This window comes from Sarcophilus harrisii, chromosome 6, assembly GCF_902635505.1.
Source record: "Sarcophilus harrisii chromosome 6, mSarHar1.11, whole genome shotgun sequence".
In the NCBI taxonomy this organism is placed as follows: Eukaryota; Metazoa; Chordata; class Mammalia; order Dasyuromorphia; family Dasyuridae; genus Sarcophilus; species Sarcophilus harrisii.
In genome coordinates, this window is record NC_045431.1 from 249,013,665 (window position 1) to 249,085,753 (window position 72,089).

Here is a 72,089-nt window from a genome sequence, read left to right on the forward strand (position 1 = left end):
TGCCGAAAACACAAACATTGAAGGGTAATCTGGGATGGGTATAAATTTGACCCAGCTTGGTCTTAAGTACATAAGACTTCAGATACCGGGAACAAGGATCAGAGGCTAAAACCTTGTGATTCTGCTGTTTTGAGCCTTCCCTCAGCTGATTGAGAAGAGGAAAATATAGGGGAAAAAATGACCCAGACTGGGCTGGCCCTGATCTCCCCTAACTAAGTTCTTATTCCCTTTTTAGAGTTAGATAGCATAGGCAGAGGTCTACAATGCAGAATACTTGGAGACATGAGGATGATTTTTTAAAATGATTTTTTTTTTTTTTTATTTAATAGCCTTTTATTTACAGGATATATGCATGGGTAACTTTACAGGATTAACAATTGCCAAACCTCTTTTTTTTAAAATGATTTTTAAAAATCCTTTCAAAATTTAAACTTATTGAAATTACTCATGTCTTATGTTTTTATGTCATCTCTATTTCCAGTATCTATCTCTTTCCCCTAACTCACATTTCATCTCCCTGCTGTGGCTATTTTCACTATCTTCTGCTTTTCTATCTTTATTTCCTAGTATAGCTCTTCCTCTTAACTCATGCTCCATTGCCTGACCCTGTCTATTTGCACTGGCTTTCCGTCATCCCTGGAGTGCTCTGCCTCTTCATCTCTGCCCTCTGGCTGCCCTAAGTGCCAGCTAAAATTTGACAGGAAGCCTTCCTCAATGTCCTTTAGTTTTTCTATCTTCCCTATGTTAATTATTTCCAATGTAACCTGAATGTAGCTTATTTGTACCTCATTATCTGTATGTGGTCTACTCTATTAGACTATGAGTTGCTTGAGAGATTGGACTGCTTTTGACCATTCTTTGTGCACTCAGAGCTTAACATAATGGCTGGCCCATAGTAGGTGCTTAAGAAATGTTTATTAACTATTTACTGACGTAGAGTTTTTTTTAAAAGAAGGGAAAAAAACAATTCAGCAAATCTAATCAATATATCAACTGAATCTGACTATATACATATATATGTATATAGAGACTATATATATATGCATACACACATATATACATGAATACAGTGCATGTACATGCACGCATGTCTATACACATGTATGTGTACATACATATATGTACATATGTGTGTACATATGCACACAGAGAGTCTCCTTCTTCTACAAAAAAGGGAAGGTAGATGTACATCTTCTGCATGGCAAGAAGTTCCAGTCTTCTTGGTGTATAAATCAGCCTCACAGATAGAAGAACCTAATTGTTGCACCTGAGTAACTGTGTGGGCCCTTATTTTCCCCAGAAGTTGTCAAATGTAATATAACAAACTTGGACTCTTTGATCTCTGAGGTTCTTTTTAGCTCAAATTCTATGATTCTATGGATTTATATTGTGGACCTCTTCACTGGTTTCCCTGAGTATCTCTTCCATACTTTTCAAAAGGTAGTTTGCTGCTACCCTCCAGAAATCACTCCTGGGATATTGATTTCCAGTCCCCAATTTCTTTACCCATCCCTCCAAGAATTTGGATCAGATTTTTTTTTCCCCTGAGGCAGTTGGGGTTAAGTGACTTGAGAAGGGGCACACAGCTAGGAAGTGTTAAAATGTCTGAGGTCAGATTTGAACTCAGGTCCTCCTGACTTCAGGGCTGGTGCTCTATCTTCTGCACCAACTAGCTGCCCCTGAATTAGATTTTTAAAAAAATGCTCAGGTATTCCTTATTATAGATTGTTGAATTTAGTCAGAGGATTCAAGTTCAAATTCTGACTTTGCTGGTAGTATGATCTTAGAAAAGTTACTTTAATGATTCATAAGGAAATATGTAAAAAATAAATGTATATGTATAACTAAAGAAATACTTTTACATGTAATTGGGAAAATATTTTTAAAAGAAAGGAAGAAATTACAGGAAAAAAGAAAAAAAATTAACCTTTCTGTGTCTCAGCTTTCTCATCTGTAAATTGAGGAGACTAGTCATTGGTAAATTGATTTAGAGCTGAAAGGTGATCTACCACCATTCCCTTTTATGCATAGGAAAACTGAGGCCCTAAGAAATGATGTTATTAGCTCAAGGTCAACTAGGCAAGAAGTGGTAGTAGAGCTGGGATCTAAATCTGTCTTCTATAAAAATCCCACATCTTCAGCTCTGTTTCATGCTGATTCTTTTGCCATTGTGAAAGAGCATCACAATCCTCCCAATGCCTTCCTTTATAGAAAGCAGAAATTAGCCTCCCAGATCATTCCACTTGGCATCTTCTGCCCTCCCTAGTTTCAATTCCATGGAACAAGATGCCCCTGTACAGGGTACTCCCTGATGTCCCATCCCACCTACCCCACTTGCTGCCCCTTACTGTACATTGTCTCTTTCTTATTAGCCCTAGAGAGAAGAGACTGCTTTTCCTTTTATTAAGTGTATCCTTAGCACTTAGTATAGTCCCTGGCACATCACAGGCTCTTAATGAAGTTTTATTGAATTCAGTTAGATTCTCCCCGTGCTAAACTCAATTGCTGACATTAGGGACTTAAAAAATGATTTTCTCTTTTGATTTCCACAGCAACATAATGGGGATGGATAAAAAGAGAATTGAGGCCCAAGCAAGTAAAGTAGCATGCTTGTGTTTTTATAGCTAGTAAGTAGAGCCATCTTTTTCTAACTCCCAAACTCTTTCCATTATACCACACTGGCTCATAAAGAGATCTGAAAGGGGATACCTATTCAGTGCAGATTGACCTAGATGGACTTGGAGGTCCTTCCTATTCTGAGAGTCAATGAGGGATCACAAAATCAGAATTTCAGTGTCACAGAGGACCTCAGATATCATCTACTTGGAAAACAAATCCCAATACAACATACAGGACAAGTGGTCATCTAGCCTTTGCTTGAAGACCTCCAGGGAAGGGAAAACTTGTGTCTATCCAAAGTAGCTCTATCTTGGAACTTTTTCGGGCATACAAGGAGATTTAAACTTCTAAATTTAGATTCATAATCTAATGTTTTTGTTGAACTATATTTGCAGTATGTAGGGCCAAGAATGAATTTGGGGCTGATGGAGATAATTAGGAGGGGTCTATTTCTTCCCCTAGAATAACAGTCCCTTCAATACTTGAAGCAGCTCTCAGTTTTCCTGACTCTTTTATTCTTCAGTACAACCATTTGAATTCTCTTCAGCCTGTCTTCTGAAGGCATGAATTTGAGGTCTAGGTAGCAAAGACTGGGCTTGAAGTCAGTAGGACTTGAGTTCAAATCCAGGCGAAGACACTTGGTTATGTGACCCTAGATAAGTCAAAACTTCTATTTGCCTCAGTTTCCTCAGTCATAAAATGGGGATAATAATAGCACTTACCTCCCAAGGTTATTGTGAAGATCAAATGAGATAATATTTGTAAAACACTTAGCACAGTGCCTGGCACATGGTAGATGCTATATAAATGCTTTGTCGTTAGCCATTATGATTATTCTTAGCTATTAGGCCTGTCCTCATCCTGGCTGCTTTCCTTTGGATGTTCTCCAGCTCATCAATGTCCTTCCAAAACTGTGGTTCCCAGGATTGAATATGATCCTCCTGAAAAGTGTAGTCTTGAAGAACTATTTCCCTTTTCTTACCAACTTTCCCAGGATCCAGTGGTCAATTGCTTTATTTAGAATAATAATAGCATTTACAAAGCATGTCAGGATTTTCAAACACTTACCATTTGTTATCTTGTTTGATAACAATCTCACAACATTCCTATACGCTGGATGCTATTGTTAACAGATGTGGAAACTGAGGCTAAAAATTGCACAACATGGTCACATAACTAGTAAGTGCAAGAGTCAGGAGTTAAAGTCAGGTCTTCCTGATTCCAAAAATGGGATTTGAAACTCAAAGTTGAAGATAGCTGGGGAAATCAAGAGATAAAAATGAGGAGGGAACATTTCAGGCTTGGGAGATAGCTGGAGGAAATGAGGGAGTGTCTCATTTCTGGAACAGCAAGAAGGCCAATGTCATTGAATGTGGTGGGATCTAAGAAGACTGAAAAGGTGAGAGGGGGCAGGTAATAAAAGCCTTGAATGGAACACAGGATTTTGTATTTAGTCCTAGAGGTATTAGGGAGTTTATTGAGTAGAAAGGTGACATGGTTGGATTTGGGCTTTAGAAAAATCACTTGGCAGATTAATGGGGGATAGACTGGAGTGGGGAGAGCAGGCAATGGAGCAGGCAGACCCACCACCAGAGATTGCAACAGTACAGGTCTGAGAGGATGGGGCCTGGCACCCAATTGAACAATTGAGGAGGTTCAAGGGGAAAGTTAGGGAGTTTAGTCTAGGGCAAGTTGAGTTTAAGATGTCTATAGGACATCCAGTTGACTGGGGTTGGAGAGGAGCACTCTGGGAGGAAGCCCACAAGCCCTCTCTTGGAGGTAAGAGAGATTCATTGCATCTTCCACCTTGGTGCTGGCTGGAGGCTGAAGAAAGCAGAGGCAGAAGCAAAGGACAAAGCTGCAAGAGCTCTTGGAACGAAGCAAAGAGATAGGCCTCTGAGCTAACCAGGCTATATTGAAGGACACAATAAAAGAATTGAACTTTGATCAGCTGGCTGCGATTTTGGGTGATTATTTACTTTCAACTGAAACTAAGGCTGCCTCCAGAAAACCTCCCCGAGAAACCTTCTCCCAGAGAAAACCATCTTATTATTATTTTAAAGAAGAAAAAACACCAGCATTTGGCAGTGAAGATTGGAGACTGGAGGTCAGCACAAAGGTTAGGGCTGGATTAAGTTGATGTTGACTTAATTGAGATGACAATCCAATCATGGGAGTTGAGTAGATCAATCACCAAACAAAGTAGATTAAGGAAGAAGAGAAGAGGGGCCAGGGTAGGATTGTATGGGACACCACAAGAAGTTGGATGAAGAGCCAATAAAGGAATCTAAGAAAGAGCAACCAGATAGGACAAAGAGAACCAGAAAATAGTGCAAACCCAAAAACCTAGAAAGAATTTTTTAATGTCCTAGTCAACAGAGATACCTGAATTTGCTTCATTTCTTGTGCATAATTTCTATTTAGGAGAGGTTTGAGAGGTTATGGGCGTCAGAGAAAAGGTCCATACAAACAAAACACATTGATCTTGAGGACAGGGTGGAGAGGGACAATGTAAGTATTGTTCTACAGAAACACAAAACATCAAAAACCTTAAATATAAACATCAGAATTCAGGAAGCAATATAAGAAAGTTCCTTAGGATTTTTGGATAGAGACTATAAAATGCCAATAGAAAGAATTTGCAAATCACCTCTTGGAAAAAAAAAAAAAAAAACAACCCATACTGAAAACTTTGAAACACAGTATTAAATCGAACAATTCCAAGGCGAACAACAAATTTTATGAATGATTGAAAACAGGACCTTTAAATATAAAGAAAAAAAGCTCAAATGACACAAGACTCTTCTGTTGCCACCTGAAGCCTAAGAAGGAAATGGAATAATATGTATTGAATAACAAAGATGGTCAAGATACATCTCCAAGTGTTATCTTGTAAAATTGACCCTAACCTTGAAAGAAAAAGAGGCATTCATTTTGAAGCTGGGAGAGGAAACAGGCTGGAAATAATTTGCTTTGCAAATATCTCAGCTGACAGAAATAAATACAGTAGCTAAGGATACTAACAGCAAAGTTACAACAGAGAAGCCATTAAAAGATTTCTTTCTAAAAGTTCACAGAGATGGGGGTGAAAGCAAATATCCCATGTAAAGAATGGCAGAGAAGTAGTGGTACTTTGCAAATCTTAAAGCACTGGATAGATGTTAAATCAGAGAAAACATCATGGAATAAATCTTTATCACCCACTTACAGGTATATAAATTTTTTTGTGTGAGATTATAGTACCGATGGGAAGGTATCTGTAAGAGGAGAGAAAGGGAAAGGAGGTAGGGAATGTGTCTACCCTGATCTAGGCAAAGGCTATCTAACAGTTGAAGAGCAAACTACTCCTGTGGATTCTCAGGAAGAAGAGTTTACAAAAGAATTAAACAAGGAGGTGGTGTTGGACTGAAACAGGGAGAAAGGGAAAATCTTGTGTTAGTGGTGAGAGTGATTTCATTGATGAATGCTATCATGGATGAAGAGAGAGAATCGCTAATGGGGTCTGCTCTAGAGGGATCTTACAAAGGATATAATACTTAGGGATTTAGCAAAATAATTTGCATCAAGTGAATCCCTCAAAAGCAGTTACAATCACAAAGCAAAAAACAAACCTTCACTACCCCCCCAAAAAAGAAAAAAAGAAATAAAAAAGGAAACTACATTATCCTGAAAGAAACTTTAGAAAGCAAACTAATATCAATATTAAATTTACATGCTCCAAATGCTCTAACATATAAATTCAAATGGGAAAAATGAACTGAACTATGAAAAGACAAAGACATAGAAATGCTCAGAGAGATTCTGCCTCATCTGAGCTCCTGGTGGCAATTGACTTCTAGAAGAATGGAAGGACAAGGATACAGAAAGGAGATTTCACGGCAAATGGGGAAAAAATTATCACGAGGAGGACAAAGGTTCCTTATGAATTGCACAACTAAGGACATAGGAAAATTCCTACCATGGTGCAATATCCTCTTTATCTACTGGCTAGAAATGGTATTTCTGAGTAAGATCCCGCAGTGGAAGGGAGCAAAGGGATAAGAACTACAAGGCAATAATACAGACATTTTAGAAGTGGGAATACAAAATAGCTTCCTTAGGAATTTTAGTTTTAGGAGGAATAAGGAGACTAAGGAAAGACTAAATAAATATAAGGGCCCTGATGAACCAAAGGAAAGAAATCTGGAATAGATAGAAAACAGAAATAAAGAGAATGAGGAAAAGACATTTTTTTAATTTTAGAAAAAAGGTACAAAAATGAAAATTTGAAAATTAACAAATAAAACAAGCTAAAGGAGAAGGGGGGCTTTTACTTGACTACTTAATTAAGAGAGGGAAAGAGAGAGGAAGAATTAAATACTGGTTTTAAAAAATACTAGATATGGCCAGAAACTGGAAACTGAGTGGATGCCCATGAATTGGAGAATGGCTGAATAAATTGTGGTATATCAATGTTATGGAATATTATTGTTCTGTAAGAAATGATCAGCAGGATGATTTCAGAAAGGCCTGGAGAGACTTATATGAACTGATACTGAGTGAAATGAGCAGGACCAGGAGATCATTACTATATGAGGATTAATTCTGATGGATGTGGCCCTCTTCAACAATGAGATGAACCAAATCAGTTCCATTTGTTCAATAATGAATAGAACCAGCTACACCCAGTGAGAGAACTCTGGGAAATGAGTGTGAACTACTACATAATATTTCTAATCCCTCTGTTTTTGTTCGCCTGCATTTTTGATTTCCTTCACAGGTTAATTGTACATTATTTCAAAGTCCGATTCTTCTTGTGCAACAAAATAACTGCATGGATATGTATACATATATTTAACATATTTAACATGTATTGGTCTACCTGCCATCTGGGGTGGGGGAGAGGAGGGGAAAAATTGGAACAAAAGGTTTTGCAATTATCAATGCTGAAAAATTACCCATGCATATGTCTTGTAAATTTAAAAAAAAAAAAAACTATAATAAAAAATAAAAAGACTAGATAGTAAAAAAGACTAAAGTTGAACAAAACTCCAAAATTAGGAAAAGGGTAAATAAATTGGAGTGGGGAGAAAGCTGTTGAGGGCAAAGGAAAACAAGCTGGTGGGGATAGGGTTGCCTTAAAGCAGATTAAGTTAAAAATAACTGAAAAGACAAAGTTATGTTTACAAATGCAGAAGGAAAAAGTTCAATTTGAAAAGAAAAAGAGAAATATTTGAAGCATGGAAGAAAAATAGTAGTTCGACTCTCATAACTTTAAATGAGAACGGATTAAACAATCTAACAAAATGAAATGTGACAGATCGGATAAGAAAACAAAATCCCACAATCTTTTGCTTACAAGAAACAAAATTTACACAGAATAAAAATGAGGGGCTGAAAAATAATTTTGCTTCAGGTGATCTTCTAAAAGTAGTTGTAATCATAAAATAAAGCAAACATTCACTTCATAAAAAGGGGGGAGGGACAAGGAAATTAGATTATTCTGAAAGGAACTATAGGAAACAAACCAATATCAATTTATATGCAAATTTACATGCAAATGCTTTAGCATCTGAATTCAAAAAGAAAAATTAACTGAACTATAATAAGATAAAGACATAAAAGGTAATGCGACAGTGGCAAGAGACTTTAGTATCTTCTCCCTCTCCCTTTTATTTTCATCTCCCTTGGATGGGAGAATAAGGGAAAGGGCATCAAGTGGGCACAGTTTTGAAATCCAGAAGCCAGGAGCAGTTCCCAGAAGGTGATGAAGATTGGCTTGGATTCTTCCACAAAATAGAGACCCTAGGAGAAATTCACCAATAGAAGAATAGGGAGAACGTCACAGAGGGATGTACCTGGTTGAAAAGGCCACAAGGGTAGATGGTTGTTCCAGAGCAAAGAAGAGCAAACTGAGTGAAATTCCAAGTTGAAACAACATGGTTTTGAAGTCCAGGGAACCTCCACAAAATGGAGCCTCAAGTAGGAATTCACCAATTGAGAGAAAATGACGGCCCTCACAGAAGGAAACTGTACAATTGAACAAATTACTAAAGAAACAAGAGTGAAAAGACATGCTGTCTTCTAAATGGTACTGCTAAGAAACACCTACAAACTATATATTAGGGCACAGAGATATTGTCAGCAATGAACCACTAACTTGCCGTTTAAAATAAAGGCAAAAATTATGACTGTCAATTGATTTTTAACCTTTCTCCCTCTCTAGCTATGAGGATAAGTATCAGTTATCACACAGAGTCAGAGATTTGGTGAACTGGTTAGGATCCTGTAATTATGACTGATTCTAGAAATTATCTTGAAGATATAGGGCATTTTGAAGGATTTAAACCACAAATCTAAAAGGTTGTGATGAGTCTGTGATCAAGAAGACAGTTTGATGAAATTGGAGGGAATTAAGGGCAAATGAACCTATATCCAATGATAGACAAATTAATGGGAGACAGGTTTGTTCCTGTATTGGAGGAGGTTGCTGTGTTGTATTCATAAAGCACCTCAGGGAGTATAGGGAAAGGGAGTCGCATTATCTACCTTTTCTGTTCTGCATGTTTACTGTACTGGATTGCTAATCCCCTGAGGGAAACAGCTGGATTGACTAATAACCAACATCTAATGGAAGTTTGAGAGGTTGTAGTTTAAGGACCAGAAAGCAAGAATATTTGCTTTGTAGATATGTACAGAATGCTTAATGACAAGAGAATTTCCAGATGGAATATTTGGGAAGTAGAAGTCAGGATTACTTATGTCCTCCATTGATCTTGGAGGGATTTCCCCTCCTCCCTTCTATTCTTTGGCTACTTCCTGCCCTTTCAAGACAGAATGGTGCCAGAAGACTCCAGACACACACAATACATTCTTCAACCAATGTCCTTTTATATTATGATGATGTTACCTGATTAATCCTGGCTCATCTAGGAGATTTAGAGGAAAATGAGTGATTGCAATTTGAAGTTGAATAGAAGTTGAACCTGACCAGATTTAGGAAATTTAATGTGACAGTGGGGTAGCACAGTTCTATGTTCTAAAGTAAGTTTTTTTTAATAGTATTTTATTTTTCTAAATGCAGGCAAAGATCATTTTCAACATACACTTCTGCAGAATCTCGTATTACAAATTTTTCTCCCTCCCCAAGACAGCAAGCAATCGAATATAGGTTAAAATGTGTAGTTCTAAACAGTTCCATGTTTGTCATGCTGCTCCAGAAAAAAAAAAAAAATCAGATCAAAAGGGAAAAAACAAGAGAAAGAAAAAAACCTCAAGCAAACCAACAGCAACAACAACAAAAAAGTGAAAATATTATGTTCTTTGATCCACATTCAGTCTCCATAGTTTTCTCTCTGGATGTGAATGGGTCTTTCCTTCACAAGCCTATTGGAATTGCCCTGAGTCATCTCATTGTTGAAAAGAACCAAGTCCATCACAGTTGATCATCGCATGATCTTGTTGCTGTATACAATGTTCTCTTGATTCTCACTTTACTCAGCATCAGTTCATGCAAGTCTTCTAAAGTAACTTCTAACCCTAAAATTCTATGTTATAATGTTCTTTCCAGATCTGACATTCTATCTTCTATATTCTCAGACCCCTTCCAAAGCTAAAATTCTGTATTATAAAGTCCATTTCAGGAAGGAAAAAAGCAAATATTTATTAGGTGTTTACTATATGTTGTACTAGGTGAAAAAAAAATAGAAATATAGTCCCTGGTTTCAAGGAATTTACATCCCAGTAGGGGAAGACAATTCACAGAAGGGATCTAAAAGGTTGTGTTGGGGTTGGGGATAAAATTACTCATTGAGAGCTTTACCTTTCACTCCTCATTTCCCCACCCACTGGAATTTTTTAAGTGTAGAAGTCAACAATAGGAAAGTTTTGTTTTAGGTCCATTCTAGTCTGACATTTTGTGTTCTTTTTTTTTTTTTAATAGCTTTTTATTTAGAAGGTATATGCATGGGTAATTTTACAGCATTGACAATTGCTAAACCTTTTGTTCCAATTTTTTCCTTCCTTCTCCCCACCCCCTCCCCCAGATGGCAGGTTGACCAATACATGTTAAATATGTTAAAGTATAAATTAAATACAAATAAGTATACATGACATTTTGTGTTCTTAAGGTGCCTAGGTGTCTGCTAATTCTCTTGTGTGAGTGTATATGTGTGTGTGTGCGCGCACACACGCTTCAAAGTCCTGTCTAGTTGTGACATTCTATATTCTATTTTCTAGCTCTGATATTCTAGATAGGTGGTAGATAAATGGTTAGACAGGTAGATAAATGGATGGATGGACAGACATTAGAGGGATGAATGGATAAGCATTTATTAAGCTCTTACTGTTTGTTAGACATTGTACTAAATGCTATGGATACAAATACAAAAACAGACAATATCCTCTCTCAAAGAGCTTATGTTCTAATGGAAGAGTAAACACATAATTGGGAGCTGGAGAATGGGGATAGAGCATCTTGGTGTAGAGATGCAGCCTGGAAAGGAACATGTAGTCTTGGTTCTAAGGGAGATAAAGTAAAAAAGGACCCAAGTCTAAGATAATTCCAGGGACAATGTACAGGTTTCTGGAGGTTTGTTGGCAGAAGTGAAGGACATGGCTTGGATCTGATGGCAAGAAATCTTTCTTCAACCACGTGTGATATCCCATCCTTTATGCTCTAATGCCCTTTGTGTGTTCTCTCCCTGCTGGAGCATTCTCCATCCATGTCTTTTCAGCACTGACATTATATGGATTCCCAAACTAGTTCTAGGCTAAGGAGGAGATTGGAAGATTGTTTCTCATCATCTTTGAGGAAGTGAGCAGCAAAGTCTGGAAGCCCATTTGGTTAGATTCCATTAGCCCAAAGGGTAAAAGCTGCCAGACTCCCCACTTCCTCAAGTCGCTTAGATGGGAGAGACGAGACAAGGGAGTCTGGCTGCCTTCATTCCTTAGTTCAGTAACTCCTTTGAATGTGGCCAGCATTCTCTGCCAACTACAGGGAGAGGAGGAATTTAGTTGAATAGTATTGGTCTATGTTAGCTGCTCAAATAAGAAGTCAGTAAACTATGAGTTTGGCTCGGAGACTATTGATATTTCCTGTTTTGTCCCAGTGAACAGATTTTTAAGAAAACATATAGTGTTAGCAAAGACTGCAGGATCTATAAAGATTGCCGGGGAAAACGAAGTCCAGTAATTTTGTTATGTCAAAGAATTATAAGTGCCAGCTACTTAAAGCGTGCCAAGTAAAACTCAGTGAATTTTTGACTTGTTGCTAATCATTGGATCATAGATTTAAAATTGGAAATGAGAGACCATCTAGTCTAATCTTTCACTTTTGCAGAAGAGGAAACTGAGGTTCAGAGGACAAGTGATTTATCCCCAGTCATAAAGCTACCAAATGGCAGAGTCAGAATTTGAATTCATGGATTCTGATTCCAAATCCACTAACATATTACATGTAACAGGAAAGAAGGCAAACAAACCATGGGAAGGGATCCCAACTAAAATGGTTGTGGAGAGCTTCTGGCTGTTTCTTGTCCACCCACACCTTGTATGATACTGGTCCCAGGAAAAAAACAACTTTCCTCCTACCTTGTGAGATGATTCAATGTCAACAAAACCTCTTGGGCAATGCTCTTTGTGTCTGATGGTGCTAGGTGGTCCCAGCATTTTTATGATAGGGTGGAAAGATAATTAATTGACTTCTTGCCATTTGTCTTCATCAAAAAAATGAGAATATGATTCATAATAACATTAATAACCAAGAAACATTTATTATTAATCTATGCCAGGCATTACAGTAGTAGTTAACTGGAACAGAAAGACAAAAATGTAACAGCCCATGTCTTCAAGAAACTTACATTCTATCAAAGGAGATCATGTTTCATAAATAAGTGTTATTAAGAAAGGTGAAATAGGAGACTATTTTTTTCTTTGAGAGGCCATCAGAGTTTATTGAGCAGAGGAATAATATGGACAGACATGCACATCATGATTATTCTGATGCACATCACATCAGAATAATCACCTTGGCAGCTTTGCAAAGAATGGATTAGAATGAGGTGAGACTGGAGGCAGGGAGACCAGTTAGGACGTTATTGCAATACTCTAGGTGGATGGTGACCATGTAGATAGAAAGAAAAGGATGGATTGAGATACTGTGGAAGTAGAAAGGTAAGATTCTTAGCAATTGATTAAATGTGTAGGGTAGGAAAGAGTGAGAAGCTGAGAAAGAGATTGAGCTTATAAATCTGGGTAACTGATTAGTGATGCTCTCATGGAAATAGGGCAGTTCAAAAGAGAGAGGTTTTGGAGATTGTGCAAGAAAATAATCAATTCTGTTTTCAATATGTGAAGGTTTGAATGCTTATCAGATATTCAATTCAAAATATATAGTAGGCAGTTTTCTGGAGTTCAGAAGGGAGACGGGGCTGGCTAGATAGATGTGGGAGTTGTTTGATCATTAAGCACATGAAACCTGAAGAAGTTGCTAAGTGATATATCTCACTAAACAGAGAGGATAGGTCTTGGAGTATACCAAAATTTGAAGCATGATGTACATGATGAGCCAGCAAAGAACACTGACAAGAAATCATCAGACTGGTATAGAAGTGAGAGAATAAGATAGCAAAACTTACAGAGGAGTGAATATTTAGGAGGAGAATGCGGACAACCTTGTCATATGCTACAAAGATTGGAAAGATTGGAGCAAGTGTATTGCAGAGGAGATGAAGACAAGGGCTTTTGAGATGTAGAGAAGGGGAGAAGTAACTCATCTTCAACAAATCCCAAACTGCAGTTGACCGAACTCTGTTCATAGCGATGTCTGAAGTAAGCTTCAGACAATTCTATTTTTCACTATTTTTCAAAGCCTGTCCAAGCTGATATTGTTTCCATGACAATATCTGTCCATTTCTTTTGCTGTCCCTTTTTCTTTTTCCTTTAATCTTTCTCAACCCAGTCTTTTCCAATGAGTCCTGTCTTTTCCATGTGGCCAAAGTATTTAAATATTTGACCTTCAATATTTGACCTCCCAATGAATAGCTTGAATTAATTTCAAGTACCCATTGATTTGATCTCCTTGCTGTCCAAAGGACTCTCCAAAGTCTTCTCTAGCATCAAAATTGTAAGTGTTGTTTCTACACGCTTAGCTTAAGTCCAGCTCTCCCAGCCTTGCTGTGGGGGTCCAGGTGAGATTAGATACATAATTTTGTAGTAGACTCAGTCTGCTAGCTTTGTATTTTATTTACTGCAGGTTCATTCAGCAACAAACAAGAGAAGTGGAGGCTTGACTGTCGGAGCACTGCAGGGCTTAGGGTTGGTGAGCTGTTCACAGCAATAGGAGAAAAGGGACAAAAGATTTGGAATTAATTGCTTTTTTTTTAGTTTTTTTTTTTTAATTTTTAATTTTGAAAAAAATTTCTTTACACTATTATCCCTTGCACTCACTTCTGTTCCGACTTTATTCCTCCCTCTCTCTACCCCCTCCCCTAGATGGCAAGCAGTCCTATACATGTTCAATATGTCACAGTATATCCTAGATACAATATATGTGTGCAGAACAGTTCTCTTGTTGCACAGGGAGAATTGGATTCAGAAGGTAAAAATAACCTGGGAAGAAAAACAAAAATGCAAACAGTTTACATTCATTTCCCAGTGTTCTTTCTTTGGGGTGTAGCTGCTTCTGTCCATCCTTGATCAGTTGAAACAGAGTTAGATCTTCTCTTTGTTGAAGAAATCCACTTCCATCAGAATACATCCTCATACAGTATCATTGTTGAGGCATATAATGATCTCCTGGTTCTGCTCATTTCACTCAGCATCAGATCGTGTAAGTCTCTGCAAGCCTCTCTGTATTCATCCTGCTGGTCTTTTCTTTTTTTTTTTTTTTTTCTTTTTTTTTCTTTTTTTTCTTTTTTTTTCTTTTTTTTTCTTTTTTTTTCTTTTTCTTTTTTTTTTTTTTTCTGCTGGTCATTTCTTACAGAAAAATAATATTCCATAACATTCATATACCACAATTTACCCAACCATTCTGCAATTGATGGGCATCCATTCATTTTCCAGCTTCTGGCCACTACAAACAGGGCTGCCACAACCATTTTGGCACATGCAGGTCCCTTTCCCTTCTTTAGTATCTCTTTGGGGTGTAAGTCCAGTAGTAACACTGCTGGATCAAAGGGTATGCACAGTTTGATAACTTTTGGGGCATAATTCCAGATTGCTCTCCAGAATGGTTGGATTTGTTCACAATTCCACCAACAATGCATCAGTGTCCCAGTTTTCCCGCATCCCCTCCAACATTCATCATTATTTTTTCCTGTCATCTTAGCCAATCTGACAGGTGTGTAATGGTATCTCAGAGTTGTCTTAATTTGCATTTCTCTGATTAATAATAAAAATAAAGCATATTTTCACATGGTTAGAAATAGTTTCAATTTCTTTGTCTGAGAATTGTCTGTTCATATCCTTTGACCATTTATCAATTGGAGAATGGCTTGATTTCTCATAAATTAGAGTCAATTCTCTATATATTTTGGAAATGAGGCCTTTATCAGAACCTTTAACTGTGAAAATGTTTTCCCAGTTTATTGCTTCCCTTCTAATCTTGTTTGCATCAGTTTTGTTTGTACAAAGGCTTTTAAATTTGATATAATCAAAATTTTCTATTTTGTGATCAATAATGGTCTCGAGTTCATCTTTTGTCACAAATTTCTTCTTCTTTCACAGGTCTGAGAGGTAAACTATCCTATGTTCCTCTAATTTATTTATAATCTCGTTCTTTATGCCTAGATCATGGACCCATTTTTGGTATACGGTGTTAAGTGTGGGTTCATGCCTAATTTCCAGTTATCCCAGCAGGTTTTGTCAAATAATGAATTCTTATCCCCAAAGTTAGGATCTTTGGGTTTGTCAAACACTAGGTTGCTATGGTTGACTATTCTGTCTTGTGAACCTAACCTGTTCCACTGATCAACTAATCTATTTCTTAGCCAATACCAAATGGTTTTGGTGACTGCTGCTTTATAATATAGTTTTAGATCAGGTACAGCTAGGCCACCTTCATTTGATTTTTTTTTTTATTAATTGATTTGGAATTAATTGCAACAAGCACAAGATAATAAATAAGCGAATGAAACCTTTATTAAGTGCTTATTTTGTGCAAAGCACTGTGCTAAGTGCTGGGATATAAATAGGAAAGTTGGATAGTCCCTCCCTCTCCCTCCCACCTCATTTTACAGGGAGAGATAACACGAGTCAAATAGAAATGTCCCATGGTCCTTAGGATGCAACAGCATAGCAGATAGGATTGCCCATTCTTTAATACCATTCCTTTAGCTCTCCTCTGGCAAATGTGACAAAGCAATAACAACAAAAATATTTATTTGGGGATTTCATTTATTTATTTTTTCTTTTTTGAAGTTCCACATAGTCTACTAGGATTGGTCATTTATTGCACAGAATTAATATGCAATTCTTAATCATGCTTTGTAGATTATTTGGGTGAAGGTTACCCTTTTCTACACCTGGGATGGGTCTCCTTTCTCCCACCTCCCAGTTGCTTCCAGGATTATTTCCCCAAGTTACTTCTGTTGAATCAGCTTCTCATTTCTATCCAAGTAAGGGCAAAATCAGAAGGAATTGGGACAAGCCATAGTGAGAAAATGTTGAAGGTGAAATAGATGAATTCAAATAATATTCAAATGTCTTTTTAAAAAAAGGTTATCTTTACTATGACTCCTCTCTCCCTCACAGAGTAAACTGAGTTGATACATACATACATACATATATACATATGTTTATATATTTATATGTATACACATACATACCCATAAAAATACACATGTATATATGTATTTTTATATATGTATTATTTATTTACTTAGAAAAATCATTTCCTGACTGCTTCTCAATGTTCAAACACATCAAAAGTTCATGTTTACACAGTGTACTTCAAAGAGCAGGGAACAGAAGAATCCATCTACTCTCCAGCAGCCACAATTAATCAACCCATCAGCCTTCTTGAGATGACTTCTTGACCACAGCCTCAAGTCATAATCTTGTGACAATAGGGAAACATGGGAAGAAATAGAAGAAATGAGTCAAAAACATTTCTGAATGACAATTCATCCAGTTACTGGAAGCAATAGCACTTTAGCATGGCTCCTTTAAAAGAATAAGGCCTTGGCTTTTAGAATATTGGCTAATGCCGGCCAATAGAGGCCTCTCAGCACTGGTACATTCAATGGCACCCCTTGTCTTTTCAGCTTCTGGCTGGAGTCACAGAATTCTTCCCTCCCTCTCCCCACCCCCACCCCCACTCCCATCCAACAACAATAACCAAATTAATAACATTGAATTGAAGACTGACAGAAACTCTTGTTTCTGAGCAGTGTAGTTGCTTGATTACTAGATTTACAGATTCCTGTCCTTTCTTGCTTATCTCTGGTTCCCACTATCTGAGGGAGCAGGCCCTGCAGTCAAGGAACAGTTTCTCCTTTTAAAAGAGGTAATCCAGCCAAGTGGGCCAAGGTCTAAAATGTTTTTTAAAATGATATTTACAACTTATCATTGAAATATTAACCATGATTTTTCTGGTCATCTAGGGAAACTCATTCTTTTGCTTCTTCTTCTTCTTCTTCTTTTTTTTTTTTTTTTTTTGCCCTGATTACTCATCATACATTTTAAATTTTCTAGAAGTTTATGTTGTTATATTTGTTCAGAGGGAGCAAGGGTAATTTCAAGGCAGGGTCTGTGTGATGTCATATGTGAATTTCTTTTGAAATATTATTATTTTATTTATTTAATATTAATTAATTAATTAAAATATTATTTAACATTATTTTAAATGTTAAAATATTATCATGAATCAATCAAAATCTCACATTATGGCAAATTCATTAGTCCAATGTTCAGCTTTTGCTGTGACTTCTATAAGATTTTCCCTATAATTAGACTGACAAAGAAAAAAATAATTAGAACAAGAAGCTGGGATGCTAAGCTCTTCCTCCACCATAGCAGTTGCAGCAGAGTTCAGGTTGTTGCTTTACCGTATTTTCCTTATTTGTAACCCATTGTTTTCTTTAATCTATTTGGTTTTCCCCATAACCTCAGAATACTAGTTGTTGGTAGTCTTTTATGGTTTTTCCATTACTTTGTTAGCTTCAGTATCATCCAAAAATGATCTGGAGATTTAGATCCAACAAATGACTGTCTTTGTTATTGTAGAAGTGGTTATATTTCTACACTATGTGCTTGTTATTATTCTCTGCCAGCAAATCAAAGACACATGTGGTGTTCTTGTTCATAATATAAGATGGTTCTCTGTGGGAGCAGCCTTAGTTTCAGCTCAGAGTAATAATCACTCCAAATGCAGCCAGCTGATAAAATGCAGACATTTATTTTCTCCAAGAGCTCTTGCAGCTTGTCCTTTGCCTCTGTTCTCTTTAGCCTCCAGCCAGCACAAAGGTGGAATATAGAATGAATCTGACTCCACCTCCGAGAGTGGGCTTGTGGACTTCCTCCCAGAGTGCTCTGTGTCTGGCTCTGAGAACTTGTTTATATGCTGTACACTGCGTACACACCAATTATTATATCACTGGGAAACCATTATTTGTTGTAGGATCAAATCGATTCTAAACTAGAATTGAAACATTATCTCCTCAATTCCACTTAGCACCTTGTTTCAAGTTCTGGCCCATAACATCTCCTTGTAGGATCAGATCAATCATACCGAATCATGCTAAATTAGATAATTATTGTCTCTATCAATTCTAATGACTACACTTTGTAAGGATTCCAACAGACACACCCAACTTTTGAATCCATAAGATAGCCCAGTTTTTCCTCCCTCCACACTGCTCTCATATTTGAGATACTGGTTGGAGCAAACAGATTAAACCACAAACTTGTATTTATTTTTCTCAATAGGATCATAAGCAGGATTTGATGGCTTCACATTAAAACATAAATTTCATTCAGAATGGCTGCCAAGCTTCTGGTTGGTGGTAAAATATTGGTGAAAGCTCCTTTAAATCTGAACTCATTCTGCAGTTCTGAGTTCAAGAGCTGGTCCACTTTCACCATATTGCTTGGATTCTTCAATGTCATTTCCACAGATAAAATCCTATCAATTTCTGATATTGAACCAATCTCTGGTGGCAGGAACTTTTTTCCCCTGGGACTTCAGGGCTGTGGCTCTAGAACCTAAAGTAGCAGGTGCCAGGTTTTGTCTACACAAGCTTGCTTCTGAGGATGATGATGGCTGAGGGCACCCGGATGGAAGCATCATTATTGGGTTCAGGGTTCTGGGCTGAGGGCAAGATGGTCCAGTTGCTGTGATGATTTGACTTACCCGGCACATGCTACCTCTGGTTATTCCTTCAGGATGTCTTGCTGTCTCAGCTAGGCTGGCTTGCCTGTTTTGCATGTGTGCTAATTAGTTGACAATTGGTAGGAGTGGCTGGGCTCTTCTCCGTAGGGGTTTTGTCCCTGGATGGTGGACATGAGAGCTAGACCGGTGGCCTAGAGCTCACTGCCACTCCAGAGTCCCTGTGTATACCTGTCCATTGATGGTAAGTTAACAGTGTTACTGGTGGTAATAAAGAAGATGGATCCCATCTTTGCAATGATCTCTCTCCCTCAATAACAGCTGCAGGAGCTGGGCTGGAAACAGAGGTGGCAGGTTTGAGAGGCTCTTGGGCTATCTTCATCAGGATCTGAGGAGAGCATGGTTGAGGTAATAGTGGTTCTACTTGTCTACTTGCACCCCTTGGGTACTTTGCTGCTTATAACATTGATAATTAAATAATTGGTTCTACTTGTCTTGCATGGACCCTTTGGGTACCTTGTTGCTTATTACGTTGATAATTAAATAATTGACATGTAAACAGCATTTTATAGTTTGCAAAATATTTGCATAGTTTTCTGAATTTTGATTTATACAACAAACCTGGGTTCGAGATAAATTAAATTAAGTCAAAACCAAAATTGTGATGTGTTTATTACATATCAACTACCATGATAAGCCCCAGGATTAAAAAAAAAAGGGACAAAAAGAATCTAGCCTTCAAGGAGCTCACATTCTACTGGGGGAAACAACAATACAGGCAGCAATATGTTAAGGGAAACTGAGGAAGGCTTCTCAAAGAAGGTGGGATTTCTATTGAGATTTGGAGAAAGCCAGGGAGGCTAGGAGGTAGAAATTACAATGGAGAACACTCCAGATATAGGGAACAGCTGGGAAAAATGCCCACAAATGTCTCATTCAAGAAACAAGGAGACCATTGTCAAGTTAGAAGTTAAATGTAAGAAGGCTGGAAAAGTGGGGAAGGGGTTAAGTTCAGGAGGGTTTTGAATGCTAAATAAGAGATTTCAGTTTTGGTCCTGAAGGTGATAGGAAACTACTGGAGTTTATTGAATAGGGGAATGACAGGGTCAGACTTGTGGTAGGAAGAACATTTTGGCAGTTGAGAGTGGGATGGATTGGAATGGGGAGAGACTTGAGGCAGGAAGACTCCCCAGCATGTTCTTGCAGTCATTAAGGAGCAAGCCAGGGGAGGACTTGAAACTCCAGGCAGTGGAGAGTCAGTGTCAGAGAAGAAAAGGTGTATACAAGAGATGTTATGAAGGTAGAATCCACAGGGGTTGGTCATTGATTATATATGGCAGGTAAAAGACAGTGAGAAGTCTAGGATAACACCCAATTCAAGAGCCTGGTTGACTTCAAAGTGATTCCCCTTGACAATAATAGGGAAGTTCAGGAGAGAAGCGGATTTGGGGACTAAGAATAAAAAGTCCAATTTTTGACATGTTGAGTTTAAGATGCCTATAGGACATCCAGTTTCAGCTCATCAACAGGCAGCAGGAGATAGGTATTTATCCCCAATTTATAGATGAGGAACCCAAACTTAGATAGATTAAGGTACTTTACCAAGGTCATCTAGCTAATTCAAACCACCTCTCACCTTAAGAATATACACAAGAGAGCCCAACTCTGATGGAGTCTGCTCTACAAAGGCATAAATAACCTTAACTGATAACAATAATAGTTATCATGTATGCAGTGCTTTAAATGCATTATTTCATTTAATCCTTAAAATTATGCTTTGAGGGTCATATAGAAATAATACAGGTAATATAGAAAATAATATACGAAAAATAGAAAACTTCAAGTAAAATTATATATTTGGGCTTGTTCCACTTTGAAGTTCAGTTCGTTTGTCTTGGTTTCTGATTGATAGCTAGATTAGTATCATGTTCTCCAGGGGTCCTCAAACTTTTTAAATAGGGGGCCGGTTCATTGCTCCTCAGACTGTTGGAGGCCGGACTATAGTAAAAACAAAAACTTTGTTTTGTGGGCCTTTAAATAAAGAAACTTCATAGCTCTGGGTGAGGGGGATAAACATCTTCAGCTGCCGCATCTGGCCCGTGGGCCGTAGTTTGAAGACCCCTAAGACTGATATGAGAAGAGAAGGAAATAGGTAGATAAGGTGGGGATAAATAAATTATCTGGGTAGATGGATTGATGTGTGGATGGGCAGATGTCTGCCTAGAAGTAGCTAGGTAGCATTGTGAAGAGAGAGCTGAGCTTGGAATCAGGAAGACCTGAGTTCAAAAGAAGCCTCAGATACTTACAAGCTGTGTGGGCAAGTCATTTAACCTCTATCTTCCTCAATTTGCTCAGATAGAATGGGGATAATAATAGTGCTTTCTCCCAGGGTTATCCCAGGTTATATATTTGGGCTTGTTCCACTTTGAAGTTCAGGTCGTTCTTGACCTGGATAAAATAAAGTAATATTTGTAAAGCACTTAGCACAGTTCCTGGCACATAGAGGGTTCCTAATAAATTCTTGTTTTCTTCTTCCTTAAGTGATCGCTCTGTGGCAGCTGGGAGCACAAATATAATTTAGAAAGTCTGTCAATGAATTTACATTTTGGTGGGTGCTGCAAGGGTTTGACAGGATGCAGAAAGTAAAATGATATGGAGATTGAAGTGGTGTGAGTGTGTGTGTGTGTGTAAGGGTTGACTTATTAGAACCAAGCATCCTGGGGGCAGAGGGCAAAGTCAGGATTGGGGGGAGAGGAGGAGGATGTTCAGATTGCAGGAAACATGGGTGTGTAGATAGCTGGGAAGTGGTATGAAGACCTGATTCTGGGCAAGATGAGACAGACCAGTATGCTAGGTGAAGAGAGAGCTTTGAATAATGAATGAAAACAAATGAAAGAAAGCTTTTGAATACATAGAAAAAGCAATTATTATACACTTATTCTAGGCAAGCATTGTACTAATTTCTGGGGATGTGAACAACAAAAACCAAAGCCAGTGTCTGCCTTCAAAGTGTCTCCATATTAAGGGGAGTGTGGAGGGGCGCTTCGGTCTGGAAAATTAGAGTGGTGCTAAGTGAGGTCACAGAGTAGAGTGAAATACATCATCCTAGAACTTTGTTCAGTTGGTTTCATCATGTCCAACTCTTCATGACCCCATTTGGGGTTTTCTTGGCAGAATGGTTTGCTTTTTTTTCCCCTTCCAACTCATTTGACAGATGAGTAAACTGAGGCAAACAGGATTAAGTGACTTGCCCAGGGTCATACAGCTAGTAAGAGTCTGAACTTAGATTTGAACTCAGGAAAACGAGTTTTCCTGACTCCAGGACCAGAGCTCTATCCATTGTACCACTCGACTGCCCTTGATCCAAGAATAATGGGAAAGTAAATGAGATTGTGATTCATTATTCCAGAAATGGAGATGGAAAGAAAAGATCATAATGTGGAACATGTTTGGTGAAACTTAGGAGAAAAGCACTAAGGAGCTGAAAGTGAAGTAAGACTGGAGCTTTCTTGAAAGTAACAGTTGCCAAATAGGAAACGGGGCCCTGGGGAGCAGACTCCAGGACAAAAGTTTCTCTAAGTATCGACAGCAAAGTCACTTGGTGATGTTGAAGCTGTGAAGAAGTTTTTGGAAGAGGAGGGGATGAGGATAAAGTCTTAGGCTGAGGAGCTGGACTTGGAAAGGGACATGCTGCTTTTCTGAAGGGACAGGGTATGTGTACGTTCTCTCTGTGTTTGGATATTCCGTCTGTGCCTTTGCATGCACACACGCCACATAATAAGTGCATGTGGACAAGAGAACTCCTCGGGGCAGGGGAAGCAGATGTGCTGAGCTACTAAGCCCCTAGATGGGGAGGATCCCTTTCTGACTGCGAATCAACACATTTGCAAAAAAGGAGGGGCTGAGGAGATCGGGATTTAAAGGCGGGAAGCTGAAAAGCACTCTGAAGAGAAGGTGCGGGGAGGAAAGCAGAGATAGCTGCCTTCAGCTCTTCGGAGACAGAGGTAGGTTGAGTGGAAAAGCTGGAAATCCTAACTCTGGGGTTAAACATGTTTTTTTTATTTTTATTTTCCAGAAAGTGGGGTAGGGAAGGGAAAAAGGAGGACGGATTCTTGGAAACAGAAAAGGTAAACATTCTTGGAAATGTGGGCTAGATCTTTAGAACTAAAATGTGAGAGCTGAAAACCAGATCACAACTGAGAGGGACCCTAGAACACCCAAATGATTGAGCTGAGGGACGCCCGAGCACCCAGTTTGGCAGAGTTGGGAAGGGATTTTAGGGCAGGGAAGATCCAGATGTAATCTGATCTCTTCATGGTACAGAAGAGGAAACTGAAACTCAGAAAAGTTATTTTTTTGTTGGTGGTGGGGGAAAATCGCAGTTTCTAGGTCTTCCCTCTGCTGGTCAGAGGGAATGTGTGTAATGTGAAGAAAATGGATGGAGGACTTTGTTTGTAAATGAGATTTCGGAAAGAAATGGACGTGCTTCTTGAACAAAACATGCCTTCGAACAAAGCATCGTTACCCAGGGAGCCATTACCCTGGGTAAAAGACAATGTGGACCCCCACCGAGGTCCCTGAGTTTATTTTTTTAAATGTCAATAACCGTATTTCCGGAGAATTGTTTTTTTGTAATCCTATGTTTTATTGTATGCATTTTAAACATTGTGAGAAAGGTTCCATGGGCTTCACCAGATTGCTAAAAGAGCACACACCAAAAATAAATAAAATTTCTGGTTTAGGAGGAGGAAAATATGGAGCTGAGAGAAGCAAATGGTTAAGTAGGGTAGTTGAAAGTAAATGAAAGAGAAGGAAGTAGAAAGCATCTGGTAACCTATAGTTCCCCGCAGCTGTTTCAACAGCTGCTGGTTCTGGTAGCTCCTAAGTGGAAGGAAACTCCTTCTAGGTAAATGAATTAGTTGTTGTTTTCCTTTATTTGGTTTTTCACTGCTCGGTCAGTTTACTCTTACTTTCCTCTGTTTCTAGCCCAGTTAAGTCGAGGTGAGCCTTGCCTTTTAGAGTGTAGATGCATTCCAGAGACTCACGGATCTTGTCCTCTGGGCAGCTTGGTGCCTAAGGCTAAAGGAGTCCAAACAAGAAGGGAGTTCTGCCTGGAGGAAGGAGCAGAAGCAGAGACTTCTTCTCCTTTGGGAAACCGGAGCCAACTCCAGAAATCAGTGAGCAAAGAGAAAGCTCCTAGGGAGGGAGAACGTGGCTGTCGGACTGAGACTAAGCTAACTTAGTCTCGGTTTTAGTTCCATGGCCCAATCTCAGCTTCCACGTCGAGTGGCCACTCTTGTGACCGGACTGCTGGAATGTGTTGCCTTCTCTGGGCTGGTCTTTGGCTGGACCTCGCTGGTGTTCGTGCTCAAAAGTGATCACTACTTTGAGGATCTCTGTGACCAGCCCGTCAATCTGACAAGCAATGCCACTGGGCTTGCAGGTAGGAGCAGCTGCTGGTGTGGGCATGCGTTGGGTTGGGGAGGGTCATATAGATCAGGGGGAATGTCTCAAGAGGAGTCATGTTTTGTTTTTTTTTAAGGCGAAAAATTTCATTTCAGGGGGATTGGAATCTTAAATGAGCAGTGTAGAGCAGCGTCATTCCTTTTTGCCAGAGAAATTTTTGTGTCCCAGGGGTATCTAAGTATATAAAACAGGTATACTATCACTGATTTAAACATTTACTGATAATAAATCATAATTTCACGACCCCCACATTCAGTTGAGACCCCATATAGGGTTTACACAGTTTAAGAAGTTGGGGTGTACAGGGCCAGAAGGACCATCTCCCCATTGCCCAGTTTGATAGGTCCAAGATTCCCCAAGGAGATAGAAAAGCAGTGCTTTGATAGACTAGGGTTCCCTTGAAGCGAGGGACTGTTTTGTTTTTGTATGTACAGAACTTGGAACAAATATATTTAGGAAATGCTTGATTCAAATGCCAGCTGTGGTGGAGAACGTTCCTTAAAATATGTCATGAACTCCACTTGGCTCTTGACCACAGCTTGGTGATTTTGAACAAATCATTTGACCTCTCTGAAGAAAGACCTCTCTATTGCATGGGGAAAATAACACTTCCCCCTCTTTACTCATGGGAAATTCTTATGAAGACACTTTTAAGAAATGTGAAGTACAAATGCCACAGGAATTGATATTGCTAAAGCTTCCTATTTCCTGAACCTCTTTCCAGTCTAGTTTTAAAGTGACATTAGGAATCCAGTTCTAGGAAGCTTTCATCCATTTTTGTTGGGGAATTGGGTCTGTGTCGGGACCTGTAGGTAACAATGGGTTTGGAGGCAATTTTTTTTTTTTTCCTAAATGTAAGGATGAATTTTTCTTGAATTTTAATATTTTGTTTTTTTCCAATTACATGTCAAAATAATTTTTAAACTTCCTTCAATAATTTTGAGTTACAAATTCCCACCTTCCTTCCACTTCATTGAGAAGGCCAGTAAAATGATAAAGGTTATATATCAGCAGTCATGTGAAGACAGATTTCCCCCCCCCCCCCCCCCCCCAAAAAAAAAAGAAAAAACCAAAACAGTAGTTTTGATTTGCATTCAGATTCCATCAGCTCTTTCTCTGGAGGTGGATAGCATTTTTTCATAATAGGTCCTTTGGAATTGTCTTGGATATTTTTTATTATTATTTTCCCCCCAATTACTTGTAAAAATAGTTTTTAAAAAACTTTGTTGAGTTCCAAATTCTCTCCCACCCTCAAAGGCAAACTTTTCTTCCAAGCATATTAAATTGAGACAAGCTGCTTCAGAAGGCAGTGAGTTTTCCCAAAGGAGATAGTTGCAGCTGTGCAATGGAAAGAATGACAAATGGAGTTGGAAGACCTGGATTTAAATCCTGACTTTTAACTATTGTCTGTGACCAGAGCAAGTTGCTTTAACTCTCTGGGCCTCAGTTTCCCCATCTGTAGAATGAGGATAATAGCACAATGTAGCTATTGTGGAAAAATCATTCTATCTCCCAGCATTTTGCAAAACCATATAAATGCTATGGTGATGATGACTCCTCTGGAGGTCTATAGGCAGGAGATGATGGAGAAGGGATTCTTTTTTTTTTTTTTTTTATATTCCTGGATCATATTAGATAATCCCCAAGGTCCTTTCTAATTCTTGGAATTGGAAGTGGAGAAGCAGGAGATGTCATATTTTAGCATGAGTCTGAGGGGTAGATGTATCTAAGCACTGGACAAGTTTTGATTCTTTAGATAAAGGGATGGAGCACCCTTGAGATAGCTATGACAAAGGATCAATGGGACAAAGCTATCTGGTAGCATCCTGTCTTACCCTAATACTTGCTGCTCTAAGGGCAAAGCTCATTCTTTCCCTGACTTGCTGAAGGATACCAAGATTTTTGGTGTCCTAAATTTTGGGACTCTGGAGAAGCATACAAGCCACCCTGCCTAGTTACAGCTTTGTTTATATCTCTGTTTAAAGCATGTGCTTTAAGTGACATGAGAATTCTTATACTTTCTTTTCTAGAATGCAACGCTCAGGATTCAAAATTCTCCCTTATTTTTACCCTGGCTTCTTTCTCCAACAACTTTGTGACATTCGGGACGGGCTACATCTTTGACCGCCTTGGAACCACCGTGGCTCGTCTCATTGCTATGTGAGTTTCTGGGGCCCAGGCTCCTAAATCTGGGGTTGGCTTGAGAGCTGCTTCCACTGCCATAATTGGAAGGAGATCTGGGCAGTCTGAGGAGCAGATAGCTACTCTTGGCTAAATTACAACTCTTTCGTTATGGAAATGGAGATCTAGAAAAGGAAAGATTTGCCTAGAGATGCTTAGTTATAAGTGACTGAGCAAGGCTTCAGACTGAGGTTTCCTGATTTTAAATCCGGTGTTTTTTTTTTTTTTTTTTCCTGCTGTCGTGACTAACTTTTCATAGAATAGAGAATATGTCTCTCTCTCAAAACCAAAAAGAAACAAAACAAAACAAAAAAGCAAAATCAACACCAAAACCCAAGAAAAACTAACTTGCAAAGAAAACATATTTACTTCCCACAGACATTGTTCCCATCCTTCAAATGGCACTTCCTCTTGTGATAGAGTTAAGCTAAACAAAGCAGCCAGTGCTCATTTCTGCAAGTATATGAATTGTACATATAGCCCAGTACCTCTTTCCCAGAAGGATTCACCCATAGTCCTCTGAAGTTCTAACTGGTCACTGCATTGAACAAAATTCTGGAGTCTTCCTTTACAAATGTGTGTAAATCATGGTATAAATTGTTTTTCAAATTTTTCTTACTATGCTCTCCATCATGTCATACAAATCCTTTCACGTTTCTCCAGATTCTCCAGATGTGTAATTTCTTATATGATATAACACATTTCTTTAATTAAATCTACTCTGATTTGTTGTACTGTTTCCTAGTCTCTTTCTTTGCCTTCTTTTTGTTGATCTGCCATCGAGACAACCAGGATAATACTGTCTGCTTTATTCTTGGTGGGGATTATTAGGATGAATCTGGTCTTCCAAGGAGGTGAGAAATGGGCTTTGCAGTAATAAAAGTACACGTTTGTAGACTGAGTTAAAGTTTGCAATGGCCTTTCCTCACAAGAACTAGTGAGACAGTAAAATTGATAGCACCTAGATCAGGGTTGCTTAGACTTTTTCCATTTGCTACTCTTTTTTGCCTGAGAAATTTTTACATGACCCTAGGTATATAGGGACATAAAATAAGTATGCAAATCTAACATTACTGATGATAAATCACAATTTCATGACTCTTACATTTTTAGCCATATGGGTTTACAGTTTAAGAAACTTGGGCACAGATGAGAGCCCATACAAGTGACTTAACCTAGAGTGACATAACTCATATTTCAGAGCTGTACCATCAACCTAGATTTCTTAGGTTAAGGATCAGGGTTCCTTCTACTGAACTTCACTACATAGAAACACCCTGACTGATCTTCTAACTACTTGTTTTATTTTTAGTGTGAAAGGATCCCTGCTCTCTCCATTGTTCTATTATCAAGTCATTTGGGACCACATAATATGTTCTATTATCAAGCCATTTGGGACTATTCTTAGAGAGACAGGCCAGGCCTCTTGGTCCATTTCAGGTTCCCTCTCATTCTCTTTAATCAACTCATTTTACACTTTCCTTATATCCACCTGAGTGCGGTAAATCTTTTTTTTTTTTTTTTTTGGTCAGCTGACTAAATCTTTTTATCTTTTTCCCTCCTTCTCTCTAAATTGGCAGTTTTCTCAATACTTAGGTTTTCTATAGTCATGGAACTAAAGAGAAGGGAATCTCTCTTGCTCATCTTTTGGTGAACAGCAAAAAGAAAAGAAAATGCCCCCAATTAACAAAAAAGTGGGTCCCAAGCAGGAATGTCTCCATTCTTTCACTCTGAGACCTGAGTGTTCTCTCTTCACAAGTCCCTTTTCCTTCTGCATTTCAGATCTCTCTATTGTGGAGCCACACTTCTTGTAGCTATCTCCTCTCCAGGTGAGTACCAAGTGAATGGAAGGGAGCAGGATATTTCACATAAGACCTCCCAATGCTAGGGTATTAGAGTAAAAAAGCAGGATGATGTTGGGGTGTGGGGAAGAGAACTGAGCTTAGATATGTCTTATCCCTTCAATTTTCCTGGGTTATCATTTAATCACTAATATCCTAAGGACAATCCGCATTAACCCCCTTAACTAGCCGGTGCCACTGATGTCCATGGCTCTCTTATATTTGTACAAAGGGTGATGCTTTTTAGAATGTCTTCATGACATCCTATTGGAAGTCAAAATTAATTCTGTAAGGTTGATGGAATGGGTCTTCTATTATTCTCATTTTACAAAAAAAAACAAAAAAAACAAAACAAACAAACAAACAAAAAAAAAAAAACAAGATGAAGTGTCATACAACTGGGATTCCCCATTTTGTTGTATAATATACTGGAGAAAGATGACCTGGGTTTAAACCCCACATCTCTTTCTTAAGGGAGTCACTTATCCCTGTGGATCTAGGTTTCTTTACCTTTACTATAAAGGTGGGTCAGTATTAAATGGTCTTTCAGCTCTAAGATTCCATGAGATTATTGCTTATCTTTGTCTCCCGGGCTATTTCAATATTTTATGACGTTGTGACATTGAGGGACAACTGGAAAATGATTGATTTGGTGATGGGATGGAAGTTCAGAGTGGGTGGAAGATACTAAAAATAAGGATACATGAGTGACTTAGAAATATAAAATAGGTATGCAAATCAAGCATTAACTGACGATAAATCACAATTTCATGACCCCCACATTCAGTTAGCCTTATGGGGTTATTGCCGACAGTTTAAGAAGGTTTGGCCCAGATGAGAGCCCACCCACAGGAGTGTCTTGGGACTTTGGAGAGACTTGGAGTGTTGAAGCTAGGAGAACTCTGTAGACCAGGCCAATTTACAGTGAAAGTAGTGAACACCTACTACATGTCAGGAAATACGTTAAATACTTTACAAATATCGTCTCCTTTGATCCTAACAACTCTGGGAAGTAGATGCTATTAGTGTAACCTTTTTTGCAATTGTGAAAACTGAGGCAGACAATGATTAATTAGTTAAATGTCTGAGTCAGTGTTCTTTCTGAGTCCAGTCCCAGTGCTCTCTCCATCATAAACAGTGGTATTTTCATCCTTTGTCCCTTCAGAATATCCCAGGATGTGTAGGGAGCCCCATCCAGGCTTAGTAGAGAACGTGACAGCCAGGAAGACTGCCAGAAGTAGTTAGGCTAGAAGATATTGAAAGGTCACCCTTAGCCTTCAGGGCAGGGAGAGGAGGAGATTGTTTCTAAGACTTTCTCCAGAGCTGAGTCTGAAGTATGTGGGGTGGAGCTATGGCTTTACTTCTAAGAAAAGATTAGCTAAACCTACAATTATTTATTGATTGTTTTTTGTGTTTGTATTTACTTTTGCTTTTAATATACCATTGTTTCAGTAGATTGAAATCTCCAAATAGTCTGGGGTTTTAACAATGGTAATGTTTTAAAGGCTTTAGGGAACAGTGTATAAAGAGCTGAAATGAGTCTGGTATTCCTTGGGGTCATGGTCTTTCTTAGGTCTTTATTGGTGATGGGTGTGACCCTGGGAAAGTGCCCCAGGTATTTAAGCCTTAGTTGCAGCTTTAGCTCCCTGGAGTACAGCTGATTGCTGGGTCTACTTTCCTTCTCCCTTTCTCAATAATGGTGGATCTGTCCCATGGGGCAGATAGCCCTAAATGTCCTACGAATATGTAGGAATCTGGATATGTTCTGCCATGTCTCAAAAGGTAGCAATAGGAACTATGGGTAAAGATTGTCAAAAGTAGATTTAGGCTGATGTCAAAAAAACAAAAAACAAACAAAAAAAAACCTTCTTCACATGGAGAGCCAACCCCCAATAAAATGAATTGTCACTGTAGTCTCTTTACTTCTTCACGGCAGCTCTTCAAGCAATGGTTCAAAGATTACTTGTTGGACAGTGATGTAGAAGAGATGTTTTATTTTGGTAGTGATGGCTGGACTATGAGTTACACTAGATGGTCACTAGGGTCCCTTCCTGTTCTGAAGTTCATACTTTCTTTGTAATGATTGCCAAAACTCCCAATTTTTTTTTTTTTTTTTTTTTTTTTTTTTTTTTAAAGCTTCAATCTTGTTGATAAAATGAGGAAAATACTTGTGGTACCTGCCTCACTGGGATGTTGTGAGGATCAGTGGAGATGAAGTATGTCAAGGTCATTAGCATCACTTTGGAAATATCTGCAAAAAAAAAAGCTACCGATTTCAAGAACTTTAATTATATCATCTCATTTGTTCCTCCCCACAACCCTGGAAAGTTATGATTATTAGTGTTATATTTTACATATAAGTGACTGAGGTTAAGCAAGTACTTAGTCATGTCATAATAAGTATAGTTAATAGCTCACTTATCATCATCAAACTATAAATAAAATCATAGCTATTGCCCTGGAAGGCACTTCAGAAGCTTGCTAACCTAGCCCCTTTTACAGGGAGGAAGCTGAGACCCTAGGAGATAAAATGATGAAATTAGTGGTTAAATAGGTATCAGAGGTGGTATATGGACTCAAGCCCTCTGATTCTGGCACTGAGTATTCTTACCACCGTACCAGGCTTACGAGATAAAGAACCTTTTCCACATCATGGCCAACACGTAACATTTTAGCTTTCGCTTAAAGACCTCCAGCAAAAGAGCGATGGGAAATCCAGCAATGACAGTGATCCATTTTATTGGACTATTTATTTTATTGAACTCTCCATGTTGGGAAGTTTTTAATCAACGTCAAGTCTAAATCCATTTTTTGGTATCTTTCACCCATAACTTCTGTTGCTCCCTTTTAGGACCAAGTAGAATAAGTCTAGTTGGTAGGACTGGACAGAGGCAGAAGGAACATGGTTGTCATTTCACAGATGAGGAAACTGAGGCTCAAGAAGTTAACCAAAAAGCTAGTGCTATATTGGCTCACATCCCATACATACATAAGGGAAATTGAAGAAAAACACGAGACTCGTCCGAGTCAGTTTTTGAAGAAACCATGGCCAGTGTTCAGACCAGGGTGATAAATGACAGTCAGGTCTTTTGATGGACTCTAACCTTCTAATTAATACCATGATGCCTTCTCTATATAGTAATTGTCATTTAGATAAGAGCATTGTAGATTGTGGAGATCATCTAAATATTAATTCTCTTATTTTTACAGAGAAAGGAAGGTGAGGTTCAGAGGAACCAAATGACTTGCTAAGGTCACTTAAGTAGTGAATGGTAGAACCAGGATTTCAATCCACATCTTCTGTTGCCAAATCTAGCATTTTTTGCTTAGCGAACTGCCTCAGAGCTCACTAGCTTTAAAAGGTATATTCTATCAAGCTGACTATTCCTCTGCAAATGAGTAACATTAACACCTCTAGCCATTGGGAGAGAAAATGAATTTAAAATATGTGTCTATAGTTTGTTGAGATTCATAAGTATTTTATTTACATTAATTCACTTGGTCTTTGTGACCACAGATAAGGAGTCAGTTTCATCCTTACTTTGCTGATGAGGGAACAGAGACTCAGAAAATGAAGGGGCAGTCCTAGTGCCCACAGTCCTGACTCCTTCAAATCCAGGTGGCTTAATCATCACACTGTAGCTATTTCTTTAAACATAGATCTGAATACATGCACATCCCCACACATCCCCATGACACTCCAGCCACCTATGTACCCACATATATGTATTTATGTCCATATCCCACATTCACATACATCTACTTGCTTGCATACATATAGGATGATTAACCCTGAACGAGATGAGGTGAGATCTTTCAAGACAGTTGTGAAAGTCGAGTAAGGCTTTATCTATTTCAAAGTTGGAGTAGGCCTGAAGGACTTTAAGCATCAAGTCAAGGGCATACTTAAGTCCCCTCCCTGCTATTCCCTAAGGGCATACTTAAGTCCCCTTGTTACCCTCCTATGATATCAGTGTCTTTCTGTTTAGGTCAAATATGGGCAAGTATGTACTTAATGGTCCAGTTCAATTTCTTGGGTAGTTCCCTCCTTTAGAATGTAAGATCCTCAGCCAATAAGGATGAGGGTCAGTGGTGGGAGGGGGTATTTGCATTAGGGATAAAAAGTGTTGACCCTGCCCCCTGGGGTGCTTCCTCCCTTATCTACTTGATGGGTGGGACACCCGATTCTTAAGAGATCGAATAATAAACTTTGCTTTGCTTCTAGAGATCTCTCCAGCTTTTTTTTTTTTTAAATTAAATGCTGTCTGAACCACACAACCCCTTTCCAGAAAAAAAGTCCAGGGTTTGGATTTGACCCTGACTATAACTGGGATCCTAATTAATCACTTTTTCTTTGAATCCCAGTCTTATCAGTAAGATAGATAACACTTTCACTGCCAGTCTTGCCAGGTTGTTGTGATGACTAGCTTCACATTTTGGGGGTATCCTGTCAATTCATTGCCTCATTGAACTTGGAGGCAGAAGGCAGTTTAGAGTAATCAATAGTTCAACCCTCTGTTGACAGAAGGGAAAACTAGGGAAAGGTAAAAAGACTCCCACATACCATAGAGGCAGAATTTGGCCCAGGTCTTGGAGCTTGAATTGAAACTAGTATTTTCCCCTATGATGTAAACACAATCTGTTTGAGGAGGATGGTTCTGCTACAGACTAATCCTGAAGCATTGACCATGTTACTTTTCTCTTTAGTCTTGTCTAGTAAGGCAGTGAGGTGACACAATGTATAGTGTATAGAGTCTAGAGTTCTGAATTCAAATCTGGCCTTAGATACTTACTAGCTGTGTAACCCTGGATAAGTCACTCAACTCTGTTTGACTCAATTTTCTTATTTGTAAAATGAACTGGAGAAGGAAATGGCAAACCATTCTAGTATCTTTGCCAAGAAAACCCTAACTGGGATCACAGTTGGATAGAATCGAAACGACTCTACAATAACAACTCACAGGTTTCAGAGTACAATATTATTACGTTCTTATGAACAAGGTAAGTGAGGACTCCTCCTGTTTTCTATTTTTGTCTGAGTTCTCCCCAACTTCCTCCATTTGTCCCCTGGGACAGCTAGGTAGATTATTCAAATTCTCTAAGGTTGCCTCCTGGACTGGCTCTAGCCAGTGGATTTGTATTTCCTTTTCTATGAGCCTGTTAGAAACAAAAAGATGCAGGACTAGCTAATTGTGGGATTGTGGGGCAAGGACTGAGTTCTGTAAGAGTTCAGGGAAAGGGAAGGGAAGGGAAAGGGAAAGGTATGATAAGTTTCCTGGAGATATGAGAATATACTTTGGGTTTTACAGGCTAGGGAAATTCTAAATCTAAGGTCTATTAGATTCTGGGCCTGTGGTTCTGGGCTCAGGGAAAGGAGAGGGGAGCAGAAAGGAATGGAGCTTGAAGCCCCTGTAACCTCTGTCTGTTTTTTCCAGGTACGGGATTGTTGCTCTTTGCAGCTTTCCCAATGCTTGCTGTTGGAGGCATTTTGTTTCTGCTTACCAATTTGCAGGTAGGCCCTTCACTGCTTTGTTCTTTTCCCTAAAGGTAAAGGAGGCAGGGGAGTGACAAGGGATAAAAGGACAAGGAAAAAGGGAAGAAGTAACTTTCTTAACTGGGCTTCCCCAGCTGTGATCCCCTAGGGGTTAGAGCTTTAAAGCTCTGGTCAGGAGCAGTATTCAAGGGACATATTACGTGTACATATTAATAGCTTGTTGGCTATCCATCCTCCAGGTGGGGAACCTATTTGGCAAACACCGATCCACCATAATCACCATGTACAATGGAGCGTTTGACTCTTCCTCGGCCATCTTTCTCATCATTAAGGTACTTTCGTTCCTTCAATCTCCCTTCCCTTCACTCTATCCTTGAAACACTTTCAGAGAGAGGCTGATGAGAGTGGCAGGTAATTTCTTCCAAGAACTTGGTCATTTTCTCAGTCTTTTCCATAGGATGGACCGATTGGGCAGATTTGTCATTTTTGTAATCTCCCTTGGGATCTCTTTCCTTTCTTTTCTTATATCTTGATCGATTCCTGGATTCTATTTCTTCCCCTCTCTTCTTCATCTTCTGATTTGACCATGTTATCTCCCTTACTCATGAAACATTCGTGATTGCCCATTTCCTCAAGGATGAAATAAAGCAAGAGGAAGTCCTTAGACCTGAAACTGGCCTTTCTACGGTCTCTTAACCAACATGCCTTGTCGTGGTCTCCCTCTCTCTCCTCTGTGCCTTTGCAGGACTCATGGGCTAGCTTCTCTAGAAGCCTTTTGTGTTCCTCTTAGTTCATTCCTTTTTCTCCCCCCAATCATGTATATACCTCTCTGTATCCCTCTTGTATGCCCCCTCCCATAAAATATAAGCTTTTTAGAAGTAGGAACCAGTTTGTCTATATCCCTGGAACTTGATATAATGCCTCATATGCAACTAAGCGTTTCATAAATGTTGGATTTGATTTATAAGCATAAAGAGCTCATTGAAGGCAATGCAGGTCCTGAGGCAAGATCTCAGACTGAGGGCATAGATCTGAAACCATTAAGGTTGATCTGGGGCAGAAGACAAGAGGGATTATATAATCACAGGGCTGGAAGAAACTTTATTTATTTTTTTTTTTTTCCCATTGAAAGCAGCATTTTATTGATGGATGGAGGAGAAATAAAATATACAGTTTACCCACCATTAGGAAAATACAATTTTGAAATGTCAGTTTCAGTTTAGCAACTTCTGTTTAGTAAGAGTTTCCACAAAATTACAAAAGGCAAATTAAAACTTAAATTTACTATGTGGATCTTGGTTTCGAAGAGATTCTACTTAGAGGTAAGAACACAAGAGCACCATTTAATCATGCTAATAAAGAGTTTAATGTCTGGAAGGGACATCAGAGGCTAGCTGCTTGGTTTGACAGAGAAGTGACAGATAAGCTGAGTGACTTGGTAAAGGTCACTCTCATTTGGTAAAGGTGACATTCTCAGATGTGGAATTCAAGCTCAGATTCACCCCTGGAACTCAAGAGCTAGTGTTCTGTCTGCTCTCAGCACTGAGATTTCACCCCAATGGCTGCTGTCATCAGAGTCATAAGCATGTGTTATCCTGACATTACTATATGGTTCTCACATGTATGAGGAAGTCTTCTAGAGATTCCAAAACAGACATGTAACCAGTTTAGTCCCATGGTGCTCCCGAGTCCCAGAGATCACAGAGACATCTCATATTCTTCTTATGGGAGACCGATCAACACATCAATGAGCATTGCTTAAGTACCTACTGTGTACCAAGCGCTGTGTAAGGAACAGGAGATACAAAGAGACAAATGAAATAGTTACTGACCTCAAAGAATTTTTTTTTTTTTTTATTGAAATTGAACTTTAAGTATTTTATTTCTATGTACATCTCATCTTCGTCCAGAAATAAAACTCTAACTACAGACAGACCGTAATGCTGCGTATATGTATCGCTTCCAACAATACGTTAGCTGAGTAAGTGCTGGGTACAGAGTTCTGTCTTGCTCGTGGATTTACAGCTACATTGCTAACATGGACTCCGACTCCTCCTCGTTCCCTTTTTCTTTTTTAACCAATAACAAGCAGAGAGACAAGTACAAGTTAATATTAATAAGCTGCTGAAATAACACGGGATAAACTATGTACAATACAAACCATTCATACAAATGAAGACTAGGATATTGAGTTTGTTACAATGTGTGGAGTAAAGATAAGCCGCCCCTTACAACTTACACGGTGCCGGTCTCTCGGCCGGTCCCCTGGAGATACGGCGGCTCGGGAGTCGCTGAGCAGACTCGGCCGGGGCCAGGAACGGGGCGAAAGCCGGGAGCTCCGCGGCCGCCCACGTGTAAGTTCTAAAGGTTTCCTCATCTTTACGGGGAGCGGGCTCCTAGGGCCCCCTCGGATGTGCCTACGGGATGCTGGGTGGGAGGGTTCACTTGGGAAGGAGTACTGAGCTCTGGAGACACGCGTCCCAGTGTCACAAGCAGGTAGGCCTATGGTATCGTTACCGGTGCAGCTATCCGAAGCAGGAGCGCGTGAGGGGAAGGATGGATTTACATGGACTCGGGACTCGGAAGGAAATCTCCACCCCAGTGCCTGTCAGAGCCCACTCTGGCTGGCTATTCCCTTTCGCTTTGATTGCTCATCTAAAACCTTCCGACCCAGAGAATTAAAAGACCTCTAACCAGGGATCCCAATAGATGCGAGCCAAAATGTGTGTGTACATGTACATGGATGTCTGTGGGTGTGGATGGTTCTCCTCGGGTGACTCGATGTAAAACCTGCCGTGATTCACAACTACACTGAGAGATGGAGCCGATGGGCAGAAATGACACCAGTTGTGTGTGTGTGTGTGTGTGTGTGTGTGTGTGTGTGTGTGTTTACCTCTCTATACCTACATATATATGTGTGTGTGTGTGTGTGTATATACATATATAAATGTTGTTGATTGGCTGTCTTTAGACTTGTCCAACTCTTTGCAACCCCAAATTTTTCTTGGCAAAGATACTGAAGTGATTTGCTACTTTCTTCTTCAGGTCATTTTACAGAGGAGAAAATGGAGACCAATAGGAGAAATGACTTATTCATGATCACACAGATAATAAGTCTCTGAGGCTGGATTTGAACTTGGAAAGATGGGTCTTTCTGACTTCAGGCCTAGTGCTTTATCCTCTGTGTTACTTAGCTGTCCCTATATATGTATATGTATGCATACATATGTATGTGTGTGCATGCATATCTATCTAGATAGATCTATTTATCTTTATATCTATATATCTATTTATCTCTATCTATCTCTATCTGTCCATCTTTCTTGTATCTCTATCTATCTTTTATGTATATTTATTTATGCATTTATCTTTTATTTATCTATATTTTCATACATTTATCTGTCCATCGACATCTTTTATCTATTTATATTTCTTATCTAGCTCTTTATTTATACATCCATCTCTCTCTCTCAACGTGAAAATCGGGTCACTTGGGGAGGGAAGGTACTAGCAACTTGGAGGAATTGGGAAAGATTTCACATAGAAAGTGTTGGAACTGTGTTTTGAAGGTTATCAGAGATTTCAAGAGACAGAATGGAGGAGAGAGACTCCTTCAAGCATGTTTTTTGTATGTGTGGAATAGGGAGGGAAGATAGTCAATGGGCATAACCATTGTACATGCTCAGCCAAAGAACATGAAACTTTTTCTCTGGAGAGCAGTAAAAAGGCTGGTTTGGCAGACCATGGTTCTCTGTTTTTCCTCTCCCTTCCTCACCTTTCCCCCTTGACCTCTTGTAATAATGCTGACTGAGCTCTGAAGCTAAGAAGCTCTTAGAACTCAAAAACTTGCTGACCCCTGCAGGATCAGAGGCAGACCAAAGTCAAAGGATCACAGAGCTGGGAGAGATGTTAGAATCCATTGAGTCCGATCCTATTATTTGATAGATGAAGAAACTGCCCAAGAGAGGCTAAGTGTGGTTTGCCCCGGGTCACCCAGTTAATGTTTTTGAGGCACTATTTAAATTCTGTTCGTCCCGATTTCTTTTTTTAAATATGATTTTCTTTTTTTCATCATCATAATTAATAAAAACAAAAAAATTAAATAATTTAATTAATTTATTAATTAAATAATTTAAATTAAAAAAAATACTTATTTTTGCTGAGACAATTGGAATTAAGTGACTTGCCCAGGATCACATAGCAAGGAAGTGTTAAGTGTCTGAGGTCAGATTTGAACTCAGATCCTTTTGACTTCAGGGCTGGTGCTCTATCTACTGGGCCATCTAGCTGCCCCTATTGTTATTATTATTATTATTTTGGTGAGGTGTGCCCAGCACACATCTAGGAAGTGTTAAATGCCTGAGACCAGATTTAAATGGGTCCTCCTGACTCTAGGGTCAGTACTCCATCCATTGCACCATCTGGCTGTTCCTTCATCCTTTCCAAAATCCTTGCATACCTATTTAACATAATGCTCTAGCTTGAGGGGTGACCTTTTATCTACCATTATCTAGTTATATGGCCTTGGCTAAGTCATTTCACTTCTGTAGTCTCAAGTTCCTCACTGGTGAAAGAAGGGATGGAGCTGAAATTTTTTTCAACATCCCTTCCAACAGCAACATTCTATTTTCCATAACTTCTTCCCATTCTGACATTTTCCCAAGATTTCTTTCAGTTCTTAATAGTTTTTTCTAACATCCCTTTTCTCTAACAAACTGTGTGGTCTCGGGCAAATCACTTAATCTTCTGACCTCAGTTTCCTCATCTGTTAAATGAGAGTCGGACTAGATGGGGGGGTCTTCCGGCTTCAGATCTTTGAATCTATTCAGTTGGAAGATTCATTCCATGCAATGATCTAATTATGAGACACCCTTAAAGTCCCCTCTTTTAAAGCTCAAAGAGATAAAACTAATGGTGGGATTTCAGCACGTGTGTGTGTGTGTGTGTGTGTGTGTGTGTGGCAAACACTTGGGGTTCCAAGATGCTCTGCCCAGACCTTTTCAGTCATCCTGAGGATGTAGTAGATCATGAAACTGGCTCTGGCTCAATGGATGCCCTCAGGGTAGACATCCTCGGGATGCCAAGTTGAATGAGCTTTCATGTTAGGGTCCCACATCCTTGCTGACCTACCCCTTTTTTTTTTCTACAGCTTCTCTATGAGCGGGGCCTGAAACTCCAAGTCTCCTTCTTCATCCTCTGTGCCTTTAGCATTTGGCACCTCATCCGTACTTTCTTCCTCATGCCCAAGGGGCACATTCCCTTTCCATTGCCATCAAACTACACTTATGGGTAAGATCTAGCTTTTCCCCCAGACAAGAGTCTGATGGGGGATGGCCAACATTACTACCCTAGGATGCTGACACAAGATTGGGGGCAAGAGGTGGAAGGGTAAAGGTTGGGGGTTGGAAATGAGAAATAAAGATATCTCCCATGATAGCATGTTATCTTGGCAGAATCCCACCAGCATCATCCCCACTCCTCCAGAACAGGATTTTTTTTGAGAACTGTCTGTGAATTTCCCCCAAACCCCATGGAATGTTAGCCAGTTTTTGTCTTCCTTCCCCCAGTGCCCAGTAGAGTTCCTGGCACATGGTAGGTGCTTGAGACATGTTGTTGAAGAAAACCTGACTGGCTTTGGGGGTTGGGTGGGGCACCTCTTTTCTCAGCCTTAGTTGCTCAAGGAGACCCGAGGAATTCCAAGAAACAAAAGATGAAGTCAGCAAGGAAGAAGTAGAACTGAAGCAGGAAGCTAATCCCCCCTCCCAGAAAGGTAAGCCTCTAGTCCCCCTTTCTATCATCTGCTTTTATTCCATCACTGCCTTGCCCTTCACCTGATCATTGCTAGGATCTATGCAGATTTCCTTGTGCTTCTTAGTAGTCCATCTCTCATTGGGATCCTCTTCTCTAATCTCTCCAACATGGCTTTTTGAATCTTTTTATTATGATCTATTTTCCTATCACTTTCATTTCATCTCTCTTATTCTCTCTCTCTCTCTCTCTCTCTCTCTCTCTCTTTCTTTCTGTCTCTGTCTCTCTGTCTGTCTGTCTCTCTCCTTCTTTCCCTCTCTCCTTCCCCCCCCTCTCCTCTTAACAAATAATAAAAGAAGGGGGTCGGGTGGGGAGCAGGGAACAAAATTACTCAGTATGTCAGCTGAGTCTGAGAGTTTGCAGTATTTCCCCCTCAGAGTTCTCTACTTTCACAAAGAAGGAAGTTGCTTTCTGATAATCATCCCCGATGTTCCCACCCTTCTACAATCTAGTCTATATTTCTCTTTCTCTTGGTCTTCCTCATCTATTCAACAAATACTTTTTTTTAATAGCTACAGGGCAGTCCAGTAGAGAAGGCTGATTTTAAAGTAAGGAAAATGTAGGTTCAAACCCTACGTGACACATAATTATTGTTGTCATCATCATTCTTATTAGCATCTATACAGTATAATTATACAATTATCATTCTTATACTTTTATACACACATATGTGTGCATATGTATATGCAATCTATGCCACATAGTAATTGCTAGTTATTACTGGTTGCTACTGGTATTAATCTCATTTTACATGTGAGGAAATTGAGGCTTAAAAGCTATGTGACTTGCCTTTGCTCATGTGGTCTGTAAGGATCAGAGGCTGGATTTGAACCTGAATCCAAGACTACTTACTCCATTCTGCTCTGCGCAGAAATTACTTAAATCCTCAATATCCTCAAGCAATTTTCTAACCTTTTAAGCATTATCAGATTAGGTGGTAGTTGAGTTTTGGTTTGAATCCTGCTTCATACAGTATTAGCTTTCCTCCTCTCAACAGTAATAACAGCAAACTCAAAGTATTGCTTTGAGGGTCAAAGGAGTTAATATATGGGAAGAATTTTGTATATTTTAAAACACCCTATTGGTAGTGAGCCAGCTAGTATTGGACCTTCAAATGAGAAAGGGAGCTAGAAAAAGGCAGGGGGAATATAATGGCAGCCTTCAAATGTTTTCAGGGTTGTCATTTTTTTTTTTTTTTTTTAAAAGAATGAGACTTATTCTATTTGATCCCAGAGGAAAGTACTAAGGACAATAAATAAGTGGAAGTTTTGCAGAGACTGATTTAGACTCATTATAATGAGAAACTTCCTAACAATGACCTGGGCTGCTCCTTTATGGAGTGAATGGCTCTCCGATTATGGGTCTTCAAGTAGATTCAAGATGGTCACTCAGAGGGAGAGAGATCTTATTAAAGTTTGTCCATTTGGATGCAAAGGGAAGGCACAGAGTAAAGTAACATGAGCATGATTGGCTGGTATACAGAGGGTCATAGATTTAGATCTGAAGGGAGCCAAGAGAGCCAGCTATTCTAAGCCCCTCATTTATAGCAGAGGAAACTGATGTACAGAGAAGTTCAATGGCTTGTCCAGGGTCACACCAGCAAGCAAGAGTCTGAGGTAGCATTTGAACTGTGCTTTTCTTGACTCCAGATTCAGTGAACTATCCACTATACCATGTTCCGTTCATATACTCTACTTGTGGATTATAGATAATAGTATTAACTGACATTTATGTAGCATTTCAAGGTTTGCAAGGGTTTTTACATAGGTTATCCCATTTGACCCTCACAGAAATCCTGTGTGGCAGGGATTTAAACGGTCAGGATCATGCAGCTAACATATCTGATGCAGGATTTGAACTCTGTTCTTCCTGACTACAATTCCAGTGCTCTCTTCATTGCCATACACTTAATACAGGTTCTCCCATTGCTCAATCCCTGGCTGTAATCTCTCCATTTTCTCTCTTCCCTATAGTTTTCCCTTCTCCTTCCTTCTCCCTAACCCTGTGGGGGCTCTCCTTTCCTCAGCCAAGACTGACCAGAGTGATTCTCGCTCTTTCCGGAGCTGTGTGCTATCTTGGCGATTCTTTTGGCACTTGATCTGGCTCTCTGTGATGCAGCTGTGGCACTACCTCTTCATCGGAACCCTCAACCCCATGCTGAACCAACTGGCCCAAGGGGACCAGAATCTAGGTACTTGCTTGGAGGGTGGAGGAGGGGCCGTTGGGCCTGGGAGGGATGTCAAATATGGAATGGGGAGATCTCCTTGGCCCAATTCTGTTGCTGGCTAGGGATGTGGAATCCCATGAAAATTCTTCCTGTTTCATTAGCTCTCTAAGGTTTCCAAAGGGCTTTCCTTGAAAGAGTAACAGAAAATAGGCACTACAAGGATTATCCTCGATTTGCTATGAGAAAAATGGTCTGTGAACCATAGAGTCATAGCTTTAGAATTGGAACAGATAGGAAGTCATTGAGCCCAATCCCTTCATCTTAAAGACTGAGGGGGATTTCATTGCTGAGACAGACTCTCACAAGTGACTGCCCGAAGTGGGATTTTTTTTTTTTTTTTTTATTTAATAGCCTTTTATTTACAGGATATATACATGGGTAACTTTACAGCATTAACAATTGCCAAACCTCTTGTTCCAATTTTTCACCTCTTACCCCCCCCCCACCCCCCACCCCCTCCCCTAGATGGCAGGATGACTAGTAGATGTTAAATATATTAAAATATAAATTAGATACACAATAAGTATACATGACCAAAACGTTATTTTGCTGTAGAAAAAGAATCAGACTCTGAAATATTGTACAATTAGCTTGTGAAGGAAATCAAAAATGCAGGTGGGCATAAATATAGGGATTGGGAATTCAATGTAATGGTTTTTAGTCATCTCCCAGAGTTCTTTTTCTGAGCATAGCTGGTTCAGTTCATTACTGCTCCATTAGAAATGATTTGGTTGATCTCGTTGCTGAGGATGGCCTGATCCATCAGAACTGGTCATCATATAGTATTGTTGTTGAAGTATATAATGATCTCCTGGTCCTGCTCATTTCACTCAGCATCAGTTCATGTAAGTCTCTCCAGGCCTTTCTGAAATCATCCTGTTGGTCATTTCTTACAGAACAGTAATATTCCATAATATTTATATACCACAATTTATTCAGCCATTCTCCAACTGATGGACATCCATTCAGTTTCCAGGTTCTAGCCGCTACAAAAAGGGCTGCCACAAACATTCATGCACATACAGGTCCCATTCCCTTCTTTATAATCTCTTTGGGATATAATCCCAGTAGTAACACTGCTGGATCAAAGGGTATGCACAGTTTGATAACTTTTTGAGCATAGTTCCAAACTACTCTCCAAAATGGTTGGATTCGTTCACAACTCCACCAACAATGCATCAATGTCCCGAAGTGGGATTTTTTTGACTCAAGTTCATTGCTTTATCTACTCCACTGGGCTGCCTTTCAATGAAGTTGAATGGCTTGTTCATGATCTCTTAGTGGCTGGAATTGGAAGCTGCTTCTCTGGGGACAATCAGGATCTTTCCATTATGTGAGGTTAGCCCTCTTGGGGAAGACCGTCATTATTAGAAATCATAAGGATTGCTAATCTATGAGGGAAGCAAGCTCTGGGTTTTAGCTTTGCTCCTGCCACTGATTCATTAGTCATCTTAGACAAGTCATTTACCTACTCTGGGCCTATTTGTTTTCCCCTGTACAGTGAAAACATTGGACTAACTGACTTCATCATCACCATGAACAGTAGTAAGAATTTCTTAAAATATTTAAAAGGACCGAAGCTTCCACTCTCACCCAGACTGGAGATGCACGGGCTCTTCATGGGCCTGATCTCTCTCTCATCAGCAGGGAAGCTTTGATCTCTCCATTTTGGATTTGGCTTTGGGCGATCTGGTGGTTCCCCCCATTTCACACTAATGGCTCACTATGGACATCTGATCAGCAAAACCCACTGCAGCATAGAATTCACACATTTAGGAGATTGTTTCCTTTCAGTTTACCTTATAGCTGGAATTATAGACATGGATAGCCTGGTTTTTGTTAAGCATTTACTAAGTGCTCATTATGTTCTAGACACTATGGATTAGAAAAAAGAAAGAAAAAATAAAACAAAATAAAACATTGTGGATACAAAGGAAGACCAAGAGAAAAATGAGTTTGGGGTGGGACAACAGGGACAGGTATGGGTAGACTAGACATTTCCTCTGCTCGGAACTGATTCTTTTTTTCTCTACCATCACCCCTTAACCACTGCAGTCAGCTCCTATACAAATGCCTTTGCCATCACTCAGCTTTTTGGGGTGTTCTGTGCCCCTTGGAATGGACTTTTCTTGGACCGCCTTAAGAAAAAATACCAGCAAGAAGCAAGAAAAAAAGGTAAGACTTGTTTTTCTGTCCAGGGTATTGGAACCCCTTCAACAAGTTTTTTCCCCCCTGTCTTTCTTTTTCATTATTTTGCTTCTTCTCCCTCCTTCCTAGCAATTTTAGGTCTTTGATAAACTATAATACACCATTTAGTGGTGGTTGGGGAAAAAAGAGATGTAAGGATGTAAGGACTTCTGATCTCAGGATATGAGGTTCCATGATGGAGAGACTAAAATCTGACTCACACTAGTGACAAGTATTAATCCATGGGCTGGGCACCATGGTGTAGTAAATGGGAAAGAAAAGGGGCCAAACAGGGGAAGAGATACATTGTGAGTTTCTATCTCCACTCCCCAGAGTAATAGTTTTTTGATTTATTTGCTTAAAGAATATTACTTTTCTTGTTTAAATGTATCATCGACAGTGCAAAATCTGCTGCCCTCTGCCCTCTACTCTCCTGGGTCTTGTTCTTCTCATAGAAGTTCCTCCCTACCCCAATTTTTCTCTTACTCCTGAGCCTTTCAACTTCCAATTTCCACCCCCGTCTCTAATCTTGACCCTGAATTAAGCCAGTCTCTTCCTGGACCAGGTTTTCCAGAGTCTATGGCAGACCTTCACTCTACTTTCCCATCCTTGACTGTGACATCCCTGTTGTGCCTCGGCTTCTCCATCTGTGCCTCCATTCCCATACTTCACCTTCAGTATTTAACCTTCATCCTACAAGTTATCAGTCGATCTTTCCTGTATGGAGGGAATGCTGCCTTCATCACTCTGGCGTAAGTAGAGTTAAGGCAGGGAGGTGGGAAATGTGTGTGTGTGTGTGTATGTGTGTGTTCTAGAGGAAAGGAGAAATCCATTCTAAATACTATGTAATGAAGCCAAAACTGGACAAGAGATAAAAAGAAATGGGAGTTAGATGATTAATGATTGGTTTGGGGACTGGATGACTTGTGACAATCAGAGTAATCATCAGTAGTTTCGGTGTTGATTTTGGTTGGAGATCTTCAATGGTGTCTCTTTAGGAGTCTATGCTGCTTGACATTGTTTAATTACTTGGATAAATCCATTGATCAGCAAGCATCTATTAACTACCACTGTATGCTAGTGTGAACAGAGTAGGCAGAGAGGACTAAAACCTCTGGTGTTGAAGGCTTACTGGGCTCTTTTAAGGGCTGCCCATCCACCTTTGGTGTCCAGCTCTCAGCTGTGGCTCAAAGAAGCTGGAGAATGCACAGCAGCCACATTCTAGTAAAGCTGTTTTGGCAGACAGACTAAACCAGGTTGAGGGTAACCAACCTCTAGCCTCTAGCCCATTGGTGAAGACTTCCCCTGGAGGAATGGGCAGATGAGAATCATTGTTCCAATGGCCACGAAGCTAACTCGGGCTCTTTAGAACACTTAGAAGTTGGTTAAACATTGAAGATGTCAAACTCATCCCCTGCATCTTGGGCCATCACCAGTAATCTTGGCTTTTGTTCTGCTGCTGCACTTTGATAATTCTGGAGGAGAGTGACTCTGCCTTCCATCCAATTCGTGTGCAAGTCAAGACATCACTTCCTGTTGTCATTGGGCCTCTTTGAAAAAGAAGGAGGAACATTAATGACAGATGGTGGACACACAAAAACAAGTGAAAATGAGCCTTTTTTCAGAGAGCTCATACCTTTATTTTTTTGCAGGTAAATTGGGATTTAGGAAGAAGTTGACAAGATAGAATGTTAGGTTGTAACTGATAAGATGAAACTCAGGAACACAGATTAGATCTGTGATTGTGTTGATATGATGAAGTTCCATATGAAGGGCTACCATTGTAGTTTGGCACAATTTAGACCTAGAGAGTTGCCTCAAGCTATTAAGAGGTTAAGTGAATTGCACAAGATAAAACAATATGTACCTGACATACATGACATGTATGAAACATAACACACGACACATACACATGCATATGCATACACAAATGTATATAATACATATATGCAAGTGCACACATATGTATGTATATATACTAGATTTGAATCCAGATCTTGGTCCTTAAATCAGCTTTTTCCAGCATGCTTGTTAACCTCCCAAGATGAAAAATATAAAGATCAATAAAAAGCTTTTTCACTTGAGTTGAAAAAAAACAACTCATTGGGTTTCAAGGATAACCTGAGAGTAGCTATGGCTAAAGCAGTTTTTCTGGTTAAGTATGCTTTAAATTGAAGAATTATTAGCTCGATATGGTCATCAAGAAAAGTATGGCAAATATTAAGCTACATCGAGGGAGCCATAAAATCCAGGATTAGAAAGATAGCCATTCCATTTTCTATGGTTAGACATCTGGGGTTCAGTTCTTGGTACCAAGATTGGTACCAAATTTTAGGACTAATGTTAGCCTGAGGATAACATAGATGATAAAAGAAGGATCTTGAGTTTCTGCCATAGGACAATGTGTTAAAAGAACCAGGGATGATTACCCTAAAGAAGAAAAGATTTGAGAACAAATGGATTAGTTCTTTTAAAAATTTTTTGTTTATTCTTTTTTTTTTTTTTTTTTAAATTATTTATTTGGATGAGTGCTTAAAGTACTTCAAGTTATCTTATCTAAGTATTCTTAAAGTATCTGTCACATGAAAAGGAACTCAACCCTGCTCTGCTTGGCCACAGAGGACAAAACTAGAAGCAACGATTAAAGTTGCACAGAGGTGAGTCAGACTTTGAGGTCAGGAGAAACTCGATAAAACTTAGAGCTGGTCCAAAGATGACTCTGGAGGTTGTGAGTTGTCCCTCCTTGTTGGTTGTCAAGCCAGAAAGAAGTGAGACACTTACCTGATAGATGTGATGGAAGAGATCCGTATTCAGCTGAGGGATGAACTCTTTCTACTCTGAATTTTTGAGATGAGTTCTTTGGAGGGAAGAAAAGGAGTCTGGGAGTAACAGTAAATGGAAAGCTGGAGCTGAAAGAAGGAGAGATAAGAGCTGAAGCCAGAGGCTTACCTGGAGGCCAGATCTGGTATTTGATTCTGACTCTACAATTCATTACCTTTCTTGGAGAAATCCTTTACTTCTTTGACCTTTTTGTAAAATGAAGATCTTCCCAGCCTGATTGTTTCATAGGACTAGAGGGAAGTTCATTCAAGAGAAAGATAATGCACTTTGTAAAGAGAAGATATTGATAATGTCACTGTATTGCAGGCTAGTCATCTTCAGAAAGTTGGCTAATGGACATTTTTTTCTCTTCATCTTTCAAAAAGAATTCTTAAGGGAGGCCATTAACTTTTCTCTTTTTTATTTATTTTTATTTTTTGAAGCCATTAATTTTTAAAACATTTTTTTGGTTGGGGAAGGCATGGTAATGGAATAGCAAGGAAAACCTGACACCAGAAGACCAGGATTCAGGTCTTGATTCAGTTCCTCATTATCTTTGACCCATTATCTCTGAGACTCAGATTTTTTTCCATAAAATAAATGGATTGAACATAGCAATCTAAGAGGAACCTTTTACCTCTAAGAAATTTCAGGCTTTAAAATTCTGGGCTTGGAAGACAAAGAGTAGGAGAATGGGACAGTAAGGAACATGTGCAAAATGTGAGTTACTAGGAAGTCCCTAGAGTGGAAGGGGCAAGCTAGCTTACTGAGCTCCATGTCTCTCCACAGCTTTCCTGCTGAGCACTTTGGGAAGATTTTCGGGACAGTGATGATGTTGTCAGGAGTGATCTCATTTCTGCAGTTCCCCATCTTCATCCTCATCAAAGGGCCCTTCCAGGGCAATCCTATCTATGTGAGTAACATCCCTGTGATTCCTTCTTTCCCCTAGCCTACATAAGAAGGCTGGCTGGGGAAGAGGGTGAGCAGTAAAGGGGAGGAGGGGGAGATGGCATAAGGAAGATGATGTAAGAGGCTCCTTAGGAGTTCCCCATAAGGAACTGTGGCTGAGGGTTTCCTAAATTTCGCTGCCAACAGCAAAGAAGTTCAAAAAGGAGAAGCAGTTCCATGTAGCAGACTGCTTGTTGGGTTTAGACTCAGGACCTGGCTTTTAATCCTATTATTTCCACCACTTGTATTGTGTGAGCTCTTGGGCAAGGCCCTTATGAGTGCCTCAGTTTCCTGTTTTGTAAAATGAGGTGTTTAAACTCAATGACTTCTAAGGTCCCTTCCAGATTTATGTCCATCTTTCTATCATACAAGAAATTTGATAAACTCAACCTTGATGGGGGAGAGAATGAGAAACTTTTGATTTAAGTCCATTTTATAAACAAAATATAATCCATTCGATGAAACCAGAGAACTTGCTTTGAACCAAACTTCTGAGTACATGCTTTATCTCGGAAGAGCCAAGGAAGGAGAGGCAGAAAACCTACATTATGGCCCTGTCTCTGCTGCTCATAAGCGGTTGAGATTGTGCCTGTGGTCCTGGAACCACTCTGACCCTCTCTTTTCTTATCTGTCCAATGAATAGAATTCTCCACCTAAGAGAGGCTTGCCTGTCTCACTGGTCTCTCCTGGGGCTGAAATGAGATCACAGAATCCAAATTGTAAGCACTTTTCCGAGGTCATCCGGCCCAAGCCTTTCATTTTGTAGGTGAGGGAAATGATCTGGACCTCAGGTAAAGACCTTCCTTAAGGTTACCAGATCACAAGAGGCAAAGCCACCAGTGTTCTTTCCATTATATGCTGCCTTCATTTCTCAGAAGTGTCCTACCGAGGTCCACATGTCCTGGATGCTCACTTAAATGGCCTCCCTAAAAATACTGGTTCTTAATGAACCTTCCCAGGAACCAGAAGATCTGTCCATCCCTTCCTCATGTCCAGAGGAACTGAAATTTTAGTTCTGTTAACATCCAGCTGTGTAACTGACTGAGTCGCTTTCCCTCTATATGTGCAAACTGAAGGGGTTGGACTAGCTGGGATTGCATGGGCTGGTTCTGGAGTCAGAGGTCCTGAATTTGAATCCCACCTCTCTTACTTAATATCTATAAGTCAGTTCATCATCATGAGTCTCGGTTTCCTCCCTTGTATAGTAAAAAACTTGGAGTAAATGGCTTTGATGGTTCTTTTCAGCTCTCAACCTATATTTATAAGCAGCTGTTCTCCACATTCCCTTTTACCACTTATGCAAGACACCCAAAGGATGGAATCATGGGTATGGGTCACCTAAGACATAGCCATAAGTAAAATCCCTGTTTCCTGGGGGGGGGGGGGGGGGGGGCGTCATACCCTATATCGCATCAAAGGAAAAGGGCTCTCAGATAACTTCAAAGACAAATTCATCCCACAGAGGGGAGATTTCAGATCACAAAGTCCTAAAGAGAGAGAGATTCTGGGCCACACAAACTGGCTCTGAAAGAGGGATTAAGATAAGGTCAAATAAGAGAACTCTCTTGATGGGGAAGAAATAAGCTTTTAGAGCGTCCTGGTTTAACTAATCTGATGCTCTGTAGTCTAAATTCTGTGAGCACCCTACAAATTTTGGTGCTCCTGCTCAAGCCCTTGTTACCTCACCCTAGGTATTGCTTTGGCTGAGGTGATCCCCGGCTGCTACTTATTATCCCCTCTCTTCTCTCACAGGTAAATGTCATGCTGATACTGGTCACTCTCCTCTCCCTTATCCACCCCTTCCTCGTGTCCAGAGTGTGGCGACGCCAGGAAAAACAAGTGTGATGTCCCATGTCTCTTTATTCCCCTTCTTTCCAGCTCAGGGCTTCATAATCACGCAATCTGCTGCCTTCCTCTGCCCCCTCACTCTTCATGTGTTATCGAGCCCCCTTACAAGTTAGTGAAAATACTTAAAAAGTCATTTTCTCTAAGCTGAGGATTTTATTAGCCCCAGGATAGACGAGATTATGAATTATTTTTTTAAAAAATGTTTTTGTACAAAAATAAAAAAGGTGTGAACACCGATGTATACAGACCTATCTGGGAGGCATTTTTCTGTTTTGGGAAGCTGGGCTGAGTGGGGAGGGCAAGGTTCAAAGGGCTGACAATCTACTCGATTTGCTGCGGTGATAGAATCTAATTGCAGCAGCAAGAATATCCCTTGGTGATGCGGGAAAACTGGGACATTGATGCATTGTTGGTGGAGTTGTGAACGAATCCAACCATTTTGGAGAGTAGTTTGGAACTATGCTCAAAAAGTTATCAAACTGTGCATACCCTTTGATCCAGCAGTGTTACTACTGGGCTTATATCCCAAAGAGATTATAAAGAAGGGAAAGGGACCTGTATGTGCCAAAATGTTTGTGGCAGCCCTTTTTGTAGTGGCTAAAAACTGGAAACTGAATGGATGTCCATCAGTTGGAGAATGGCTGAATAAATTGTGGTATATGAAAATTATGGAATATTACTGTTCTGTAAGAAATGACCAACAGGATAATTTCAGAAAGGCCTGGAGAGACTTACACGAACTGATGCTGAGTGAAATGAGCAGGACCAGGAGATCATTATATACTTCAACAACAATACTATATGATGACCAGTTCTGATGGACCAGGCCATCCTCAGCACCGAGATCAACCAAATCATTTCTAATGGAGCAGTAATGAACTGAACTAGCTATGCCCAGAAAAAGAACTCTGGGAGATGACTAAAAACCATTACATTGAATTCCCAATCCCTATATTTATGCACACATGCATTTTGGATTTCCTTCACAAGCTAATTGTACAATATTTCAGAATCTGATTCTTTTTGTACAGCAAAATAACATTTTGGTCAGGTATACTTATTGTGTATCTAATTTATATTTTAATATATTTAACATCTACTGGTCATCCTGCCATTTAGGGGAGGGGGTGGGGGGGAGTAAGAGGCAAAAAATTGGAACAAGAGGTTTGGCAATTGTTAATGCTGTAAAGTTACCCATGTATATATCCTGTAAATAAAAGGCTATAAAAAAAAAAAAAAAAGAATATCCCTTGGTTATTGGGGTCAGCCTAGGAGGTAGGGGCCCAAATTCTAAAGCTGAGTTCAAGGTCAAGTGAGCTTCATAAAGGACCTTGTCTTAAATGGTAATTTTTTTCCTTCAATATGGGGTCCAGTAAGCATGTCATTCAGTTAAACAAGCAACTATTAAGCACCTGCTGTGTATAAAGCACTAAGTCAGGGGATATAAGGACAAACCTCATCTCTAAGGAGCTTATATTCAGCTGGAGGATATATCATGGAAATTAGGTAAGTAAATGGAAGATAGTTTGAGGAGGGAGAGAACACTACCAATTAGGAGCTCAGGTAGTCTATGTCTGAGCTAAACCTGCTTGGAAGCTAGGGATTCCAAGAGGCAGGGTTGAGGAGGGAATATTTCCCGAATAAAATGGATAGCCTGGACAAAGGCAAGGAGGCTGGAGATGAAATGCCGAGTTTGAGTAACAATAAGAACGTCAATTTAGTTGGAATAGAGGGGATGTCAATGGAGTAAAGTGTACTGAACCTAGAAAGGTAAGCTGGAATCAGATCGTGTAAGGTTTTAAACGCTTGACTGAGAACTTGGTATTTCGTACTGGAGGCAATAGGGAGCCATTGAAACTTCTTGAGCAGAGGAGTGATATTGTCAGGTCAATGGTTTAGGAAAATGATATTTAAAAAAAACAATAGCTTTTTGTTTTTCAAAATGCATGCAAAGATAGTTTTCAACATTACCCTTACAAAACCTCGTGTCCAAATTTTTCTCCCTCTCTCCCTACCTCTTCCCTTCTCTGGACAGCAAGTAATCCAATGTAGATTAAATATGTGCAATTCTTTTTTTTAATGAGGCAATTGGGGTTGACTTGCCCAGGGTCAAACAGGTAGAAAATATTAAGTGTCTGAGATCAGATTTGAACTCGGGTCCTCCTGACTTCAGGCTGGTTCTCTATCCATTGCATCACCTCTCTGCCCTGTGCAATTTTTAAAAATAAATTTCCATCTTTATTATGCTGCAGAAGAAAAACCAGATCAAAGGGGGAAAAAAAAAAGAAAAAAGCAAACAACAAAAAAGGGTGAAAATTCTAGATTGTAACCACATTCAGTGCCCAGTCTTCTCTCTGGAAGCAGATGGCTCTCTCCATCACAAGAATATCAGAATTGGTCTGAATCATCTCATTGTTGAAAAGAGCCACGTCGATCAGAATTGATCATCGTAGAATCTTGCTGTTGTGTACAATGTTCTCTTGGTTCTACTCATTTCCCTTAGCATCAGTTCATGTAAGTCTTTCTAGGTATCTATGAAATCATCCTGTTGGTCATTTCTTATAGAACAATAATATTCCATAACATTCATATATCATAACTTATTCAGCCATTCCCCAACTGATGGGTAGCCACTCAATTTTCAGTTAAGAAGATGATTTTGCAAGATGTGTGGAGGGTGAATTGCATATGGAAGAGACTCAAACTAAAGCTTTAGAAGTGGAATTAAAAGGGCAGCTAGATGGTGCAGTGGATAGAACACTGGCCCTGAAGTCAGGAGAACCTGAGTTCAAATCCAGCCTCACGTACAAAACATTAGTTATATGACCCTGGGCAAGTCACTTAACCGAAATGCTGAGAGAGAGAGAGAGAGAAACAATGAATGGAGAAGAGGTAATACCAAAAAGAGAAGATTTAGGGATAGGGAAAAACCGAGGATGGTTGAGATTGTGTTCAGATGTTAGAATGAATAACGGTACCTTTGATGGAAAAAAAGAATGGAAGAGAAAAGTTTTGGGAAGAAGGAATGGGATAAGAGGGAATGGTGCAGTGGATAGAGTTAGGAAGATCCATTTTCCTGAGTTTGATTCTGATCTTAGACACCAGCTTGGATAAATCTTTTAACTCTGTTTGCCTCAGTTTCCTTATCTGTAAAATGAACCTGAGAAGGAAATGGTAAAAATCCATTCCAGTATCTTTGCCAAGAAAACCTTAACTGGGGTCACAAGAGTCAAGATGACTAAAAATTATTGGACAGCAACAACCCCAAGTTTTGGTTGCTAATGAGACATCAAGGCAGAGGATAATAATGTAACAATATTATCCTCTGTATACATAGGAGCTGTATACATAGATCTAGAAGTCACCTGCCTGGAGATGATAAAACTCATGGGAGCTGATAAGATTCCCCAAGAATGAGGTAGAGAGAAAAAGAAGTCTGAGACAGTCTGGCTGTGGCTACAAAATGGTGCTTCTTGGATAATGATGCAGCAATAATGACAAAGAAGGAACAATCAGACAGCTAAGAGAACCATGAAACACCAGGGAGGAGAGAATACCTAGGAAGAGGAGGTGGCCAACAGTGTCCAAAGCCAGATCCTAACTTGGAGTCTGCAAGACCTGAGATCATATGTGGTCTCAGACATTTAACAGCTGTGTCATTGGGCAAATAACCTTTTATAATTATAGTTTAATAGTCGATTTAAAAGTTGATCTTGAAATTCAAGATAACAATAGTAGCACTTGTCTCTCAGAGTTTTTATGAGAATCAAGTGAGATCATACAGGGGATCCCAAAAGTCATAGTGGAATAGTTTTGTTTTAAAAGTTAAAACTTCAATGAGAGGCAGCTAGCTGGTGCAGTGGATAGAGCATCAGCCCTGAAGTCAGGAGGACCTGAGTTCAAATTTAATCTCAGACAATAAACTCTTCCTAGCTGTGCAAGTTACTTAACCCCAATTGCCTCAGGGAAAAAAAAAAAAAAATCACTGAGACTTTGAGGGGAGGATCTATTCTATCAAAATACTTTGAAAAATTTAAAGTGTTATATAATGACTAGTTTTTTATCATCATCATCATCATCATCATTATTATCATGGAGTGAGGTAGACAAAGAAAAGGCCATTAGAGTTGGCAGTTAACTAAGATAGCTTTGGTAACTTTGGAGAAAGTGGTTTCAGTTCAATGATGGGGTTGAGAAGACCAGATCAAAGGAGTATAAAATGTAAATCTTATAGAATGTGTTGGGAAAAGAAGAGTTAACTCACAAAAGAAGTATCTCTGTTTTCTTGTACAATGGGGGGGGATGGCCTCAGAGAGGAGATAAGGAGGGTTCAGGGGTACTGATGAGGGAAGATGTGAAAAAAATCCTTTCTCATTTTGTAATGGAGATGACGAATATATTATCTCCCTCACAGGTGGGATGAGGAAAATATTTTGCAAATTTGAAAGTACTACTTGAATTTAATTAGCTATTAAGTACTTGCTATTTAGGGATGCTGAGCTCCGAGACCCAGGAGAGTTTGGGGTAAGATAGAGCTCTCAGATGGCCTGTGTACGTAGGAGAGAGGTAAAATATGTAGAGTAAACTGGAACCTTTTACAAGGAAGCAATTCTTTCTCATTCTCTAAACTAGAGACTCTTTACTTGGTATCCATAGATGTCCTTAAGGGGTCTTTGGAGAGGTTTCAAGGGGGATTGGTGAACTTAGATGGATAAAATACTCTATCTTTATTTTTACTAATCTTTAGCTGAAATTTAGCATTTGCTTCAATGATTTAAAGGTATTATTCTGGGAAGAAGTCATTAGTTTTCACCAACTGCTAAAGGGGTCTTTGACCTCCCCCCCCAAAAAAAGGGATTGAGGATAGAGAGGCTAGATGAGGGAGAGATTGTAAACTTTTCTTCTCTCATGTATCCAGGGCTTCATCCTAAAAAAGACATTCCAGGACCTTTTTATAAACATGGGTTGGACATTGGAACTTTTGTGTCTCACGACTGGAGCCCATGTGTTTCAAGGCTCAGGGAACTCAGGACAGAAGTTGGCAGCCTGAATGATGCAGAGAGAACGGTGGGCCCACAGTGCCCTCTGGGGGCTGCCCAGCCTTCCATCACCCTTATAGCTGCTGTGTGGCAAGTCTCATGGAACTCTTCCAGATCCTTGCTGCAAGGGAGAAAGTCACAGGGTTGGGAAGTGGGGTGAATACAGGCCCCCGAGCTCTGTCCTTTAGTTTTTCCTTCCACTCTCCCTCTCCAATCAGGGCCTTCCTAGGTCCTGTCTAGCAGAAAACATTATTGAGACACATAAAGGATACTGGTAGGGAAACAGGAGCTGAGTTTGACTTCTTGATTTTGTTATTTTGTGATTTCAATACTGTCTTTTCTTCATCATGGTCCCATTTGGGGTTTTCTGGGCAAAGATACTGGAGCAGTTTGCCATTTCCTTCTCTAATTCATTTGACAGATGAGGAAACTGAGGCAAACATGGTTACATGACTTGCCCAGGATCATAGAACTAGTAAAGCCAATTTGAATCGATGGATCATACAACTAGTAGATATCTAAAGCCAAAGTTGAAATGATGATGACTCTTCCTGACTACAGATGTAGTGTTTTATCTACTGTATCACCCAACTGCCCAATTACCACTGCTTAGCTAAATAATATTGTTTATTCTCCCTGAACCTCAGTTTGTTTCTCTTTAAAAGTAAGAGTTAAACTTGATGATATCTAAGGTCGTTCCCAGTTCTAACCCCCAAAGTGCTATAAAAATATAAAATGGGGAATGTTTTTTAGCAGACACATCTGAGAGGTACTTTGTCTTCTTTCCTCCCTGTGACTCTCCCCCCCTTCTCACTTACAGCTCCTGTAGCATTTAGATTAAGAAACAATCCCATAATTAGCCATGTTCTACCTTGGGCAAGTGGTATCAAACAGGACCTCACCTCATCTTTTAAAGACAGGAGAGAGGGAGGGAGGAGCCCCTGGGATAGCATGAGGTGGCTTCTGGGAAGCCAATGGTTGGAAGCTGAGGAATAGAGCAAGAAAGAAACTGCTAAGCTCAGCTTTTTAACCTGCTGAATGACTATGAGCCTAGTTCCTGCACAAAACTGGTACCCTGAGGCAAGACCCTGGTTGACCCATCCTGGTTACAGTTAGGCATCTACTAAGGCTGGTCAGATTTTTAAAACTGTAACCGTTCCCTTACTTCAGTGACACCTGAAATGCAATTTGACCCCTTTGGCTGGTGGATGCTGATTGGATGGGAGCAGGAATAACAAACAGCCCACATCAGTCACTTAGAAGCCGATATGATGGCAGATTGAAGAATGATGACAAGGCAGGTTTTTCTAGAGATGATGGCTCTGAAGTGCAAAAGCATTGACTCTCATCAAAATGAATGGACGTTGCATGATTGGATTAGAGGGAAAGTGTACTTAGATTTGACAGCTCCCTGTGCCTCTTTAAAAAAAATATTAGATGTGATTCTGTTGAGTAGGGAATTTTAGTTGAGGAAATTCCCTCTATCAATTCAGTTTGGCATCTCCTAGAAAGGTTATGGACCTAGAGAATTATCTTGGGCCAATGAAAGTTTATTTTCCTAGGGTCACACAGCCATCATGCCATAAATAGGATTTGACTCTATGTCTGGCTAATTCTAAAACAGATTCTATCCAATATATTTCACGGCAGCTCTTGTTTACCTTGTTTAACTTTATCTTAGATTTGTCAGTTTGCTGAAGGTCTCTTAACGAATTCTCCAAGGCTCAGCCCCTAGGCAAGTGGCCAAAGCTCAACAGAGAAGGAGCTGAAGAATGGAGGATTGGCAAGGACATTCGTTTCTAGACCAGCTGCCTCATTTCAAGAGCAGGGGACTCGGTAAAATTTATTCCAGGACAAAGTAATAGAGCCAAGTCCAATCCAGGCCCTCTGACTCCAGATGCTGCTGCTGATATGTTCAATGTCCACCCCAGAGAGACTGGAAAGTCCTGAAGTGCAGCCTCCAGTCTTATACTTTCCTTTCCTTTCCTTTTCTTTTTTTGCTGAGGCATTTGGGGTTAAGTGACTTGCCCAGGGTCACATAGTTAGAAATAGAAAGTGTTAAGTATCTGAGATCAAATTTGAACTCAGATCTTCTTGACTTCAGGGCTGGTGCTCTATCCACTTGCCACCTAGCTGCCTCAGGCTTATACTTTTCTTTGTCCTCATTCCAGTCCTTTTTTTTTGCATTATGTAGGACATACAAATGTTTCTAAAATGGTTTGTATGTTTGATTTCCTGTGTTGGACCCTGAAGATAAAAATGACACAATTCCTATTCTCAGGGAGCTCACCCTCTCTGAGTAGTGATACATTTACACACAAGGGATGATGCTGGGAGAAAAAAGTTCTAGGGAAATTGGAGAAGAAAGAGAACCCATTCTTTTGATAAAATCAAAGGATTTTTGGGAAAGGGTATGACATTCCACTTGAGTAATTGTTTGTCATACTGTCATTTTTCATCAATGAGTATTGGGATTTTTGTAAGCTCTCAGAGAGTAGCAAGATCACTGTCACTGGGACAATGAATGGGCACTGGAAGGGGGGAAGGAGTGCTTAGAGGTTTGTTGATTCTGGAGCTTGAAGAGATCTTGACCATTTAGCCCAATCAATTTAGTTTTTAGGTGAAGATAATGAGGGGCAGCAGGAAGCCCAATTTAGCTGGTCTATAACATTGCAGCCAGGTGGTGCAGTGGATAGAAGTCAAGAAGATCTAGGTTTAGTTGTAGCTGCAGACACTTATTAAGTGTATGAGCTTGGGCAAGTCACTTAACCCTATTTGCCTCAGTTTCCTCATCTGTCAAATGAACTAAAGAAGAAAATGGCAAATGACTCCAGTATCTTTGCCAAGAAAACCCCAAATAGGATCACAGATAAGACTGAAAAATTAATGAACCACAACAGTGTGGAAATAAGAATAGTATATAATATGTTTGGAAATGCATGTTGGGACTAGATTATGAAGTGGTTTTTTTTCTAAAAATCAAACAAAATCTTAAAAACAATAGATCTGAGAAGCAATAGGAAACCTTTGGAGTCTGAGTAGTGAAGAAACATGGTCAGAACCATATTTGGTAGCTGTATGGAGAATGGATTAGAGAAACAGACAGACAAAGGAGATAGAATAATTAGAAGACCATTTAGTAGATCAGAAGAAAGGGCTTAAATTAGACTGTGAAAAGAAAGAGGGGATGGAAATAAAAGATATTGTGGAAGTAGAAATGAGAAGACTTGCTAAGCAATTGATTAGATATTTAGGGCAAGGGAGTTAAGAGACAAGGGTGACAATGAGGTTTTGACTCTGGATGACTGAAAAGATGGTAGTACCTTAACAGAAATAGGGAAGTTCAGAAGAAGAGTTAGTTTGGGGTGGGGGGGAGAGATAATGAGATCATCTTTGGACATGCTAAGTCTGAGATGGCAAGAGAACATCCACTTTGAAATAAGCACTAAGCCATTAGAGATACAGTACTGAAACCAGGACTGAATCCAGGTCAATGGTGAACATTTAACAATCTGGAAACAAATATATGTATGATGGATTTTTAAGTTTAATCTGCATTAATATTTTCTCTATCATTTTATTAAGTCTAAAAAATTAATAAAACAATAAATCAAGCACTGAATTGTAGCATTAACCTGTTGTATAAAAGCTCGTGCTGAAAATTTAGCAATGAATTCTATATACACACACACTTGCTCTCTCTTGATATCTCTATCTCTCTGTCTCTGTCTTTCTCTTTCTATCTCTATATACAAATATATATATATATATACTTTTCCTCTCTTCTTCCCCTCCCCCTTTTACTCTCCCCCTCTCTCCCTCCTTCTTGTTCAGGGAGCCCTCTCTGGTGGGAGGGCTTACAAATCCCTTTTTAGGGCTGCTCCTTTATCTTTGGTGTCTACCTGCCACCCAACTCTCATCTGTGATTCCAAGAAGCTGTAGCATCCTCAGCAGCCATACCCTGCTAAATTGTCTCAGCAGATGTCTGAAATAAGGGTGAGGATAACTGACAGGTCTCAAACCCATTGGTGAGTTAGACAGGGTGTCTACCCCAAGCATGTGAAGACTCTCCAGTGGAATGGGCAGATGAGAACAATTTGTCCAACAGGTCATGAAGCCAGTAGAAGCAGGTATTATGGAGTAATTAGATCTTGGTCAGACATCAAAGACGTCAAGGTCATCCACTACAACCTGGGCCATCACCTGTCATCCTGATCTTTACCTTGGACTAGATTTAAGTAATTCTAGAAAAGGGAATGAGGCTGATGACTTTATAAAACTCTGCCTCACTTAAATTCAGCTCGTACGCAAGTCTTGACATTATTCCATGATCTCATTGGTTTTCTTGGAAAATGATAGACAAACAACAACAAATATGTATATATATATATGTGTGTGTGTGTGTGTGTATGGATATATACACACATAAATATGATGTATATATGTGTACATATATATTATATACACACGTGACTAAGAACAAAGCCTTGGGGCACACCCACAGCTAGAGGGCATGATATGCATGATGAACCAGCAAAGGAGACTGGGTAAGAGTAGTCAGCTAAGAGGAGAATTAGGAGAGAAAAGGGTCATAAAAACCCAGAGAACAGAGCTTGTTCAGTAGGAGGGAAAGGTCAGCAATGTCAGATGCTACCTTGAGGGAGAGAAGGATGAGGACTGAGAAAAGGCCATTAGATTTGGCAGTTAAAACTCACTAGTAGCTTGAAGAGAATAGTTTTCAGTTGAATGATGAAATCAAAAGCCAGATTGCAAAGGGGTAGGATGAGAGAGAGAAGGAAGGAAGTGGAGGTAATGGATGTTGACAGATTTATTTTTATTTTTAAGAGTTTGAAGAAAGAGGAGAGATATAGAACGATAAGGTTGGGAAAGGATAAGGTCTAGGGAGGATTTTTCAGGATTGGGGAGATTTGCAGTGTTCGTAGCCAGCAGGGAAGTGACCCAAAGATTATGACAAGATGAGAGCATAGAGGACGGAGCCTGATTTAGCAGGTGAAAAAACTGAGGATCGGGAACCCAAGGTCACCAACCTAGCAAGTGGCAGAGCTCAGATTCTTTATATTCTCCTTATATTCCTTATATTCTCCAAGATTGGTTCACTTGCCACCATCCTCACTGACCTTTCGGACTTATTACATATTCACTGCCACCGTATAAAACCAATATTCAATTTATGGGTAGACTTAAGAGAAGGACAGAGGAATGGTAACCAGAAATGTAGACTCTGACAAAGGAAAAAGAAACGTAGCCAGGATGAGTGAGGAGGTCTAGGACACCCGAGTATCTCTCTATTCAGAAATGAAGGTACAAATGAGTACCTGGGATGGTCCAGATGAGCCGATGAAATAAAAAACCACAGACAGGACTAACTGCCGTTCAAAATGAGGAAGTAAAAGTTTCACAAATATCTATTTCACACAGCCATGGCTTGCATCTTCCCACCTGCTTGGTACCATTAAGAATGTCCCAAGAGATTTTAATCTAAGATGGGGTGGGGGGTGGGGTGGGGTGGGGGAAGGAACTTACCCACTGCAGCCAGGCCCCATCCTTAAATGCAATTAAGGGAGGGGAGCTTGTGGGCTTAACTGGTCTGTGGCTAATTGGGTGGGAAGAAAAGCCTCCCAATTCCAGCTGTCCAGAAGTGGAATGGACCTCTTTGGGAGTTAGTGAGCTCCCTGCCAGGAGTCAGTACTTAATTTCAGTCCAATAGGCTTTCATCCAGTCAAAGCTCTTTTGAGTGACTCATTCTTCAAGGCCACAAGGGAGCCCAGTTGTTACTGTCTGTAACCAGCACCACTGAATGAGATCACAGAATAGAACAATATTGCAAATGTTGGACTAATCTTTAATCTTAACTTAATGTTTTGGCTTTGGAATAATAAATTCACAGCTATAAAATGAACATCTTTTCAGAACAGCCAAGAATGGCGGCTCACACCTATAACCTCAGTTTTTGGGAGACTGAGGCCAACAGGTCTCTGGAGTTTGGGGGTTCTGAGTCTCAGGGGGTTGTCATTTGGATTTTAAGGTCAATCACATGAAGCTCTGGGCTCAGGAAAACTGAATTGCTTAAGAAGGGATGTGCCGACTCAGGTCCTAAGCCAAGAAGTAGTTGGGGAGGATCATACCCATGTGTAACTGCATGTATTCCTAAGGCTTTCTGTGATTGGGAGACCTAGGCTTGAAACAAGAGCAAAAGGCAGTGGGAATTTTCAGTATCACGGAATTTTGAGGGAAAATAGGGATTTTAAGAGGGTCCCTAGATGGCGCTGTAGTGCGCAAAGCACCAGGTCAGGATTCAGGAGGATTAATTTTCCTGAGTTCAAATTTGCCCTCAGAAACTTAGGAACTGTGTGACCCTGGACAAGTCACTTCTCCTTATTTGTCTCAGTTTCCTCGTCTGCCAAATGACCTGGGGAATGAAATGGCTAACGAGTCCAGTATTTTTTTTTTTAATCAAGAAAACCCCAAATGGGATCATGAAAAGTAAGACATAACTGAAAACAAGGAATTCTAAGAGGAAGATTTTGGGGAGGCAGCACTTTCCTGATGTGGGAGGAGATCGCCCTCACAAGGACACCTGGGACCACTGTGGAATATTAACATTGGAAGACTAGGGAAGAGCCGGGAGACCAGTGGCTGAAATGATGAGGATGTGAAAGGGGAGCAATGCACTGTAAGCTAGAAAGGGAGGCCAGAGCCAGATCATGAAGATTTTTAAATGCTAAATCAAGGACCTTATATTTGACCCCAGAGACAATAAAGAAATTAAGTGACTTGCTTGGGTTTGTAGAACATGTTAGACTTTCTGGGGAAAATAGAACTGTAACTGATATAGACATTTGTATATAAAGACACAGACATAATCGATATAGTCTATTATTTTCTCACATATGGCAGCGTGAGAGAGTGGCAAGAGCTGGACTTGGTTGTTGGGAGAGCTAGACTCGTGATTCAATTGTATCACTTTAATCAATGCTGTCGCATACATTTATTAAGGATTCATCACTGCCCAAAAACTGTGCTTGGTGTCCAAAGACAATCCCTATCATCAGGAAATGAAAAATAAGCATCAAATGAGTGAAGGAAGTTTGATCGGGAGGGGGCATGAACTTCTGCAGAAATCAGGACGAGCCTCTTGAATGAGATGACTACTTGAGCTCAGCATTAAAGGAAGGAAGGGATGCTGAGACTCGGGACCTAGGGACACAGCCTGGGCAAAGGCAGGGAGTGTTGCACCTGGGAAGATAGCACATAGGCCAGGTTGGCTGGGAAGGTCGAAGCTTTAGAGCGAGAAGATGTCATCTCCCCAAATTCTCTTTTTATGGATAAAAAATTGGAGAAACAGAAGTGATACAGTAAGATCCCAAAATATTTGTTCTAGAGCCAAAAGGGACCTCAAGGGTCTTCTAGTTCACCACTTATTTTTTTACAAATGAGGAAACTAAGGCTCATTGAGATGGAATGATTTACCCATGGCTACAGAGATAATCAATGATGAACCCTAAGGCCTTTGCCTCTTAGTTTACTAATTTTTTAAATTATGCCACCAAATTATGTCCCAACTTTCATGCTCTGCTTTGATTTCCCAGAGCTTCTAGCCTGGCAAACTTCAATCACTCCACTTGAGCCTGGCAGAAGCTGAACAAAGATGGCTCCATGGAGATTGCCATAGAGTCTTCTTTGTTCTGAGACCAGCAGAGTTGAAAAGACATTTCCCTAATGAGCTGCTCTACAGTTTCCTATTCTATTCAACTGGCAGCTGCTGATCCAGTCAGTGCACTTTGAAGACAAAGATAAACACTCTTCACAAACTTCTGCTGAGTCAATAATAGTATCTTTATCCAACCTCTGTGGGTCTCAGTCCTGTCCTTCTCTCAAAATTTTTGTCAGATCAAGACCCTAAATATCCCTTTCTAAATGGATAATCTGAGGTAGGATGGCCAAGTAGGAAGAGCCTGAGATTTCAAATTAGAAGAATCAGTGGATTGAGAGCTAGAAAGTTCATCCAACTTCAGTGTAGTTGAGCCCTAGATTTGGAGATCAGAGAATTCAACTCTCTTACCTTTTACCTGAATGTCTTTGGTCAAGTCACTTAACTTAATTCCAGCCTCAATTTCTTTTTCTGTACAATGGTTTGGGTTAGGTGACCTCTAAGGTTCCTTCCTTCTAGCTCCTATCATATTTCATTTTTCTGGAGAGGAAACCAAAATGTACTAATGGAAAATATCACACAGGATAGTAAATAGTTGAGTTTGAAGTTTGGCTTTGATATTAACTGTATGACTTCTAGAACTCTTGGGGCCTTTCTCTCATTTCTACTTAGTGATTTAGAATTAATTAGAGAAAAATCCTTTTTTGCAATATCAACAAGCAGTCCTTCAGCTTTTGATTGAAGATCTCCAATAAAGGGAACCTCTTCACTATTAATTGTGGCAACCTACTTCCCTTTGGGGTACTTTTAATTGCCAGGAAGTTTTTCTTCCAATTTGGTTGTTCAGTAATTTCATATCTGAGTGTGGGTTTTTGTTTTTTTTTTTTTTTTTGGCAAAGATACTGGAGCTGTTTGCTGTTTCTTTCTCCAGCTAATTTGACAGATGAGGAAACTGAGGCAAACAGGGTGAAGTGACTCAATGTCAGACAGCTAGGAAGTTTCAGAGGCCAGATTTGAAATCAGAGAGATGAGTATTCCTGACTCTAAAGTGCTTTATCCATTGAGCCACTTAACTATAGTTAGAGAAATCATGCTATTTCTCTAATTGGAGTGCCCTACCTTGTCCTCTTTATCTATCATTTCAATTCAGTTAAACGAAATTGGATTCAAGTGACACTTATTGAAAGGCAATTTGATGTAGAGCAGGGGTTCTTAAGCTTTTTTTGTGCCATGGATTCTCCTGGAAGTCTGGTAAAGCCCCCATACTCCTGAGCAGAAAAATAGTTTTAAACGCATAAAATAACACACATAGAATTACAAAGGAAATGATCATATTGGGATAATTATGAAGCCATTCTAACAAAAAAATGCACAAACACTAGATTAAGAATACTTGGGTAGAGGAAAGAGGAAATCAAGAAGTGTACACTGGGGGAAGTCCCTCAGTTACTTTCCCACAATACCTCAAAGCTTCAAGAACCCTAGTTTAACCCTGGTTAAATACATCTATTATTATTAACCATAATCAATTAATCATTAATCACTAAAATAATTAGATTACTTAAATTATGAAATAATTAATGTTAATTAATTAACAATTATTAATATTAAATTTATTAAACATACCTACACCATACCAGACATATACCAGGCAAAGTATTGGGGGTATCAAAAAGGGGTCAAAGACAATCCCGACAAATTAAAGCACAATCAGTTGACCAAGTTTCTGAAAGTAACAATAGGAATGGGACTAAATCATTCTTCAGCCAGCCTGATTGTGAAGCTCTTTGGACTTAGCCAGGCTCATCTCTGGTTGGTCCAAACTTGAAGCTTTTCCAGCTTGGCGGACCTTCCAGACCTTGATCTCCTAGAATCTATGATTATTTTCATACTACAATGAGGTAAGGAAAGTAGTCTTTAGAGTTAATATACACCGGTTTGTGCAAGGGAGACAATAATACCAGCATCCCTCACCATAATAGAACTGTGATGAAAAAAGACTTCAACCCTAAAGCAATTATGGAAAAGAGCATTATTCATAAGTGCTTATGCTGGGCAAGGCTCTGTTACCTCTGGGGATATGGAGAGAAAACACTTCTCAAGCTTACACTATAATAGAAAGTAGAGACATGTATGTAGAGAATTATAATTTCCATAACGAAAGAAAAATAAAGTACACGGGTAAGATCATGCAGAATAGCATGACGGCTGCAATGAAGCAATGATGGCTCTGTTAGACCTCCTCCATGAAGTTTTCCCTGACTGCCCCTCACACCTCCCTTTCCCTCTACCCACACAACATCCTAATTCAAGTGCTCATTCTCTCTCACTTGAATTATTGCATAGCTTCCTAATTAGTCTGTCTGCTTCAAATCTGTTCCTTCTCCAATCCACCCTCCACACAGCTGTCAAAGGGATTTTCCTAAAGTGAAGGTCTGACTGTTATCACTCACCTGCTCATTATACTCCAATGCCAGTGGCTGCTTAGTATCTCTCTGAGGAAATCTAAACTCTTCTGTTTGACATTTAAATCCATTAACCACTTGAGCCTCACCTACTTTGCAGTCCCAAAATGTAGCACAGCCCTTTTGTGTTGACAATTTTTTTTCAGACGAGTCTGACTCTGTGACCCATTTGATGTTTTCTTGGCAAAGATATTAAAGTGATTTGCCAATTCCTTCTCCAGCTCATTTGACAGATGAGGAAACTGAGGTAAATAGGATTGAGTGACTCGCCTCCGATCACACAGCTAGGAATTGTGTGAAGCCGGGTTTGAATTCAGATGAGGGTTCTTGACTCTAGGCACAGTACTCTATCCACTGAACCATGTAGCTATCCGTGTCCCTTTATTTACTCTATAATCCAGTCAAATTGACTTTTAAAAAATAATATTTTATTTTTTCCCAGTTAAATGTTGACAATTTTCAGCATTCATTTTTTAAATTAAAACTTTTTATTTTCTAAATATATTCATGGATAATTTTCAGCATTCACCCTTATAAAATCTTGTGTTCTAAATTTTTTCCTTCCCTTTTCCCCCTGTCCTAGATGGCAAGTAATTCAATATATATTAAATATGTGCAATTCTTCTATACATATTTCTACAAATATCATGTTACACAAGAAAAATCAGATCAAAAAGGGAAAAAATGAGAAAGAAAACAAAATCAGCATTCATTTTTACAAGACTTTGAGTTCCAATTTTTCTCCCTTCCTCCTTCCCTCCCTTCTCGCTATAATGGAAGACAATTTGATGTAGGTTATAACATGCTATCATGTAAACTATATTTCCATATTTGTCACAGTTGTAAAAGAAAAAAACATATTAGAGGAGAAAAACATGAAAAAGAATAAAGTAAGTGAAAAAAAATGTTTTGCTTTGCATTTGGAATCTATCAGTCTTTTTATTAGGATGTGGATAAATAGCATTTCCTTCATGAGTCCTTTGTACTTAGCTTGGATCATTGTATTGTTGAAAAGAGCTAAGTCCATCATAATTGATCATCACATAATCTTGCTGTTACTATGTATGTTCTGGTTCTGTTTACTTCACTCAGCATTAGTTCATGTAAGTCCCTCTAGGTATTTCTGAAATCAGCCTGCTCATCATTTCTTTTTTTTTTTTAAGTTAATTTTTAATTGCCCATGGTTAGGCAAAGCATATATATACATAGATATGCATATGGACATATGTGTATACATATATACGTATATAGGGAAATATATATGATTTTTATATAAAGAATTTATTTTTTATTTTCTCAATAGTATTTTATTTTTCCAAAAACATATAAAAATAGTTTTCAATCTTCATTTTTGTAAGATTTTGTATTCCAGTTTTTCTTTTTCTCTCACCTCCTCCCCAAGACAGCAAGCAATCTGATATAAGTTAAACATGTGCAATCCTTTTCTTTTTTTTTCTTTATTAAAGCTTTTTATTTTTCAAGGCATATGCATGGACAATTCTTCAACATTAGCCCTTGCAAAACCTTGTGTTCCAATTTTTTCTCTTCTGTCCCCACCCCCTCCCCAGATGGCAAGTCGTCCAATATATGTTAAACATGGTAGAAATATATGTTAAATCCAATATATGCATATGTATTTATATAATTATCTTGCTTATGTGCAATCTTTTAAAACATATTTCCATATTTGTCATTATGACAAAAAAAAAATTAGAGCATTTGGGAAAAAAACCACAAGGAAAAAAGCAAACAAACGAACAAAAAGCAAAAATATGCTTTGATCCACATTTAGTCTCCATACTTCTCTCTCTGGATGCAGATGGCATTTTCCAACCCAAGTCTATTGGAATTGTCTTGAATCACTGCATTGCTGAGGAGAGCCAAGTCCATCACACTTGGTCATCATGCAATATTGCTATTACCGTGTACAATGTTCTTCTGATTCTGCTCCTCACTTCACTCAGCATCAGTTCCTGTTAAGTCTTTCTAACCTGTTCCAAAATCAGTCTGTTCATCCCTTTTTTTCCTTTGAAACAGTTTTATTTCTGAGCAATGAGCAATATTTTGAAATTCATTTCTTTTTAAGTTGTTAAGGAATATTAAATTTAAAGAAGATATTATTTCCATCTTCAACCATGTAATTTCTATCTTTTTGTCTGCATTTCCCAGCAATCTTGACGGTATTTTCTGAACCTTCTTTAAAATCTTCCTATTTCTTTATTTCAGACATAAGGAATCCCTTTCCAAAATCAGTGTGAATCTTTCCTGCTGCCGGAGGAGCCTTCCTCCTTTTCCTGATGGTCCATACATGTACTTCATCTGGACTTTTTCATCTTAGGCCAAGGCATTTTTTGTCACATTCTCTTGCAGATACTTCTGTTTCTCCTCAGCACTCATTTCTTGCAACTTGAGTCCCAAAGCCCCACTAAAAGGAATGACCAAGGCACCTGGGTCATGCTTGTCTACCAACTCTTTAATTTTTATGTTTTTCTTTCTAATTAGTCCTTTTATGAAAGGTTAATGAAATAGATAATTGGTTTTGATGTCAAAACGAGTATTTATTCAACACTCCAATCTCGCTGTCATTCCAGTCACGATGGAGATTTCTTTTTATCTGTAATCCAAGTTTTTATTTTGTACATTATGTCATCTTTAGGTTTTAATTTCTTGTCTCCTCTCACAGCCATTTTTCCTAGTTTATCTATTATGGACATAATCATTTCCTCATCTTAAAATTGAAGCTGTTCATGTGTTATTTCTATGTCTCAAACACTTCCTTCTGCAAGAGTGATATCATCATCTTCACATGATTGCATTAGATGAAGGATCCCATCACAGATGCTTGTATGGGCCAAAAAAGGTGTTTCCTAGCCCCTGTCCAGCTTGAGCTCTTTTCACAAGGCCAGCAATATCAGCTACATTAAAAAAGGCTGGCATTTTGCTTGGAGGTTTGTGATGTTGGCACAAAAACTCAAATCTGTCATCAGGTACAGGTACTCAACTCTCATTAGGATCAATAGTACAGAGTGGGAAGTTTGCTGTCATTGCCTGGCTCTTTGTTAGGACATTAAAGAATGGAGATTTTCCACCATTTGGAAATCCAATAATACCAATTTTAAATGAGATCACAAGTCTTCCAATGATTGGATGTGGCTTAATTACATCAACTCCCTTTTGGGGAGGCATTTTACCGAAGGAGTAGCTATAATATAGAGATCCCTGTCATAGAGGGAAATGAAGACTGATGGGAGCAGGAGGCAGGGAGAGCAGAGTTTGTTCATCATTTCTTATAGAACAATAACATTTCATTAAATTCATAGACCATAACTTATTCAGCCATTCCCCAACTTATGGGCATCTACTCAATTTCCAGTTCCTTGCCACTACAAAAAGAGCTGCTACAAACAGTTTTGTAATTGTGGCTGCTTTCCTCTTTTGTATGATCTCTTTGGGATCCAGACCCAGTAGTGAGACTGCTGGATCAAAGGTTATACACAGTTTATAGCCCCTTTGAGCATAGTTTCAAATTGCTTTCATAGAATGGTTGGATCAATGCAAAACTCTTCCAACACTGCATTAGTGTCCCACAAATTAATTTTCACACAGTTTTTCATACAGCCACTCTATTTTCTTTCTTTCTTTTTCTTTTTCCTTTTTTATTTTTGCCGATGCCATTAGGGTTAAGTGACCTGCCCAGGGTCACACAGCTAGGAAGTGTTAAGTGTCTGAGGCCAGATTTGAACTCAGGTCCTCCTGACTTTAGGGCTGGTGCTCTATCCACTGAGCCACTTAGCTGCCCCCAACCAGTCTATTTTCCATGTAACCAGCCATTCAATAAGCACTGCCTTCCCCCATGCCTGGAATGCCCTCCCTTTTGATCTCTATTTCTTATGTGTATCTCTATCTCCCTGTCTCTAGTGTGAAGGAGGGCTTTTCAGGCATGAGGGACAGATAGCCTGTGCCATTTTATACTTGTCACCATTATCATCACCACAATCTTCATCATCTAGAATTTTATAGAGCTCTTTATAAATTTGGGGAAAAGTAATTAGGCCAATTCAACTGGAACAGAAAACATGTGAAAAGAAGTAATGAACAATGAGCTTTCAAAAGTCAGATGGAATCATAATGTGATGAAATTGAAATATCAAGCATTCATTCTGCCATTGTGGGGTCCATACTATGGTGTCTCCTATCCATATATTCCCACAAGACTTTCTGGATCAAGAGGCTCCTTACACAGAAGAAGTAAAATTGTTCCATTCTAGGTTTTCAATATTCTTCAAGATTTCAACATCTTTCTTGAATATATATTTCAATATATTTCATATTTCAAGAACTTTCATGAATATATTTCAAGAAAGAAGATTGGGTAAAAGTCAGAGAAAACTCTGGAGTAGGGCCAAGTTTGGCTTAAAAAGAATTGTCAGTGTAGTGATGACATATGTATATGTATGTACATATGTGTAGTCCACACCACACCCAAACAACTTACCACGCCACACCTAACACAAAATAAATGTCACCACCACACCATTTCCAAAGTGTCGCTTTAATTTCAGACCTAAAGAAACACTGTTGAAGAGATTGATTGTGTCTTGGTTTATATGCATTGCATGTGCAAAAATAAATATATGTGAGATTTTAAACTTAAAAGAAAAGCCAAACTAAAGACTTTCATTTTAGACATAATAGGGAGTTGAGGGTTCCTGACTGGAGGACAGTTGTTTGGAAAGTGAATTACTAAGGTGACTCACCTAGGTGTTGCAATGGATATAATGTTGTAGGATCCCTCAAGTTATATATCTTCTTAGTCTCAGTTTCCTCATCTATAACATAGGGACAATATCAGGACTATTTCTCAAGGCTATAATGAGGATGGGATGAGAAAATATTTGTAAAGTATTTTGCAAACCTTAAAAGTAGCTATTATCATCATCATCATCATCATTATGGAATACACAATCAAATCCAGTTGGGCACCTAAATAGGGAAGTCTGTGAGTTCAGCAAAAGCATAGAGGGGGGCATTTTTGCTTAGCAACAGTAAAAGTTGCTATCTCCTAAGAAGCTAGCTCCCCAGGAAGACCATGGGCCCCTACCAACAGTTTATCTCCCACCCGCAAAACACTGGCCTAACGTAACAGCCAGAGACCAGGATTGCAAGAATAAGGTTCTGACTTCTGATCTTAACTGTTTTCTGACTAAGGAAAAATCCCTTTTTTAAAGAGCTCTGGGGGAAAACGATGGAATCACTCAGGAAGCTAGAAAATTGGGTGGGAGGACTCTTCCAATTACACAGAAAGATTCATGTCCACCCCCACCCCCAATTTCCCTTTGATATATAGTATTTTCCCAAATCTCCTCATTTTGGCTTTTGTTCCAGTTTGAGTTTATGGTTCATGACTTGAGTGTGAACCTAGGGGGCTGGGTTGTACAAGACAAATTTTATGGCCTCTTCCAGTTTTTTCCTTCCATGTTCAATGATCTGGTATTGCTCATGGCCATTTTATAGTTTAAAAGCCCTTCAGTCTCTAAACTATTCTGAGGTGCTTCTCACTTCTGAATATATATATACTATATTCTAATATCACTCTAACATTCTCTGTCCTAACTTTGAAATTCTATGTTCTGTTTACAGCTCTAAGATTCTTGTGCTTTGTTATCCATTATTTACAAAGATTCCTTAAAAATTATTCAGAATCTCATTTTATGTCAAAGAAACCTCCCCACACTTCTTATTCCTGGATTGGAACCACCATTTTATACTATATTGTCACCATTATCATCGCCACAATCTTCATCATCTAGAATTTTATATAGCTTTTTATGATTCACACAAAGTATTTTTCTAACCACAAATCTATGACATAAGTAGGGCAAGTATTATCATTCCTATTTTTCAGATGGAGAAACTGAGGTTCAGAGAAATGAAATGACTTGCCTTTGGTCACATATTAGTATTTGTAGCCAAGACAAGTCCGAAGTCCTCTCCCTTTCTTTCAAGGTTCTGGAGAATTCTGCTCCACTCAGTCCTATTAAGTTTTATCTCCCATTGCTTCCTTATGTGCAATAACCTCTTGACTTCAATCAGGACTGGCTCCTTATGTAGACCATATGAACCATGTACATACTGATTTATTCACCTTTTTCATGCTATTCCTTAAACCAATGACTGTTCTCTGCTTGTCTTCCATGTCTAATCCATCTATATTTTCTGTTCTTTTGTGTGTGTGTGTATATGAGGCAATTGGGTTTAAGTGACTTGCCCAGAGTCACACAGTTAGGAAGTGTTAAGTGTCTGAGGTTGGACTGTAATTCAGGTCTTCCTGACTCCCTGCCATGGAGTCCTTATCCACTGCACCTTCAATCCATCTTTTAAGGTTCAGCTCCATTCCCTTCTCTAGAAAAACTTCCCTGATTTCCCTAGCTTTCCCCACATCATGATTTAGTTTATCACTACATTGCTTCTGTTAGTGTCTATGTCTGTACTCCTTAACTATATTAAGATGAAAGATTATGTAGCCATGTCAATAGTTAAGAGCTTTGTGTTTATTTCTGCCTGTGGATAGCTCACTATGGACATGTTTGAATCCTGATTTTGGTACTCCTAGGGCATCTGGGGGGCAGAGTGGATGTAATGCCTGGCCTGTAGTCAAGAAGATTCATCCTGTTGTGTGACCCTGGACAAGTCTCTTAATCTTATTTGCATCAGTTTCCTCATCTGTAGAATGAGTTGGAGAAGGAAATAGCAAACCACCTCAGTATCTTTGCCAAGAAAATCCCAAATAAGATCACAAAGAGTAGGATACAACTGAAAAATGGTTAAGCAACAAGATTCTCTGCTCCCTAGCTGTATAATCCTGGTAAAGTGATAGGATCATATATTTAGAGCTTGAAAGGGACCTTTGAGGATAATTTAGGTCAACCCTATCATTTTACAGACAAGGTAATTTAGGGCCACAAAGGTTTAATGATATGATCAATGTCAGGACAATAGTAAATTATAGGATTGGAAATCTGACTGAGGTTGTTAGAGTCTAAATCTGATCCTCTTTGTATCAGACTTTCTATCATTTTATCTCTCTGTATCTCAGTTTTCTCACAGGTAAAATGAGGCTACTTATATTTACATACTTTATAGGGATGTTGTGAATACTGGGTGTATA

The 72,089-nt window shown here is 39.4% G+C and overlaps 1 protein-coding gene and 1 pseudogene across 4 annotated transcripts; one reads left to right on the top strand and one right to left on the bottom strand.

The window, feature by feature from the left end:
• Positions 1-22,492: 22,492 nt before the first annotated feature.
• Positions 22,493-49,992, top strand: SLC43A3 (solute carrier family 43 member 3). Of its 4 annotated transcripts, XM_031943865.1 has the most exons (14): positions 22,493-22,929; positions 23,912-24,102; positions 24,181-24,368; positions 26,422-26,551; positions 28,355-28,401; positions 33,849-33,925; positions 34,147-34,239; positions 39,057-39,196; positions 39,574-39,677; positions 41,742-41,906; positions 43,998-44,117; positions 44,695-44,881; positions 47,739-47,862; positions 49,650-49,992. In XM_031943865.1, the coding sequence occupies exons 3-14, from the start codon at positions 24,185-24,187 to the stop codon at positions 49,740-49,742; spliced, it is 1,464 nt and encodes a 487-aa protein (XP_031799725.1). In that variant the 5' UTR covers positions 22,493-22,929; positions 23,912-24,102; positions 24,181-24,184; the 3' UTR covers positions 49,743-49,992. The 4 variants fall into 4 exon arrangements, with proteins under 4 accessions (XP_031799725.1, XP_031799722.1, XP_031799726.1 ...); XM_031943862.1 differs by having other exon boundaries at positions 23,912-24,368; XM_031943866.1 differs by lacking the exon at positions 23,912-24,102.
• Positions 49,993-66,992: 17,000 nt separating this feature from the next.
• On the bottom strand, positions 66,993-68,107 carry LOC100929431 (annotated as a pseudogene).
• Between the last annotated feature and the right edge of the window lie 3,982 nt (positions 68,108-72,089).

Excerpts from the sequence above, each read along its gene's own strand:
- SLC43A3 (XM_031943862.1), top strand. The coding sequence starts at position 24,185 with ATGGCCCAATCTCAGCTTCCACGTCGAGTGGCCACTCTTGTGACCGGA. Across the intron at positions 39,197-39,573 it reads CCATCAAACTACACTTATGG|CCTTAGTTGCTCAAGGAGAC; the intron begins GTAAGATCTAGC and ends CTCTTTTCTCAG. Across the intron at positions 44,118-44,694 it reads GCAAGAAGCAAGAAAAAAAG|GTTTTCCAGAGTCTATGGCA; the intron begins GTAAGACTTGTT and ends TTCCTGGACCAG.